Source organism: Coffea eugenioides, chromosome 1 (genome assembly GCF_003713205.1).
Source record: "Coffea eugenioides isolate CCC68of chromosome 1, Ceug_1.0, whole genome shotgun sequence".
Taxonomy (NCBI): Eukaryota; Viridiplantae; Streptophyta; class Magnoliopsida; order Gentianales; family Rubiaceae; genus Coffea; species Coffea eugenioides.
The window spans coordinates 46,004,230-46,072,264 of record NC_040035.1 but is presented as its reverse complement, the minus strand read 5'-3'; the positions used below and the strand labels follow the sequence as shown (position 1 = coordinate 46,072,264).

Sequence of the window (68,035 nt, the reverse complement as noted above, 5' to 3'; positions counted from 1 at the left end):
GTATCGATGAGAGTGAGGGGGACGTTATCAGGATAGAAGTCGGGGGGAAGGCGAGTGGGAGGGAGAACAGGCTGGACTTGGATGGGGAAACTTTCGGAGGCGGCAGCGGCAATGAGGCTTGACTTGCCGGTAGCGCGGTCGCCGACGACGACGACGCGTATGTTTGTGCGGGAGGAGGAGGTTGAAGAACCAGGCATCGAAATGAATCGTGTCTGTGATCAGAGTGGAGTGCAGAGGTGTGAAGAGACTTTGAGAGGGGCGTGATCGGATGAATTCCGGTGATCGAATCAACTATTCACGGAATGTCGCGTCATGTTCCTATCGTGCTCTGAGCTCCTGTTACGATTGGACATTTGGCGAAAATTTTAGTTTGCCACCGTCGCCCACTCGGCCTGCGTTTCCATCCTGTCCCGAGGTACAGGGAAATCCATACAATGCGCATCGGACTTTGATTATCTGCTGTCATCATTGGGCTCGGGCCGCCATTATGTTTTGCTTAATTTAATGGGTCCGTGATAAATGTGATGCCATATTGCTATGTCCCCACGCAGATGTTTTGCAAGGTCGAATTGATTTTTTTTTTTTTTTTTTGCTAAAGTCATGTGAGACACACACCGCTAAATCAAGAACTTCAACGTCCATGCCTTTGACTCCATGTTGTTCTAATCTTCCTTTTTTTTTTTTTATCTATTGTCATAATTTACTCCTACTCCTGCTCTAATATATACTAAAGGGATCTCTAACCTATATTAAAGGCTACTCTAATCTCACAATTTACTCCTACTAAGGGCTACTCTAACCTATATAATAAGGGAGTGTAGGGTTATGGGAATTAACAGAACTGAACCAACATCTAACCATACAAGTGCAAGAAACATTGATATAGATTTAAGAGAAACCACGTTAAGTGACAACTTTTGATGGAAGCAAAGTTTGAATCCTTAACTTCCCACCCCATAAAAACATACATAGTCAATTATTCTAGAGGTAGTTAGTTCCATATTGTTCTAATCATCATTTCATTATTTCTAATAAAGTATGTTTCTCAACTATATTTTCCTATTCTCAAAATGTAGAATTATTTCTAATAAAGTATGTTACTCAACTAATTTTCCTATATGCAAAATGCATAATTTGGTGGTTTTTAAAAAAATGCAAGATTTGGTTGATTTTCTATTTACAGATAACATATTGTGGGTTCACAAGAGATGATTTTGCAACATACATCATCCTTGTCTATTGGAAGAATAAGAATATAAGGTTCTCTAAAATAAGATTCTCTAAGTAAAAGAAAATAAAAAAATTTAAAGCCAATGTACTCCGCTACTTCATTAAACAACTCTGTGACATATTCTCAATTTATTTTTTCATATATTAAAATTTAAATGATCAATAGAAGGGATATAAATGTGACAGTAAATCTTACAGAAAGCTTATGGTAGTTTTACGTGGTTATCCCTTATTAGAACCAATTATTAGCAGAAATGGTAGAAAAGAAAAGCGGGCTGATTTAGGGCGCCTTTTTTTGCCAGAAAACATTCCTCGGAGCAAGTTGAAGCGTTTTTTGGTTGTGTGAACCGCAAGCCCGGTTCTATTTTGCTCCGGAATGCCCCAGCCTTGTCTTTGGTGTCCCGTGAAGATTAAAGATGTTCCCTCGTTTGTTGCGCAGATCCCTCGCCGTCGTGCGCTATTTCTCGGCAGAAACCATTGGAGCGACGGTGAAGTCCCCACCATCAGGTGGTGCAAGCAGCAAAATCACGAGCACTGGTGGAAGAGACACCCTCGGGAGGAGGCTACTGAGTCTGGTATACACAAAGCGCAGCGCCGTCATCGCCATTAGAAAGTGGAAGGAGGAAGGCCACGTAGTCCAAAAGTACGAGCTCAACCGCATAGTCCGAGAGCTCCGTAAGCTTAAGCGCTATAAACATGCCCTCGAGGTGTCTTCTTCTTCTTCCTTCTCACTTTTTCCTTCTGTTTCTTTCTTTATTTTCTCAGAATTCTTTTGTTTATATTTCATAGTGAATATTACTGGGATGAATTAGAACTTGAACTTGCTAGTATATCAAAGATGATAAAATTCTTATTTCTTCTTAAAAATAAATCAATAAAGATGATGGAATATAAAGTTCTATGGGACCCCTAATAGCTCTAATAAGAAAAGATAGCGAAATGGATTCAATACATTTACTTGCAGCTGTGTGTGAGCTGTGGTGAACATTGAATCCGGATGATCATCCATTGAGTTGCTCCTTGCCAGCTTTTAGTATTTACCATAATGCTCAATAAAAACCTTGCACAAATTTTATTTTATGTTTTTGAGTAGCCTTGTGAGGCATTATCCTTTGCGGAGGTTTTATTTGTTTACTAGTCAATCTGAATACTGTACTTCTGTAGGTATGTGAGTGGATGAGGATACAGGAAAATATCAAGTTACTATCTGGGGACTATGCTGTCCATTTGGACTTGATTGCAAAAGTCCGAGGCATGAATAGTGCTGAGAAGTTCTTTGAAGATCTTCCTGACAAAATGAAAGATCACACAACATGTAGTTCCCTTCTTCACACCTATGCCCAACACAAGGAATCCGCTAAAGCGGAAGCTTTAATTGAAAAGATGTCAGAGTGTGGTTTCTTGAAGAGTCCTCTTCCTTACAACCACATGTTGACCTTGTATATCTCCACAGGGAAGTTGGAGAAGGTTTCAGCGATGATTCAGGAGTTAAAGAAGAACACTTCACCAGATGTTGTTACATATAACCTGTGGTTATCTGTCTGTGCGCTGCAGAATGACGTAGAAACTGCAGAAAAAGTATTCCTGGAGCTACAGAAGGAAACACTGGATCCAGATTGGGTGACTTATAGCACATTAACCAATATCTACATTAAAAATTCACTCAAGAAAAAAGCAGCTTCGACTTTGGGTGAAATGGAAAAAAGAATTTCCAAGAAAGTTCGTCCCTCTTATTCCTCTCTCATTAGTTTACACACTAGCCTGGAACATAAAGATGAGGTTTATTGGATTTGGAAGAAGATGAAGTCAATGTTCCACAAGTTAAATGACTCCGAGTATATGTGCATGATTGCATCCCTAGTGAAACTCCATGAATTATGCAAAGCAGAGAAGCTTTACATGGAATGGAGTTCTATTTCTCCAACTGGGGACTCTAGAATTCCGAATATACTTCTTGCTGCTTATATCAACGATGGTCAGATGGAAATGGCTGAGAAGTTCTACAAACAGATGGTAGAAAAAGGTATGACTCCTAGCTATACCACTTGGGAGCTTCTGACATGGGGCTACTTGAAACTAAAGAAGGTGGAAAAGGTACTTGATTGTTTCAACAAAGCTATTGGTAGTGTGAAAAAATGGGAGCCAGATGTAAAGATGGTCAAAGAAGTATCTGGGATGCTTGAAGTGAGTGGCAACATTGAGGGTGCAGAAAAATTGTTAGTTACTCTTCGGCATGCTGGACACTTGAATACAGGAATGTATAACTCACTTCTCCGAACTTATGCAAAAGCTGGTAAAATGCCAGTTGTAGTTGTAGAGAGGATGAAGAAGGATAATGTCCAACCGGACGAGGATACCAGGCAGCTCATACAACTAACTAGCAGAATGTGCGTGACTGAAGTTCCGAGCTCTATCCTGGGAGAATAACTTGAGATTTGTTGTCTAGGAGATAAAAAAATGTACCTTGATGTATGCCTTTATTCAATTTGATTCTGCAGTTGCAAGGATTACTGACACAGTCTGCTGCTTCAATTTTGTAAAACGGGGATAAGTAAGATCTTTACAAAGCGAGGAGACGGTTCTTCCATTCCGTTGGATGTTTGTTACTGAATTAGAAATTCATCGGGGTACAGAACAGGGAGGGTCCTCGTAGGCTGTGAATTTTGATGGCGTAATAAAATGGTGGAAGAAGGTTGGCTGATTAAGGATCTTAAGCAGATTTCCGGCAACTCATAGGATTTTTGTTGTTCAGTAATCTCCACACCCAATTACAGGGCATCTGTTCAATCAAATGACAAACTGTTTATGATGGTAAGGTTCTGGAGCAGTAGCAAAAGGAAAACAAAAAAACAGGAAAAGGACCTTCTCTGGAATTTGTTACAACAGCGAGACTAATTAAGCCATACGATCCTACGCGGCAATGTAAATTTGCACAATCTCGGCGCCTCTTTCCCCAGTCTTGGGAAAACGATGGATGGTTCAATGTTGGGCGATTTTTGGCATTTGAGAGAACAACATTGGACTTGTGGATGAAGGGAATATTCAAAAGAAACATGCGTTTTTGCCTTTATTATGTCATTTCCATGATATATAATTACATCAATAGGTGGAATGTAGTAAATTTACATGATATAACAGGTGGAATGTAGTAAATCGAAATCGAGAACGATGACTAATACTAGCACTAATTTGTTCAACCATATTCTTCGCTTGCTGCTACCTCGCGGCTTTCCGGTTCGTAGTAATTAGGTTGGGGGGATAATGGTAAAATCACAATCTGAGAAGATGGGGAAGGGAATCAACATGAGCTGGTTCGTTCACTTGTTCGTTCGGTTGATCAGATGGATGGTCCACTCTCCTAATTAAACCAAAGTTGGTGCGGTGGTTAAGACTTGAGAATGAAAGAGCCTCTTCCCTTCTACTAATAATAGTAAGTATACTTAATACACTATCCGCTGCAGCGTTAGAAGATGCAGCTATTTCCAACACGCACGCGCTCATACATTTCCTTCTCTCCAATATCTCCGGACCGACAAACCAACTGCCGGCCATGCAGGTCAAGGGAGTGAATACCTTGACTTGCATTCATCTTCAAAATTTTTTGAAAGTTTTATCAGCTGGTACGTTTAGCATTCATTTGATTCGACGGTAGTTCAATCTTTTTTGAGTTGGGCCTATTCCCTGCTCCTTAATATAAAGGAGGAATATGAGTAGAATAGAAAAGCTATCACGTAAACAAAAAATATATATATAAAAAAATCACAGGACCAACACGGATGAAAATTTTGTTGACTCCGAAACTTTTATAAGAGAAGGCCACGGATGATACGAGGAATTGGCATATAATTGGACCAGCGCGAAAACCTTTAATCTAAGAAGAGTAACTGCAACGACCTGGAGAGGGGTTTACCCAACCCAACCCAACCCAACCTATCCACCTATCCTCCTATCCTCGTCCAGGTCGTTATCATCCTTATTCGTGGTCTTGTTTCTCAACTTACTCATCATCCTCCCTCCCCGCTTATAAATGGATATGTTTATTATATATATTTATATAAAAAAAAAAATGCGTATTCCGCATTGGTATCTGTTATTTGGGGAAGGGAAAGAATTTCGAGTGGATGAGGGAAGGGCAAAGTGGTAAAACGCGGGCAAATGAAAACAAACGTTTAAGTTGATTCTATCCTTATTTTAAATCCAAAATCCAGGTCAACTATATATATATATACCTTGCTTCTTAATTTCCCATCTCTCCGCATAAGTAAAATTAGTTGCATTGCAGGTTCAGAGTTGGAGCTCGACATTCTCTCTGGATCCGTCCCTCAAAACCAAAAAGAAAAACAGAGCAAACCATATAGTAACCGCACCCCTTTCTCCCTTATCTGATCGTAAATAATGGCTGAGAATGGAAATGAGAACGTTATTCGGTATGAAGAAGGAATGTCGTGTCTTCTTCCCGCAAATGCTTTTGACCAGCAACAATCATGCTTGCAAGAGAAGGTGTTCTATTCTATCTTTCCAAGCTCAGCTCATCTGTCATGCTTCCCTTCCATATATCTTTATATATATATATATATATATTCTTTTTTCCTCTGCATATGATGATATTCTCAGTCCCTTTTAATTAATTTCGTCTTCTCTTTTCCTTCCTCCTATTAATCCTGATCATTCGACTGAATCGCTTGGTTCTGTTCTGTTGCATTGCTGGGGCAGTTGAGATATCAAAAGCACCACCAATCCTACTCAAAATCACCAGCAGCGGATAATTCGGTACTTAAATCACTTTTTTTTTTTCTCTTGTATGTACGTAGAGGAAAACTTTTATTTTCTTCTTGTTCATGATGATCATGAGCTTTTTCTCTGGTCTTCAATATGGAGTATGTATGTTATTATGCAGTTAGGATTTTCAAAGATATTCATAGTAAGTCAGCATAATAACAGACAAAATTTAGTAGATAATTAAACATGTGAGGAATAAGTCAAGGATTGTAGAAGATGCTTCCGCCAAATGTTGCGGGGCAACTCCTTGGGAGCGTGAATTTAAATCCGAATCTTTCCGCCAATATGATATGGTAAGGAGTACTTAATTAGTAGTATAAAATTTCTTCAATGTCTCTCTCCTTTTTTGTGATAAATGAGGATTGCTATGCCAGTTGTCAGTATTATTTATTTTGGCACACATTATTGTAGAAATATTGCAGAATTCAAACTCTTCACTGAGTACGTGTAATATTATTGATCCTGTCCTGTGTTAACTTAAGGTCCACTTGGCGAAGGAAAGAAAAAATTCTGACTGAATTAGCGCTAGGGAACCTGTAAATTTTAATTCCCATAATCTCTCCTTTGAATCCAAAATAACTGTCTCCCACTATGAACCAGGCAACTGGGGTCCATTTTAAGTACTACTAAGATTTACTACAACTGTAAGATTAATTTAAGCTTAATTTTATCTTCCCGCCCCCCCCCCCCCCCCCCCCCAAAAAAAAAGAAAAAAAATTAATAACCTTTGTTGTCATTTCAAGGATTGAAATCCCAGTAGTTGCACGTTAAGTACAGAACGAAAGGAGGATATATAGAACTTGTTAGAAGCCAATGACAGCATTTTTTTTAAAAAAATTTATTTTTCCTTCTCTCTCTCTCTGTGTGTGTGTGTGTTTGGGCTTCTTGTCTCGGCCTATGGCATTAATTAGGCAGGCCGATAGAATGAAGATGTAAAAACTGATTAATTTTGGCATGGTTGACGACGAGCATCGAGTAGCATTGGAAGTCCGGCCAGCTGGGAAACCAAAGAACCAGAAATGGGGGGTCGTCGAACACGAAATGGGCAATTGGTGGTCCTGGAATGCAAGCCCTGTTCTTGGATTCTGGGCAACGATCCTGCGGAACAGGAGTGTTTCTCCCTCGAAGAGCAGGAACCCACTTTCCATCATCCAATAGGCCAGGTGGTTGATCATTCGCACCAGCTATCACTCCACCATGCAATAATTCTTGTTTCTATGTATGTACTTTGTAGCACCTAGTTATTCTCTTCTTAATTTTAGTTAAAAGGTCTTTTCGCGAAAATGCAGCCTGCCCTCCTGTTCTCCTTCCGTCCCGCGTCGTTCAGGTCCTCAACCTTAATGTCCACGAACTTGGCTTCCAGTCCAGGCCCCAACAACAAGGTTTGCATTAGCGTTCCTCCACTCACTAAGTTTATCTTCAATCGTCGACTCAGCTCCTAGCTCAATATGCAACTTTCACACAAAGTACTGCCAGTATATATATATATACTATATATGTAGGAGTGTTAACTACTAACATGAGACCTTCGACTAATAATATGCAGAGCGTACTGGCAAGCAATCCAATGCTGGTGGTAAGAAAGAGAACATTAATGCAGCAGCCGGAGTGGGAAGCGGAGGCGGCCAGTGTTGCTCGCCGGAAATTTTTCTCCCGAAGGAATGGACTTACTAGCTTGGCTGGCTTTATACCTCGTACAGAACACTGACCAGAACCGGCAACTCGTTTCAGATTGATTGCTGCTGACCACGTGCCTTGCGGTGAATTAAAATATAGTTTAAATAATACCAGCAGCCAAAAGAAATAAATTATTTAGAAATGCTGAATTGCATAGGTTTTCATTCTTTTTGCACGAAAGAAGTAGATGGTACATAAATTATTTAGTTCCATTCGATCGATTGTATCCGTTTTCGGAATAAGGTTGATGTATGTTACAGCTGCGCCCGAACAAGAGACGAACTCCTCTGCCATTCAAGACTTCTAGCAATGAAGTCCATCACCGTGCATGGATCATTGGATGGACTCGACTCACCTGGGCCTGGGGGTATGATGCATGAGCAATGATACCGTCGTTGCCCATGCCCATTTGAGTATTGTATGATTTTTTTCCCCCATATTTGTTTTCTTTTTATTTCATTTTCTTTCTCTTCACCCTCTACCTTTACAATACTCTTGCACAATCTGGAGAATAGAATTCTTCTTATTCTTTCCTTTACCCGTTCTCCTTGTAGAAACGTAACAATACTAATAATAGATAAAATACAAGACATAGCAATGCTTACATTTAAGTTATTTATAATTTGACATACTGGAATTTATCTTTGATGCTAACCCTGCATAACTTAACGGAAGTCGACCATTTTACTATCAAACTACGTGATTTGTTGTGCAAGTGAGAGACAAAATAATAAAATAAAGGAAGAAAACAAATTACAAATAAGTTAAGGTCAAAATAAGGATCAGATTGGCCAAACACGAAAATCTAATGTAACGAACGCCGAGATATGAGATTTATAATAGAAAGAAAGGAAAATAAATGGAAAACAAGGAAGAATTAGGCAGGCAAAATTTTAAGGGGGAAAAAAAGGAAAAGGAGCAGATTAAGAAAAAGTTGGTGTAAAACAATGCAAATTATCCACATTTTGAGGGTGCTACAGTCAGGAAAATTAGATGGGGTACCGTAAAATGCCTACTAAAAAGTTGAGGGTGGCAGAGTGGAACTCATACCAAAGTTCACGGGGCTTTAAAGGAATTAATCCTCTATTTGCAAAGCCCTCCCTAAAACCCGAATGGAAGACCCAAACTACTAACCGGATCCGAGAAACGGTCTTTATAAGGATACGGAGCATCCGGCTTTGAGCACGGGGTTCTTTTCCTTCCCATTACTACACTATTCTGATAAACTCTGCGCATTTCGGCCATGGAAACCACTATAGTCAGCTCTCAGCTTCAACTCTTCACCACCAATTACTTCAAGATTTCAGGCAACTATTCCCTCTCTCTCTCTCTTGAATTTGTTCATACATTTACTTTTGTTACTATATCTACCTATTTTAGAATTCTATTCGCGTATATTCTGTACAACTAGATATTTTTATTTTAAAAGAATTACGAAGGTCTCAAGAATCTCGACATTTCGTGCTGTTGGAAGTCACAAGAAGTAAATATCCTGCTAACTGTTAGCAATTATGTTTATTTCTTTTTTTTTTTTTGGCCAACCATGTTAACTTAAATTTGGCTCAGAATTATGCATATGCTGTGTTATTTGCATCATTCTCCGTATCATCACTTATTGGAAGAAATTGGTTTCTTTTGTGATGTTCTATTGTTGGAACTTTAATGCGCTATTTTTGGTCTTCTTTCCTAAGGCGTGATGTTGGCATCCCTTTTCTCGATCCAACTTGTGTCTTATCATTGAGTCGGCAGCAGGAAATCTATTTGGCGGGGAGTTGGAGTTCTACTTTGATTTCTTTTTCCCGGTTTTATCAAAAGTGCACCAATACTTGAGCTATTTTCAGTTTGTGATTGATATTCTGAACCAAGGACAAGGAGAACTCTGAGGGAGGGTGCTTTGGAATTTGCTGTATCAGACTAAGTGTTTTGTTTCATCTCTGATGTTGCAGGAAACGATATTATGCATAGGGAGAAATTTTGTCATCGACCAATTCCTGGATTATTTCCACTCAAGATAAATTGTTCAAGATTCGGTGGAAAGCCCTTATTGTTGTTAGATAGGCAAAATATCAGACCTTCTTATGATATTGTTTCTAAGCTGAGAGGAAGATGTTTTGAAATTAAAGCTGCATCTACTGAGTCTTTAGGTTATGAACAATTCCTGCCTGAACCTAATGCTGGCGAAGTGGTTCTTCCCTTGCATGATTCTGGTGGCAATGATTCGTTGCGACCAAGGCCGAAAGCTTATAAGAATAGATTTTTGAACTTTGTTCGCCTCAGTTCAGTCCTTAATACTGCTGCTGAATCTTTCTTTAAAAGTGAGATACGAAGGAGGTTATTTGTGACTGCCATCCTTATTGTGATAAGTCGTGTTGGCTACTTCATTCCTCTACCTGGTTTTGATCGGCGGTTGATGCCCCAGGACTATCTTAGCTTTGTCTCAGGCTCAGTTGGTAAGTCGTGGTCTTTGTGATCATAATTCCTTTGTATGAATCTACCAAATGCTCAAAATGAAATGGCTGTTTTTCTGATGTATCAAATGCGATTACAGCTTTTCTGTGCATTTTGTGCTTTATATTGGTCATTTTTTGGAAATTTCTGGTGGAGGACTTTATTGATTTCTCAAGACATAGTATCTTTTTAAGTTTTCTTTTGGTATTCAGTTAATGATATCTTGGAAAAGTGGAAATCCCTGGAGTGTCTTCTTCATAAGTTTGGGACATTATGACATTTACATTGTGTCTCTGTGATGAGTTGGTATGGCTGATAGTCCTGTCATGGGAAAAATTCTTACTTGTCATGGTTTTTCTGTAGTTTACCTTGTGGCTGGTAAAGTGGTTAGGATAAATAAAGAACATGTTTTAGTAAAGTGACTAAAAAAGTAATGTTATAGCAAACTTGGAACCTGTTTTGGGGAATATGGACAATATTTGAAGCTCTAGTTTTTATAATTTGCTGTTGTATCTTGTACAATGTCTTTAATAAATTGGTCACGCAAATTTCACCCATTGGAAATGGTTTCTAGTAGTTTGAACTCTAGGTTGTGTATACTTCCTCAGTAAAAAATGTTTTTGCTTCTAGATGAAGCAAGAGGTAACATTATGTTCCTTGTGGATTTGAGGGTCTATCATGCAAATTTTTTTTGCCTTCTTGCTTCAAAAGCGGGAAGGTAGAAAAAGAGAAAAAAAAAGGAACTCTGTGACTTTGCGGGTAAAATCATTTTTCACTTTCACTTTGCAGATGAACTAGGTGACAGCACACCGGAACTTAAGCTTTCTTTGTTCCAATTGGGTATCAGTCCTCAAATTGCAGCATCAATTCTCATGCAGGTATCCTGGGTTTCCCATGATAGATCATGTTTTTGATGGTTATTTGGTAGTATTATGCTGCTACACAGGCTAGTGCTTTCCACAATTTATTGTTATCTAGGATTTTTGGAGCTGCACATTACATAAAAGACATTGTGAAGTTAATCATGTATATTTGTCAGTAAATCTTCCAGCTTGGCCTCAGAGTTTGTAATGCAAGGGATAGTACTTTGTATAAAAGCATTTATATAGGCCCAGTTGGTGTGTCCTGTATATAGAGCTGCTACACATACTCTTGCTTGCCTATGATTATTCAGTCTAAGAACCATTATTGTCACTTTTCAGCATAGTTGCCTGTCGTTTAGCATCTGAGGTTGTAGCACCTTATTTATAATGGAGCACATTCTCTTTTACAGTTGTCTTATTTTGTTGTTTTTTCTTAAATAGGAGTAGATGACGCGAATCTTTTGAGTTAATGTGCTTTATGCACTTTGCATTTACCTATAGAGTCTATTATGTTCTTCTTTTTATTATGAATTTCAATGAGCTTAAATCAGATTCATTTTTGTCATTCAGGTTCTTTGCCATGTGGTTCCTTCTTTGGTGAAGTTGCGAAAAGAAGGCTTGGATGGTCACGAGAAGATTAAGAGTTATATGTGTGTCTTGGTTATCTATTTCAAGCAGTGAAATGAGTTGTTAAGAAAAATTTTCCTATGTTATCAAGTTCATTTATCCTTTGATCAAGTTAAGGACTATAGCAAATATTTATTGATCTCAGATGGTGGATTTCGCTTGGGTTTGCCATAGTGGAGGCTCTGGTTCTTTCTTGTTATTCGCTCTCATATTCCATTTATGCTGCCAGTTACAGGTGATTCGAAAATATGAATTTCATTCTTGACAATGAATTTGTGACAGAGTTGGTTTTCTTATCTGATCTGGTTACCTTTTTTTCTACTGTGGGTCATCTAATCATGCAAAAGTATTGTTTGTCTCCAATGAGTTGCATTTTTGTACTATTGCTGAAATACTCTGTTATATCTAAACAATTTCTTATGGATATTTTCATCTTGGCTATGGTGTATTCTCTATGGCAGGGTAAAGCACGTGATGTTGACATCTTCCCTTTTGGTGTGTGGTGCAATGACTATGACATGGATTTGTGACAAAATAACAGATGCTGGATTTGGTATTGCCTGGAATTCTCAGTTATCTGCCTTTCCACAACTTTTTACTGCTGTTGTTTCTGCATGCTGCAGGGAGTTAACAGCTTTTTTCATTTTCTAGTCAAGCAATAAAGTCAGTCTACCTAAAACCTGTCAAGCTTAGGTTTTCATTAGAAACAGTTGAGTTTTTATCTCTTATAGAGATTAGTGAATGATTTTTCGGACGAGTTTTCTGTCCATAATGACCTTTTGAACTTTATGGGGGTTTCTGCAGGTCAAGGCTCGTCATTGATTATCTGTGTGGGGATTTTGACTGGCTACACAGATACATTGTCCAAAATGCTTACTCAACTATCAGGTGGGCAACAAATTGCAGAATGTGAAACCTCTTCTGGCCACATGATTCTCTGACTCGTGGAAATAATACTTAAATGTGAAGTAAGACATGTAGTATATAGCTTGTGCTCTTATCTACAAAGACTATTATGAACATGAAATTGGCTTATGTAATTAAACCTCTGGATTGATGATTATTCAGCGCATAGGGGCCTATTCTGATCCCCCTAAAAAATAGAAAGAGATTAGCTCTTATGTAGAATATTGCAGATTCCTCCTATTTCTTTGCATGAAATTCAGTTTCTTTTTTCTTTTGAATTTTATTGCATGCTATGTGATTCCCTGGCTGGTACCTTCTCTTGCAAGCAATTCCAGGTCCTTAATTATTTCTTTCACTTGAAGAAATATGCAGGTACAGTTATAAATCGACTTGAAGAGTATATTTCTGTTAATTGATTCTTTTTACCATTTTGACTGAGATTGTGGAGTAATTGGGTGCTTGTTGTTTGAGCATCTTCTTTGATATCATGTTGTTTTTCAAGAAATATTGCTCTCATCTTTTGCATGTGATATTAATTTGGACTTCTTGCTTTTTGCAGGAACTGCTGTTAGCTGGTGGCCATATGTACTAGCTGTTTTTGGTGTTTTTACTGTAGTAACTATGTGGGCAGTTGTTGTGACTGAGGGTTGCCGGAAAATCAAGCTGCAGTATTTTGGTTTTAAACTTGCTTCAGCTGCAAGGTTATGCATATTGGCCTTTACAATACTTACGTACTCTTGTATAAATTAGTAATGACTTTGCATTGCCATGATAATTGATAAGGACGTCAAATCTGGTGACAGATTGAATTCACTTAAGTTTGCCAGAGTTGAACTTAAAAATTGAATCTCTGCTCTAATTTGTCACACTTTTGGATATAGACTTAGCTATAACTTGATTTTTGACTAACTTAGAAACTATTTGATTTTTTCTCATTTAATTAAATGTAACCCAGCTTGCGTTAATGTAAGATTTCTGTTTGGTTGCACCCTTATTGATCATTAGACCCTATGTTTTGAGCAGAGAAGATTCTCCAATTATTGAGGTGGAGCCTTACATCCCGTTCAACATAAATCCTTCAGGGATGCAGCCTGTTCTCACAACTTCTTACCTATTGGCTTTTCCCGGCATCCTAGCAAGGTAACTTCATCTGTGATTCAGCACTTAGTCGTTTTCAGTGGTTCCATTTTGGTTTCTATCAAACTTCAGTGCTATAAATCATTCTTCAATCTAAAACTTGTCCAAAGCCTCTTAATTGCATACTATCCAGCACACTGGCTGCGGATAACTGGAGCCTGCTTGTTTTCCTGGTTCTTGTGTTTTTGGTTGTTTCTTAGCTAGAGCAGTATAAAGCCTTGCAGTAATATTGTTATTTTCTGGAGAGTTTTTGCAGATTAAATTCCTTGCTCTGTTCTGTTTCTTGTGGTCCTCCAATTTGCCACTAACTATACTGGTGTCTATCTGAAAATGCCGAATTGATATCTATTTAACTTTAAATGAAGTATCTTGTGAGCAATTCCAACCTATAACTCTCTCATTTGGTACTTTCCTGACAGCCTTCTTGGTTCACGCTTTTGGGAAAATGTGAGAAATACCCTGAATCCTGAAACTTCTCTTGGTGCTGAGCCATGGGTTTATTACACAATTTATGCGTTCTTTGTGTTCCTCTTCAATATATTTGACATTGTAAGTTTTCTCACTCCACTTCATTCTTTGTTGATGTGGAATACAATCTACAATAAGATCCATTGCTTTCTTCTTTCTGAATCTCTTCATAAATTGACTTGATAGTTTCATATAAATGACTAGCAAGGGTTGTTCTTTAACACCAAAAGTTGTTGGATGTTTTAGTGATAATTTCGTCCTTCAGGAAAATATACCCGATAACAGAAGCATTTTGGGGGTCTGTTTTTGGGGCATGTTTCAATTTTTAAGAAGTGGAAGGTATCCTATTGTGCTTCAAAATGCTCTCAGCATAATGTAATAAAAAGGATGGTTTAACCATCCTTTTCAACTTTGGAATGTAAAAAGGTATAAATTTTGGTCGTAATAAGATGTAATTCTCCCACTTGATATTAACTTAATGCTGCAGCAGAGTCCAATTCTATTGATATTAATTTTTGATTGCGTGGTGTGTTTGATGATTTATGAGAGGATGAGAGGATGAGATCTCATTCTTTCTTTTGCTACGGGGACATGTATCTGTAGGCAAACATGCCCAAGGAAATAGCTGATTATTTGAACAAGATGGGGGCCAGAATTCCACATATAAAGCCTGGAAAGGCTACCATTGAATATCTGACAAAAGTTCAAGCTTCAACACGTTTTTGGGGTATGGATCAACCAATTCTTCCTTCAAATTTCAAATTTCATCTGATGCTATTACTAGTTCAGCAACGCTATATTTGCATCTTCTTTCACACTTGGGGTTCACCAGGTCGCATGCTGAACACCTGCAGGTGGTTTATTGTTAAGTATTTTGGCCACCACATCTACAATACTTGATCATTATTTACGCCGCATCAATGAGGGATTTGCAATAGGTTTCACGTCAGTTTTGATAATAGTAAGTCTTTTACTCTTGGACCCTTTTTGATATTAATTTCTCCTCCTGCCTCACGTTAACAAGGCACTTGTCTGCATGTTTGCAAGTTACTACACCTTTTGTTCTCTTTGCATATCACATTCATAGAAATTACTATATGGAAAGGGTATTGCTCTCTCTCTCTCTATATATATATATGTGTGTGTGTGTGTGTGCATCCAAATGACCCACCTATCTGTATATATATTTACACACATACACACACACTCGCATGCATGTAAGTTCTTAATTAATTACCCATTTTCTCTCTCCAAGGTGGCATAACTAACTGAAAAGAATTGATGGGTCATTTGGATAGTTGTGTTTTAATTATATTCATATCGAACTCTTCTCTAACTAATTCTTCTCATAATTTCTCTCTTTTTTATCAACTTAATCCTTTTTAATAAATTTAAATTATATTTTATTATGGTTTTCCTCTCTCTTCTAATGAACTTTATTTTTATTTATAAATTCACTTGATTTATTTTATCCATATGTATCAATTTTATTTGGTGCTAATGTACGGGTTAAAATACTTGTATTTTATGGTATTTGAAGTCTTGAAGTTTGTCATGGATCTAATTAAGACTAAATGAGATGACGATAGCCAGCGATTTCGATTTATCTGCTTGCTGTACATGTGGCTGAATGATTGATTGGACTTTCAGGGAAGGAAACTTCCCCTTGTTAGTCATAAAAAGAGAGAGGACGACTGGTTCTTGAATGCAGCCAAAGTTGGGAGTTAACAATCTGAATCACTTAACCCTCCTGAAGAAAACTTTTTATTGCTTGTTATGAGCTGATATGTCATAAAGGAATAATTTTGATGTACACTGGAGGAGACACAGGTTGTGGATTATCATATGACCTCATAAACCAGAATGTACCATGTAGAAACTCAAACACAAACCAACTTCACCATTAAACCTGAAAAGAGAGAGAAATAGTCTTTGAAGAGTTTATTAGTGTGCACTATTTGCTAGGAATTTGGCAGCAAGCCTGTAGGTTAGGTGGGATGACATTTTATTTTTCCATATCATTGACTTGATTGGGTTTTCCTAGTGATTCATGTTTCAGTCCTGGATTACAGCAGGTCTTTTGGTAGCTATGATTAATTTCATTCAACATCTAACCAACTCCTTGTTCTTCAATGGTTTGTAGGTGGGTTCAATCATTGAACTCAGAAGATCTTATCAAGCTTATAATGTGATGCCAAGTCTGAGCAATGCATTAAGGCGTTATGGTGTTTAACATCTTCACATGCTGGCTAAACTCTCTCAGAACTCCCTCCATGATATATTTTGGTGGAAAGTGTGGTATTTGCAAAAGATCTTTGATCCATGGTTCACTGGAGATTGAAGAAGCAGTTGGTCTTCGTAGAGGTCTGGTCATTTTTTGGGGGAACAAGACGAACTATTCAGAGCTGACTCGGTATGCAAAGCATTTGAAGTCTAGAGCCACAATGACAGGAGGCACTTGCTTCAACGCTGGAAAAGGAAGTTCTTGCTCCGCTCCTTTCCTTGCCATGAAAACAGCAAATCTCTTGGCTTAATGGTTTGCATGTTTAAGAGCGATTTTCTGCAGATTAGAGATCAGGAACCTGCTATCTGAAATGATTGGTGCATGCTCATGAATTGATGGATCTCCTTATTTGTACCCACAGGAAAAATGACTATGAATTTGTGGATTCAATCAAGTCAGTGGTAATAGCATCTCCAGAACTTGCATAGCTGCAAGGAAGCTTGGTCGTCCGTCCTATGGAAAAGTCTGTTTAACTGGCTGATTCTAGGGTTGCTACACAGTTGTAAACCTGCATGTTTAATGTGTAGACGGTAGATGTATGTTATCGTAATAGCAAGGCCTAGTTGCAGAAGAATTGCCGCCCCGGGGGGGGGGGGGGGAATGGATAGAGGAATAGCAATTTTTTGAAAGAAATTGCAGACAGTAGCGATTGACTATATGCAATATTCTGGAAATACATGTAAACATACACAGGGTAGCTATTAGCCAAAATCCAAATACTACTATAAAGTAGGACCCATATATATATATATATATCTGTTAACGTTTGTGGAAAAAAAAAATACTATAAAGTAGGACCCGGAATCAAGGACTGCAAGGTACTCGCCCTTGAACTCTGTTTATAATTGAGTACTAGTAATTTAATTTGAAAATGTGAATAGAATTGATGTTTTACTGCACAAGCAAATAAATCAAGATGCATATGTTTGTCATGTCACTGCTCTATAAAACTCAAATCTACTAAGTAATAGAGTGTTGTATTGCTCTAGGAGCTTATTCTCTTGGGGTTGGTTGTGCATTTCTGCTTCCCTCATATCTCTAAAGCCTGTATCATATTAAGGTGTCATTCTAAAATTTTGGCTCAAAAAAAAAAAATTAAACTGACTGGTATTAAGGAGTGTTTGGATAGCATTATTATTTTAAATAATATTTCGCTTGCATTATAAACACATTTTCTAACTCACCTTTTTATATTCCCAACCACCTTTTTATCTCACATACATCACATCACAAAAAGTATTACAGTAATTATTTCAAATAATATTTTAAATAATACCAAACAAACAAATTGTTTCGAAAAGGAAATTTGAAATTGCTATTTTAAAGCAGATGCAAAATTAGATGTTACTACTGCTAGTACTACTAGTAATGTAATCAAAAAAACATATAATAACATTCTACTATTATTTTCTTTTTTTGTTGTCTTTATAACTCGAAGGAAATTGAACCACGTGGATGCACTACACACCTACCTGAATTTTTTAAACAGAGCCGCTTTAATGTGATAAATTGATGGGAGGTAAAGTTTCAATCAATCAAGTTTTAAATTGATGGAAGGTATTCTCGCGGTCTTCTTGCTTTCCCTATCATCGAGTTGAGCTCTTCCAAAATCCTCCTCTCAGCAGCAAAATTTTTGAAGAATTTTAGGCACAAATAAATATTATATGTGTTGTAAGATACTCACCTAATTATTAGAAACCTTATATGCTTTGAAAAATGTGGCAAAGCTGTAATTCTATTTATTTATTTTCATTTTGTGGGTGATTAAAGTTTAAAATTGACTGTTAAACTTGTGCGTCAAAATTCAAAATATAACCTAAACGTCAGAAGCCTGCCTTCTGCCGTAATTCAAACAAATTGGGAGAAATTGACAGTTGATTATTTTTTTAAATATATTTATTTATATTATTATTATAATTTTTAATACACTTTTTTATTTTTTTAATTACCTTTTTATTTCACATACATCACATCATAAAAAGTGTTACAGTACAAATATCTCAATTAACTTACGGTCCAAACAAACTTAGCAAGAATTCCCCACCTCCAGCTCTCCATTCGTCGTAGGTCATATTTTCCGGCGAAACGCTGCTGCTCCACCTCAACTCCTCTCCTAAGTGAGGAATGGAAGAATCAGCCATCGGAAGTTGGGAGATGCAGGAGTTTACCGACATCGACACAGCATCCGACTCCCTCAACAGCTCCGTCATTTTCCACGTCGTCACCGACATTCTCGCCTTCGTCCTCTATATGCACCATCAAATCCCTTCGTTTGCACACTAGCCTCATCTGCTCTTTTTTTTTTCTTTTTCCTTTTTCCTTTTTCCTTTTTCCCCTTTTCCCGTTGACAGTTAAAGATTCTGCCAAAAATTTTTTTTCAAATTATACAATCCCCAACTAATGCATTCGTTTTTACTTTCTCTCCATAGTGTTTTGCAGGATATTAGCCTCGAATTTGACGAATTGCAGAAGGAGTACAAGGATTTGGTGAGTAGAGCCTACTTTTGTGCTTGTCATATTGATTTTCCTCTGAAAACCCAAGGATGTATTTTTAAAAAAATTTAATTATGGAATACTAGGAAATACTACTAGCTTCGCAAGCTGAGATGAAGGCATCCTTAAGGAGAAAGCACGTTTCCAGAAAGAGAGAGGTGAAGCAGGGTATCAGAAGACTGGAAAAATTAATCAACTCTGTCTCTAATTTCAAGACTGCTCTTCAGCTCTTGATCCCTCAGATTCCACAAGTTGAGCGGCTAATTCTGGTTCTTGGACCTAGTCCCTTAAGGCCCATACATCTCTATGAACTCTGTTTTTCGAGCGGAACAACTGTTTCCCCTGATTTTGTCAGAACAAAAGTGGCTGACGGAATCTGCAGAAAGGTTTTCCATCCCTCTTTCTCTGTTATCTCTCCGTCCTCTTTTATAATTTTCAGAGATTGGGAGAACTAGTGCGTCGCATTTTGTATCTGGGCTTGTCCTTCGGTTCTTATGACTTATTCACAATTAATTTTTGGGAAGGCCATTCGCACTTTGATCTCGGGAGGCGCTGGATCAAATAGCGACTCATATTCCGGTACTTGAATGTACATAATGTGTCTTTCCAAGGATTTAATAGTGTGTTATTAGCTAATTTGTTTCGATGGATTGAATCTAGGCCCTTCAAAGCTTTTCTTGTTGGTAAAAGCTCCCTCCTCGTTGAATTTGCCTTTACATTTTCTTCCCAAGCGTGAGTTCAGATACAATAAGAAGGTAAAACTATATTAGCTTGCTTTTCATGCAAATGGTGTTCCCATGATATACTGCCTTTCATATTTGTTTCCTATTTTGTCACTCCTACAAAACATTGTAGCATCATTGGTTTTTACTATCATTTTTGTTGATAGTGGCATTTCACTTGAAAACTTTGAGATTAGTGCATCTTTCTTAAAGTATTATTGGTTTGAAATTGCCTTGTCAAAATATAGAAAAGAGGCGGCTGTAATGGGGAAACGTAATTCTGCAAATCACTGCATGATGTTAACTTTGATAAGAATAGTATAATTTCAAAAGATCCAGTGGAAGTATCTCTGATGCCTTTGAAATTTTATGATGTCAGTCTGATTTATGCGTTAACTTTTCTTTGATGCTTCCTGACCCATGAAGCTTCGATATAGTGATTTTGTCATTTGTTGCTGTTATTGCAACAGAGACCGATACAAAAGCATTTTTCCGTTGTTTTTTGTGCAGATAGCGCCATTTAAGTTGCGGTTCAAGTGCAGAAGTGAACAGCCAGCGTTGAATGCTCAAGTTGATGACCCTCAACCTGCTAGCTCCGTGTTGATGAATTCAACATCAACCGATAACGTTTGGTACTTTCTGTCCTTGCAAATGTAATGATTTTATTTTTAATGAGTTGTTAAGTTCGAAGACGATATCTTGGTTCTTCTACTTTGAATCACGAAACCTGTAACGAACTGATCCATTTCTTTAATCCCTGTTCTCTTCTGTATCAGCTTGTTGCCAATCTCTGAATTTAAGCAATGCGTGTCATCTCACGGCATTTGTAACATCATTCATTGTCAAAAAGCCTATTCCTTTGGCTTTAATGATCAGGCATATTCTCTTCAGTGTCTTTCCTTGGCTTCATAACTGTGCCTATTTTCATTTGTTTTGCAATTTTGTCCTTAGAAGTTAGAGCTCATCCACTCCTTTGTTTTTTTGGTCAGTTTGGACTACAATTTAGCGCTCATCCACTCCTTTATTTATTTATTTATTTGTCAGTTTAGAGTACAATTTGGAGTATGTACTCTCAGATTAATGGCTGTTTAGATATTGGCCCAGTTGTTTGCATGATAATACTAAGTTTCATAATTAACTCAACATACCTATAATATTTAAAGAAAATTATATCGATTGTGGCTCAGTGATCTTATCAATTACTACCATTGTTTTCCAAGAGTGTTTAGCATAAAATGATTATGAAAGCTTTTGCTTTGGCATAGGGAACTTCTCTATTTATGCTTGCCATGTCTTCGCAAGGAGTAATTCTTTTTCAGCAAACTTTGCAGGTTTCAGTGTCGGCACATAATCAAGGGCCTAGCTTCCAAATCATTGTCAACTGAAGGGTGATGTTTGCCTCGTCACTCTTCACAAACTAAAACATGACAGATAATTTTTTTTGTTGTTACAGGATGCAGCAATGTTGTCCTAGTGGTATTTTTTTCTCTAATCCGGGATGCAGATGCAAAGAACATTTGGTAGTTTCTTTTTCTTTCTTTAGGTTTGGGAAGCATATAAAAAGGAAATGTGGCTTGAAGAAGCAATGAAAATTTCATTCATGCAATTCCTCTTCATTGTCAAATTGTTCTAGATCAACAGTTCTCACAAATCTGACATAGAGACTTGTACACATCTTTACCATCAGATTTGCTTCTCTATTTCCTGTACATCGGCGGACTCTTAGGGTAACTTGTTGATACAGATTATTTGGAGTATTATTTGAAATATATAGTACCATGTAATGGGAGGAAGTGACTAGTATTTAAAGCATTCAATTAGCGGGTAATGTAAAAATGAAAAATAATCAACGAGACAACAAGAGAAAGAATAAACATATATAAATTATCCCTAAACTATTTAAAATTCCTCAATTAGTCCACTAAACTTTGTGGTTAAACTATTTATGCAACTAATTAAAACATACATTTTGTGACAAAAAAAAGTGCGATGCTTTGGTTGGTTGAGTGGCTAAAAGTGTAAGTAACTAAATATATATTTTATAATCGTTTAAATGACCATTTTGACTTAAAAAAAAAATTAAGTGAGCAAATAGAGAATTCTTAATAGTTTAATCACTATTTTTGCCATTACCACCAGCCCTCCTCCCTCTCCCTCCCCACCAACCCATTCCAAAAAAAACAAAAAAAGAAGAATCGGTTGCAACCCTACTATAGGAATTGTGAAATGGGCCTAAGGGTCTAACATAAGACTCAGGATTTAATGGATCGTTCTTGTGTCATTGGTTAGTTCTTTAGTCTTCCAGAAATCCAGACTCCTACAGTCCTACTTAAGCTAATTAGACCAATACGACAGCGTTAAAACTCCTATATAAACCGCAAGGCTTGAACAGGCAGAAGGAAGGGGAAACGCCATCTCCGAGACCGGCGAGTTTCTCTACGCCGTTCAGTCGTCGTCGTCGTCAGAGGCGAAAGCTTAAAAGCGTGAGAGTGACGCGATTGAAAGATGAAGTTCCAAATAGAAGACGTGACGGTTTATTTCCCCTACGACAACATCTACCCGGAGCAATATGCATACATGGTGGAACTGAAGCGTGCCCTAGATGCCAAGGGCCACTGCCTTCTAGAGATGCCGACTGGCACCGGTAAAACCATAGCCTTACTTTCCCTCATCACCAGCTACGCACTTTCCAAGCCTTCCAATCCGATCAAGTTCATCTACTGCACTCGCACAGTCCACGAAATGGAGAAAACTTTATCCGAGCTTAAGTTGCTCCACAATTATCAGTTACAACACCTAGGCCCGGCCGCCAAGATCCTTGCCCTAGGTTTATCTTCCAGAAAGAACTTGTGTATTAATCCTACTGTGGTTTCCACTGAGAATAGAGATTCCGTCGATGCGGCTTGTCGCAAACTTACTGCCAGTTGGGTTCGCGAGCTCGCTGCTGAAAACCCTAGGATTCCGACTTGTTCCTTTTTTGAGAACTACGAGAAGTCTGCTTCTGAAGCCATTCTGCCTCCGGGGGTTTATACCCTGCAGGTTACCTTTTTCTTCTGTTTTAAAGCCATTTTCTCTCTTTTTCCTCCATTAGTTCGTGGTCTGTAAATTTTGCTATCGGTGCATACAACTGGGGACTCTTGAGCTTCTAGTGATTTCTAGGTTAAGATGGATCTCAATTGCTGTTTTGATTATGCAGGATCTTAGAGCCTACGGGAAGTTGAAAGGATGGTGCCCATACTTTTTAGCGCGGCACATGGTGCAACTTGCAAATGTGGTGGTTTATAGCTACCAATATTTGCTTGATCCTAAGGTTGCAGGCATTATATCCAAAGAGATGCAGAGAGAATCTGTCGTGGTGTTTGACGAGGCCCACAATATTGATAATGTATGTATTGAGGCTTTGAGTGTCAGTGTGAGGATGCAGACACTCGAAGGGGCTACTAGGAATATCAATAGGATGTCTCAGGAGATAGACAGGTATGTACAAGTCAGAGTCAAGTGTCCATTGCCTTTCTATTTAAGTATGTTCTTCCCCTATATACACGAGCTGTCTTCTAGTCTGTACTTTAGAAGATCAGAGCAGTCTAACCCGTTTTGTTTGTATTTTTAGCAACTTCTATAAGTAACAGTACCCCTAAATTCTTGCAATTGCTGCTTGTTTTGAAAAATCTGCTATTTAAATTACTTGAGGACCATATTATGCTCTTCTCTGCTCATTGGTACTTGTACATTGTGAAACTCAAATGACGAGTTTAACAATTCCCTTTCTTTGAACTTTTTGGCATGGTAGGAAGGTTTAAGGCCACTGATGCTGGTCGACTTCGTGCCGAGTATAACCGACTTGTTGAAGGTTTGGCTCTAAGGGGAGATCTGCCAGGTAAGTTAATTTAGTATGGGCTCTACATCTGATAGTCTTCCACTCACTCTTGATAGTGAGATCACTTGGATTGTCTTTCTCTCTTGCTGCAGCTTCAGATGCCTGGCTAGCAAACCCTGCCTTGCCTAATGATATTCTAAAGGAAGCAGTTCCTGGGAATATAAGGCGGGCAGAGCATTTCTTGTCTGTTCTCCGGAGATTAGTTCAGTATATTAGAGGACGCTTGCAGACTGAAAATGTTGAAAAGGAGGGGCCTGTTGCCTTTGTTGCTTCTGTTAACACTCAAGCTGGAATTGACCAGAAAATGTTGAGATTTTGTTATGACAGGCTTCACTCATTGATGCTAACTCTGGAGATATCCGACACAGATGAATTCTTACACATACAAACTATTTGTGACTTTGCGACACTTGTGGGAACATATACTCGAGGATTTTCAATTATAATTGAACCTTTTGATGAGAGGATGCCACATATTCCTGACCCAGTGCTGCAGGTATGCTTATGTCATGACCATCTTCCCAAGCTCCCCCCCCCCCACCAACAAAACCCCCCAAAAAAAAAAAGTTTTAGAATACAAATAAATTGCAAATGGTGAATACTTAATGAACAATATCACATATGAGCAGTAAAATGAGATTCCTTTTGTTTCTGTATGTCCTTTATTTGAAGAAGCAAGACTGTGATATAAAACATAGTGGGTACAGCAAGAAGACAAATTGTTGTTTCTTCAGCTCCTGCATTTACCAAGGAATCTATAATTTGGAATGTAATGGTCCTTTTTTTTGGGTGGTCATTGTCTTTTCAATAACTGCATTGGAAAATAATTTTTTTCTATTAAATTTCAGCTATGCTGTCATGATGCTTCTCTTGCCATCAAGCCTGTTTTTGAACGATTTCAATCAGTTGTTATAACTTCTGGGACTCTCAGCCCAATTGATCTTTACCCACGTCTTCTAAATTTTAACCCAGTTGTTAGTCGAAGCTTCACAATGTCCTTGACTAGGGATTGCATATGCCCTATGGTCCTCACACGGGGAAGGTATGCCCTTTAACTATTGTAGTACATGTATTAGTTGCCAATTTTTGTTTTATGATTAGGTTGAAAGTCTACTGGTTCACATCACAATATCATTCTTTTTCCTGTGGCATGTCATTTAGTGATCAGCTTCCTGTAAGTACGAAGTATGATCTGAGAAGTGATCCTGGTGTTGAAAAAAACTATGGAAAGCTTTTACTGGAAATGGTATCTGTTGTTCCGGATGGAATTGTTTGTTTCTTTGTCAGCTACTCTTACATGGACGGGATAGTCAATAGTTGGCATGAAACAGGTCTTCTGAAGGTGATAATAGCCTCTGATCTTTCTCAAAATTTCCAAAGAGAACTTTATCTTTATTTCTTTTTTTCTGTAATTTGCCTAGTTTCCTTGTTCATTCCACTTTATCCTTGGTTTTCCTATTCTTTTATATTGAAGAGTATTCTAAATTGTAATTTATTGGCGAATGGTTCCTTCTTTTTCCCTGACATGTTACAGGAAATAATGCAACATAAACTGGTTTTCATCGAGACTCAGGATGTTGTTGAAACCACATTGGCTTTGGACAACTATCGCAAAGCTTGCGATTGTGGAAGAGGAGCTGTCTTTTTCTCAGTTGCGAGGTAGAATCATTGAACTCCTATCTCCCTTTCCTTCCACCATCAGTTCAGTACTTAAGGTGCATATATCTGGTGGTTATTCAACTTTTTGCTCGTTAAGTGGTTCAATTGATGAGGAGTATTCATGATCACTGCTCATTAGGGATGATCATATAACTCTAGTGATATCATCACATATGTCAGAACTTATGAGATTACTTCTGCCTTTGCTGTTGCTGCAGCATTAATTCATAAAAGAATTTTTTGTGTATTTGAATTGTTACTGGACTTGGTTTACTGGATTTTTGCTTGAAACTATTGCTGATATGCCCATCTTTAGAAAGTGATACCCATGTTTTAATTGCTGTTATGTAAATTCATGGTTTTCAGCAAAAGGCCTCTATGGAATATTGTATGCTAAATTGGCATCTTTCCTACCTTCTGTTGTAATGGTGTTATGCAATTTCTTCCTTGTAGAAGTTTCTTGTGAGCCAAGATGTCACACAGGATCAAGGGGGCCTTTTTTTTTTTGTTGGCTACTCTTTGGTGAATTTTGTCTTTTAGTCTGTTAGTAAGGGAGTGCTAAAGGGCTTGACTGTCTCCACTGGATTGACTCAATTACAGGGGCAAAGTTGCAGAAGGTATTGATTTTGATAGGCATTATGGTAGGCTTGTCATCATGTTCGGCGTTCCTTTCCAGTACACATTAAGCAGGTAACCTTTCTGCAGGGACTGAACCAGAAAATTTAATTTGAGGGGGGCAAAATGCATATGCATATAAACTTTCAAATCAACATAATATTTTTTTGAAAATTATTGGGGGGCAAATAGCTTAAAATACATAGGAATTTTAAAAAAAATTTAAAATTTTAAGGGGACAAAATATGAATATCTAGAACTTGGAGGGGTGGGGCCCCACCTCTTCTCAACCTCCCCCCCCCCCCAACGGGGGCTTCTGTCCTTGTTTCCGCTACTTCTGTTATTGATACACGAAGAGATGTTTTCAGCATTAGTCGGCTTGCTTTTTGTGGGCACTAATACATGTTGACATTGTCTCAAGCTTTACAGCTAAGACGTTCAAAAGATTATATTTTTTATTATGCCCTCAGCTAATGGTGGTTGACTTTAATATTCAAATGCTACTATTGACACTGGTCTTTTTAATCATCAATAAGATTCTACAATAGCCAGGCTATTTTTTTTCGAGTTTATTGGTAGCATAATTTGTAGTCCGAATCTTTCTGTGCTGCATGTCCCACTGGATATTAAATTACAGCATTGGGATTTTCTTTTATGTACAAACGGGTTCAAACCTTCTTTGGTGTTTTTAACAGATTTTCATTTATGATCAATTTTTATTCCCTGATGTGGCTAATATTGGTATCATAAACTGCAGAATATTGCTTGCAAGATTGGAGTACTTGCGGGATACTTTCCAGATTAAGGAGGGCGATTTTCTGACTTTTGATGCTTTGGTACATTTTGATTGTTCCTGTATCATTTTTAAGAAACTTGCATATGTTTGTTTTTACAATTGTTTGCATGCATCTTCAGAGACAAGCTGCTCAATGCGTTGGGCGAGTTATCCGTTCAAAGGCAGATTATGGGATGATGATATTTGCTGACAAGAGGTTTGTAGTTTTCAGTTTTATAATTAATGAACAAGAAACTGATTAAACAACAAAAGGTCTGTTGTTGGTGGTGTCGAAAGTTGCATTTGATAGGAACTGAAAAGGAAGATAGACTATTACCATCTCTACATGCTACATGTATGTTTTGGCATCAACAAGGAATCAACGGTATGGAAGTCTAAGCTTGGTACAACCTGTTAGTTGCAGCATGGAACTGTGGATTTGGGTGGTGCCTACAAAAGGTTATAGTTTCTTTATAGAATCAGCAAACTATAATTGCTATTTTTGCTGTTGAAGAAAAGGGACAGGACTGGACTTTAATGAGAGTAAACATGACAGGTAGCCAAACTGCTTGGCCTTGTATTTTGAGCTTGCTAGGTCATACTACAAGAAGACCTCCTTCAGAAATCATACATGAACAGTTAGATTGGTTTCTGTTGATTGTGGTGACTGTTGCCTTCTGCTTACAGCTTCACATTTATGAAATTAATTGATCCTATCTTCTGTTTTGTATTCAGGTATAGCCGTCATGACAAGCGCTCTAAGTTACCTGGTTGGATTTTGTCACATTTACGTGATGCACATCTTAACTTGAGTACCGACATGGCTGCGCATATAGCAAGAGAGGTGTAGTTCTAATCCTATCTTTGTGCTGCTCTTTCCTACTAGTGTCTCCACAATTGCTTGCCAGGTCTAAAGCTTGAATAGAGAGTGTGATGGAGGGGGGGATAATAGATTTTTTTGCAAATATCTTTTTCTGTTCTTTAGGGTTGTCAAATGTCATTCGTACTGTGTCTTTAATACAGCATGTTCATGGATAATAGGGAATTAAGGAAGAAGGAATCTCAGATGATTATCAAAGTCGCCGTGCTTGATTTGAGTATAGCATGTGACTCTACATGAGTTGGTGTATTGGATTTTCATCAGGTTGATGACAACTGGTATTAGTTATGGGCTTTTATTGGCATGAGCCACACACAGGGTAGCTTTAAGTGTGGTGCTTCTATTTCATCCAGAATAGAAGTATTATTTATTCTTTTGAATGATGCTGCCAGGGATGATGACTCCAAAGTAGGGCAGTTTGTTATCCTTGTATGTATAAAGTGGTACTACAAATGATAGTAGAAAATCATCTGACGTGAACTAACCGCTTTAGGTTTAGTAGTCCTTATTAAAAGCGCTACATTTTCTGTGCTTTTTTTTTGGGGTAGGGGGTGTGGTCAGAGTGGACTACTTTTAACGCGTATCCTTTCTTCTGGATGCAGTTCTTAAGGAAAATGGCTCAGCCATATGATAAAACTGGTGTCATGGGCAAGAAAACCCTTTTGTCAGAGGCAGACTTGGAGAAGATGGGGAATTCCAACCTTGGGGAAATGTTCTGAAGATTTTGGGTTAAGCTAAGCTGCAGTCTTGTTGGATGCCTGTGAATTCACCAATTTTGTCGTAAATTTTGACCTTTTTTTTTTTGGCTGTTGTTGCTACAGATTGTACACTGGTTGAACCAGAAACTGATCTAGAAGGAAAAATCTGGAAATATGACAGGAGGGTTTTTTTTTTGGGGGGGGAGGGGGGGTGCGAATTAGAGAATTTTGCTTTTTTTGAGCGTTTTTCCTTTTGGATTTGTCTATTTACAGAAGAATTTTGGGATTTTGTTGGAGATAGGGTGTTTGCATGGCAAATTATTTTAAATAATATTTTATTTACATCACAAATATATTTTTTAATATATATTTTTATATTTTTAATTTTATATGCATCAAATTATAAAAAATATTATAATAATTATTTCAAATAATACTCCATCCAAACAAATCGGATTTGCACGAACATCTTGGTAATTGCTGGGATTGTTGGATGAGAAGGTGAAGGAAACTCCGAGATCATTTCATTTGCTTTGAATGATGTAAATATTCCTTTTTCGTCGCTTGAGATCATTTGTTATATGTTATCTTGTCTTGCAAGTGAAGTGGGGAAAGAACATTGGGCATTAATGTTGCAGCCACAAAATGCTCCAGCCTTATATTTGAGTTGTGATTAAAGAAATAAAATAAAAGTTCGGAAAGGTTGAGATATAATCCAGGCATCAGCAAACACATTTCATTCACCTTGCACTTGCAGGGTTGATAGCGATGAAGGCGGGTTATTTTTTAAGTGCTTCTAGACCTTGCTAGAAAATCTGAACTCCCAGCCGAGGGGAAGGCGACGTCAATATTGCTCGCATTTTAGGTCCCCAGTGTATAAAATAAAGCATTTTAGGTCCCTAGTGTATGAAATAAAGCGACCTTTTTTTGGCTCCTTGATTACATTTCCAGCCATATTGTTGCCGTAAACGACGTGGATACGTCAAGCATTCGAAATTTTAAGAGCAAAATTGACAACTCACAATTTTTGTCGAAATTCCCACAAGCAACTCAAGTGCAAATATCAATCATCGGGTTAAATAAAAAAAGTAAATTTCAAAATAAGGAAATTGAAAGGAAAGCTCAATTAGGAGGTTCCGATGAGTGGAGCTGAGAAGAAATTAAGACCAAGTATTATGACGAATATCATCTTGCCCCGGAATTCAATAGATTTGGTTTGTTATGATTCCTTATGGGAACAGGCAATCGTCTTTATTTTCACTATTTCCTTGAAGTGACTTTATCTTCTTTCGTAAATCCATTTCTTTCCTTGCAAAACTCCAGCGGAAAATACCTCCAGGGGAACTCCAGATAAAGCTCATCATTGGGATCTCCTGTGTGAATGTATCACAAAACTAACAAGAATTTTTGACCTCCATCTCTTCAAAAAGAATTAAAAAAATGAAAATTTGCTCCATAAGAGAGCGCCCATAGAAACCTTTTTTTCCCTTGTTTTTTGGGTTCCATGACACCATCACCATTGCTGGCTTCGCGAATTAAAATTTTTTACAAGTAATCTCTATCAATTGCTCTTCTACAGTGCAGATTAGGACACACAAAATTCCAATTGATGTGGTTTATTTGGGTTCTTCAAAGGGAATATTGTTAAAAATATCCCTTACATTTTGATGAATATTTTCGTCATCCACTTTTAAAATGTTAAATTTACAATTTTAAATTAATAAAATGTGGTTCCAATCTAAATTTCCAATCACTTTTTAGTATGAATCTGAAATTACCACTTGACCCACATGCAGTAATTTTTAGTATACAAAAATGTCAGATCTTACTTTTTAGTGGCAAAATGAACATATATTAGATTAGAACCCACTTTTTTAGGAAAAATAAATATGATTATGATCAAATCCTACTTTTTAAGGGTAGAAATGCATCTAGATCAAGTTATTTGCTTAACTACAAATGGGATCTAACTTTTTTGCCCCCAAAAAAATGACTACATATGGGTCATGTGATGGATTCAAGGTAAAATATGGTTTAAAATTTGGGTTGGAACCAAATTTGGTCGACTTAATTTTATAAGGAATCTATATTCACTATTTTAAAGTGAAGAGCGAAAAAATTATTTGACAAAATCTGATAAACGTTTTGAACGATTTTCATTTTTTCAAAATGGTTTTGGATAAAATTTATGTGGTTCCAATTTTACCCTTAAATTTTCAAATATGCCATGTATCTATGGCTTTCTCTGACCAAAGCATGGTTTGAAATATGATCAAGGAATAAAAAAGTTCGTTTTTAATTTGTAAGGGACTAAAATATTTAATTTTGTATGTGGGAGACTAAAATTTAATAACACTAAAATGTAAAAAACTATTGGTGTCATCTCGCTCCGGCAAAGAATTGGTTGATGGAAACTAAAGGAGGGGTGCATTTGGGAAGGTGTCTAGGTTTCTAAATCCCGGGTGAAAAACTGCAAATTTTGTGGTATAAAGAACCCCTAGTGCAAATAAATCAAACGTACCATAGGTGTTTAATAGGTACTTGTTAACCTACTAAAATTGCATCTAACGTACCATGAGAACACGCAATCACTATTACTATTATACTTCCTACATTTAGACACTTCAAAATTAGCTACATTTTTCCGAGGGTTATTATCACTTTACCCTCTTAAACTATATCACTACTATCAGTTTACCCCCTAACATTATCTTTTAGTCATTTTACCCCCATAAGTAATTCAACTCAACATGTTAAGAAATTTTGGACAAAAATACCCTTTTATTTTATAGCATTACTACATTGTTATTATCACTTTATTCGTTTGGATTATAGTGATACAATCACTTTAGTTCCTAACATTATTTATTAGGCATTTTACCTCATCATTAATCTAACTAGTATGGTCAAAAAATTTTAAATATATTTACCCTCTTTTATATATAATTAAAAATAAAAAATTTGGAATGGTTATTCTTCCTTTTTTTCACTTTGAGAGATCGAAAAACATAAAAATAAAAGGATTTTCTCAAATTTCTTTTTTTTCACACTTATTAATACTAGGAAAAGAAAAAGATATAGGAAAGAAGAAAACAAAAAATTAGATTTTGCAAAAAATAAAATAAAATAAAGAAAAGTCTAACATTATCGTATTACTTTAAGGTTGTCGAGATTAGAATTGGAATTTGGTGGTAAACAACAAAGTGAAATAATTTTAAAATAATAAATGTATTTAATTCTTTCTTATTTGTAATTTTTTAAAAAAGAATTGAGCTTCTCTCTCCCCCTCCCCCACCCCTTCTCCATTTTTCTATTTTTTTTTTCAATATTAATAAGATTGTCAAGAAGAAAGAAATTAATATTTTGACTTTTTTTTCTTGATACTAAAAAGGAGAATAGTCACTCTAAATTTTTTATTATTTTTATTATGTAAAAAGGAGGGTATTTCTTCTAAGTTTTTTAACTTGCTAAGTTGGTATGGTAGGATAACTTATCTAAAAAATAACTCTAGGGGGTAAATTGATAATGAGACTATATTTTATGGGGGTAAAGTTATAATAATTTTAAGGGCTAAACATGTCTTTTTACTTTAATTAACAAATTTCGTTATGTTTGACCGTTAGTCTTGGGGGTACAGTGATTAAAAGATAACGTTAAGGGGGAAATTGATAGTACACCAAACGTTAAGGGGGTAAAGTGATAATAACCCTTTTTCCCAAAAAAAAAAAAAAAAAACTTATACCTAAGGCCTCTGTGCCCATTAGGCAACCATTAACGAAACCGATAAAAACGTAGGAAATTTCTGCTCACTATGAATTTGAAAGTTAAAGATTATGCTTAACTAGTATTTCAATTAAACTAGTAAGAAAGATTAATTTCAAAAAAATTGTAGAGGGAAATTGTTAAGTAGTTACTCGTAGATTGTCATTAGTTATCTGTTTAGGCTAGGAACACCTTGTCATCTACTCGATTATCACAGTTTGATATCATCCTGACTAGATGAAAAAAAAAATTTCTTGGTTGCCTATCGATGTTTAAAGCAAATACTGAGGGATTATTTGGTTAATTGCCCTTTTGACCTCCATAATGGTTGCCCTTCTACCATTCCCGTATTCTTTCACCTGATAAAAAAAATCAAAAAATTTTTGGAATGAGATGGTCATTGTAATTGAATTAAAAAATCTTATCCAACGAAATTTTGCTAAAAATTAGCATTATAGAAGTGAAGCCCCGAGGTAAGCGTACCTCGGGTAGCATTATAGAAGTGATGTACCTTAGCCCTTAGCTCAGCAACGAAGAAGCCATTGCTAAGAGAGGATTGGACGGCTGTGATCTCTACTCTAAGCTCCCTAAGCATCTGCATGACATCCAACAACAGCCCCTCCCGGTGAGGGCACTGCAGCTCCACCAATGCGTCACTTTCAATTATCGACACCTCCACCTGTAACACTCCCTCGGCCGGAGACACCACCGCTGCTTTGGGCTTTCCTCCGCCTGTAGGACTACCCTCCACTATCCTCATTTTCCTCCTATCCAATCCTTGTCCGACCTGTACTCGTGCCGCGGTGTTGTTGCTACTGCTTCTTTGCTCCTTGGCATTCTTCTTGGGGTGTCCATCGGCCTCCATCTGCCGGAAACTTGCCTCGAGTTCTTGAATCTTCTTCCTTAACTGCTTCACATACTCGATGGTGTCCCCGAGAATGGATGCCTTATCCATTTTGGTGACGAAGGGCACGAGGGACCTCAATATGATGAAACGCTCATTCAGTTTCTCCCTCCGGCGTCTTTCTGCTAGCACGTGGTTTGCGCTGAGCTCTTCTTGTGGGGTGCCTTTGCGCAAGCGGGAGGCTGAATCTGATATTGCCGCTGCGTCTCGAGACTTTGGGGAGGTCTCGTCTCCGGAGTTGGAGGCATGGAGGAATGGAACCGTGAAGAGTATGTATTTGAGTGTCCATTGGGAGGAGGATCCTCGGAGGTTGCCGTGGGCGAGGCTGTCACAGCTGGTGGCTGGCCACTTGGAGAATGCGGAGTGGATGGATTGGGTGACGTTGCCGGTCATGCTGGAGGAGGAACACCGGCTTGATTGGTGGTGAAGAATGGTGGACACTGTTTGAGAGAAATGGCTATCCTCTTGAGCGAACTCATTCTCTGACAGTGGGACCCCTGTGGAAAATTTAGAATAAAATTGAATTTTTAGCAAAGATTCAAACTATTGCTAAGTTAGAAAATAGTAGTAATTCAATGCGGTTTCAGCACGATAAAGAACTCATATCTGCATGGCTTTTCTACGTACGTGCATGCATGGATGCGGTTTTCTAAAATCTGTCTGACCATCGTGATCTCAGTCCAGCGGTTACCATAACAATTTTTCCATATACAATACTTTCAATAAACTCCAAATTAAATCAGGTAGATGTGCCGTTTCACTAGAGTTGTGGAATGGTAATAAGATAATTTGAGTTCAAAAGTCACGATTTAAAAGTCACCTAAATCTTCGTTAAACTAATCAATTCAATCCAGCAAACATAGTTCACAGTTCAAGAGAGGGCTCTTAAAGTTTTCTTCACTTATCGAATTCAAGGTTCGAGTTCTGAACGTGATAGTTAAAGATGGGAAGCGTGCACGAAGAGAGGTGGGACGTCAAAAAAAATAGTTAGTATGCTGGGAAGGTCTAGTTTGTGACATGAGACCATATTAAAGGGAAAAAAAAATAAAAATACCTGATGTTGTTGGGGCTGGTTCTAGACTATGATTGATGCCGGGATCCTGTATACGCGGCCATCTAGGTGTGGACTGTGATGAACACAAATCAGGCCGGTTTTGCTGGACTTCCTGATTCTTGTTTGGCCCATGGGGAAGCAGATGATAGTCAGAGTCCCAATTGTTGGAGCCATCTTCTGGTGATCCCAGCCTGATATCCTCGGACATATCAAGTTGCACTAGCTCGCTGGGCTCAGTAGTTTTGATTTGAGGCATGCTATTAGGGTTCTGAACCCCAGAACTAGGGGCACTACTCTGAGGAACTGTCTCACCGTCAGAATCTGAGTCAGCAACAGCGTCAGCGTCCGCGTCTTCTTCGTCGTCTTCTCCTTCTTCTTCCTCTTCTTCTATTTGATCACTATTATCTTGGGACGTGTGAATTGTGGTGTAAGTAGCAGGCACTGGCACTGTGGAAGAATGGAAACGTGGCCCTGAAGCAGTAGCTGGACTGGAAGTGGAGTGCTCGGATAACGCAGGCTTTGGAGTCTGATGAGGCTGTTGATGCTCTGCGAAAATGCTCTTGATATGTTGGACGAATCCCAGATCTTCTTGAACCTAAGATCAAGATAAGGGGAAAAAAAAAAGAAAAAAGAAATCATTCCTTGACGGTCTATTACTGCACCCCATTTGTACGTGGTAGTTCTAGAGTGTTATAAGCCTAGCAAAGATGATACAAATGAAATGGGTTTTACCCTTTCAACAGTTCCGAGTTCAACTACGCCGTCCATCAAAGGGATGCACACCACGGTCTGTAACTTGCAGGGAAAAGAGTTTGTATCATTAACAACCTACTCTTGCCATACCAAGTTGATAGTAATGCTTTTGTACTGTCCGCAGAGAGAAATTTATTTGAAACTAATGGCAGTGAGTTTTACCTGTATGCGAGCACTCTGACGGATTAGAGAAATAATTCACAAGAAGAGAACAAATAAGGAAAAAGAGTTAGTCAACTTCAGCGAATTTTTTGGAGCATATACATGATAATTTGAAAGAACGAGGATGAGGTACGTACCTTGGCAAGAATGGCTCTTGTAAAGAGTTTGCTGTCAACCTCATTTGCGCCTGTAAGCCATACATGTTGCCTCTTAGCATATGCCCTTCCTGGCAATCTATTGTGTGACACGTTTGAAGTACAGATTAACTCCTTAGGCAATCACCACTTAGATCAAATACATAATCTAGTTCAGCGAATTGATTTGTTCTTTCGTTTCGTTGTGATAAAATCGTCAACCTATCTACAAAAAACTATACTCATTCAATTCAATAAAAGAAGGGCTTCACTTGTAACTTACTTCCCTAATTGCATTTGCTTCGTATGATATATGGAAGTGAATATATATATATATTTTTCATGTCTTCGATCGGGAACTCTACGTGGACTGATGGTTTTACTGTGTCATATAGTATTTATTGAGTCGAAATCGGAAGATTCTCGACGCCACAACATTGGTGCATTTTACTTTCAGATACAGTAAAATTTACACCCATTTGAGATGTAAATGAAACTCAAAATCTTGTAACAACGCTATGTCCTTGGAAGTTTTAGCCGGTTAGCTGGAGGGTTACAAAAGAATTTCTACTTGGCTTTATAAGCATGAAGTTCTTGAAAAATTAAACATCGATCTTTGTTGTACCGCCGACAACTTTATAAAAATTTTGCAAGATATTTGTCACCGAGTTACTAGTTAAGATCAGCCAAATTTCTCCCCCTACGCTTACATTACATTTCTGTATACGTTTCTTTGTCAAGAAGTAGGACCATTACTTGTTTAATACAGCACCGTCATTTATTTCTGGCCGAGTGTTCAAGTCTTGACAGCAATTTCCTCTGTCATATCTTTGATTGACTTTCAGTGGCAAAGGCCAGATTGTCAAAAACCAAATTTGGAAAGAAAAATTAATTCATCCAACCGAAGTGCAAGAAGTCCTCAAAAGGAGGAGGATACAGCAAAACTAATACTAATGTTTTAAATTTTGGGTGGGCAAAAAAACCTAATTAGCAGGTTGAAGAATTTTGGAGTCTTTTTTTCACAAGTAATAGTTCCAACTAGAGGTGTCAAAATGAGTGACTTGGACAGGTTTAAATTGGTTAAAATGGGTATTATCCAAGAATACCCGTTTATTAAATAGGTATTCTTGAGTAACTCATTTATATTCATATGCAAAAATTTAAGATACGCACTCATCTATTTATGGACGAGTATGAATAAATTTAGTTAAATGAATTTGTTTGTCACCTATAGTTCCAACGTCCAAATGTCTCTAAAATTAATGCAAAGTCATCAGTGGGCAGTTTAGTGTATAGAAGCTTCATTTAAGCCCAACAGTTTCATTGTTAGTGTCTAATTGCTTTTCTGAATTTTAATCACTCTAATGCCCCCAAACCCCATAATAGTTCATCAGAAACTGGAGGATGATACTCTAAGTTTCTAATTAATCCCACCTCTCTCTCTCTCTCTCTCTCTCTCTGTATAAGTAGTGAATGTTGGATACTGAACTAGGTCTATTTGAATGACACACTGCCGGAAAAAGGCAAAGCGGTGACTATACAAATCTCCAAAGCTGGGAGCCATCGATCGAGGAAAGAGACAACAAGCGAGTAAACAAATACGGTTATGGTTGTTATACTTATCTGTCGTTTATTAAATCAAGTGTCGAAAGAAGGAAATCATCAAAATCCTAACTTTCTCTTTTATCTTTCCGCAATAAGACCTATTTTTTTCTGCTTATAAAACACAAGTAACATCTAACATGAAAACTCGGCAAGTTCCTACTGCTGTCTTACTACGTATCATGAATATGTGAGGATGTTAATGAATGAACGAAAGCTCAAGTTAAATCATAAATCATAATTAAGTAGAAGAGTAGAAGCTAAGCTATTCTTTCATGAAAACACACTTACCCTACTCCAGGAGCGAAAGAGAAGGACACACACATCAAGTAAAACCATTCAGACTCCGTTAAGTCCTCCGGAGACAAGGATGCAGAAGGTCTTCGCGCTTGCTGCTGCTGCTGGTTTGTGTCTCCGGAAGAGAGGGCATCGTATAGTTCTCTGAGCTGCTGGCTTCTCTGAAGGGATGCCTCCTCCGCGCTTACTTCCATTGGCTGCACTGTCTTCCTAGTCTTTATAGCTCCATTATAGTACCCATCACCCCACACTAGAATCCTACATGTTTTGTGTTCGGAGGAAAAAAACAAAAAGAAGTCATTCAAGTTTTTTTCTTATTTTCATCAGTTTGTGGCGTGCAGAATTACTTGTAAATAGAAAAGAAGAAGAAGAAGAAAATTTACTAATTAAACAATGACGACCCTGGGATTTGATTATTCTCATGAGTCGGGTTGTAGCTAGGTTGTAGATATTATTTACCTTTGTTGGGAACAGAGTTGCCAGAAAAGACTATATGTCCATTCAACCGTTTGCACCGCCCTCTGCAGCATGTGTTGGAGCTGACGACTACTTGGTGGTGCAGCCATCTACGGCTGTGGCGAGGAGATTGATCTTTATTGTTGTGCTAGAAAATGTTGTTGATCATTTCTGAAACTCAAATAAAAAGCACAGAAAACGGAAAAGAGGAAATTGTTCTGGTGCTGTGAATACAACGGAGGGATGGCAAACGGAGATAAAGATGGATGTTAACTGAAAATTTTTCAAAAAAAAAAAAAAAAAAAAAACTTGAAGAAAACCCAAGTATAAGTGAGGCAGATGGAGTTGATGAATAAAAGGGGTAGATATTTTTGCCCTTTGCATGGAGAGCTGAGGGTAGATAGATCAATGATGGGTGGAATTAGGCTGGGACTGGCAGGAGAGAAAATAGAGGTAGATGCATGTTGAAATTGAGGAGAAGACTTGTGAGGCCCTAGAAAGATATTAATTGGCCATTCGGGTTCGAATAAGAGGACGAAATGCCTGCCTCACACCTGAGAATGGTCGTTAGGTTTGGAAGCCGAACAAATTAAGGTTTTATAGAAGGCAGAGGAATGCGGTGTAATTTGGAAGCACAGGCAGAAACACAGAAAGATTCTGGGAGTTTTGACTGGTTGGTGCTTACCTGACAGTTTGAGAGACTTTTTATACTTCTAGTTGGATATGTGTGCCGCATTTCTGAAGAGAGGATGCACACTCACTCTTTCTTAGAACCTACATCGATCGTTGACTCAAACGTGAGCATCAATCGAAATTACAAAGTGCAAAGATCTTCTTTTTATAACTAATAATGTATCACACGTTGTAGATTAACTGATTATTTAACACTTGTCATCTATATATATATATATATATAGAGCAAATAATCGAGATAGTTACTAAACTCTTTGAATGATAAAGTTTTGATTACTCAACTTTTAAGAGAATGTATTTATTCACTAAATTATTACAAGTATAAATTTTTTGCTATTCCGTATGTTTTTACTGTTAAGTCTAACCAATCTAAGAGTCGCACGAGTCACGAGACATAACCAAATTTGACAAACTTAACTGAAAAAATAAATGAAATGGCCTAAAATTTATATTTTTAATAATTTAGTGGATAAATATATTCTTTTAACAATTGAGTGACCAAAACTCTACGATTCACTATTCAAAAAATTTGATGACTACCAGGATAATTTGCTATATATATATACTCACATACACATACATACATGCATACACATACTCTAGCAAACTTGACTTTATGGAGTGAATACTTGAACACAATGGCATCAAAATCCAAACTTATCATCTAATCATACTCTGTCTTGATTTGAGATTACACGAGAGAAGTAGCATGTGTGTGTGTGTTTGCGTATGAGTAATCACAAAAACTTAATTATCTAATGCCTGATAAGGTCGGTCATCTCTTATTTGAAGACTATAAAGATCAACAATTCAGGCAATTTCGAGTTAGGTGCGTTTCCTCTCAAAATCTGAACTCTCAAAGTCTAAAGCACGTGGCTCGTTTCGGTGCAGAAGCGGCCACCAGACTAGGGAGTCATGACTGGGCGTTGGCTTCCCCATTTAGATGCACAAAGTCCAATGGAGGGCTAAAGCAGCCTCTACGAGTCTACGGTTGGGGTTGGATTAGTCATTAAACCCGGCCCGATAAGGACCCGGCAGAAGGACTAGATCATTAGTCGAACCGCTGAGTATTAATTTAATATTTATAAATATAAAATAATAATTTTAATATATATAAAATATATGATAAATTGCTTTTAGATACTAATTATTATATTTAGAAAGCTATATGAGAAATATATAGATATTAATAGAAGATTTAGTTTCATTTTATCGTACTTTTAAATAAATAATATAGTGAAGTATAAAACAAATTTATATCGCTTGCTTAAAAAAATATAGCATTATTTTATTTTTATTTAAAAACAAAGTTATTTTCTAACTAATCAAATATTGTTAGTTTAAAAGTTAAAAGGATTAATTGTATAATAAGACAATAAACAAGTTTCTTAAAAAAATTAGTTATCAAATAAAAACTAAACAAGTGATAAAGTCTATATATATTTAAATGAAGATCCAAAAACTAAGCAAGTGGTAAAATATATATATATATATATAAATGAAGATCCAATATACAAATGTTATCAAAAGCATATATATATATATATATATATATTGTTTCAAAACCAAAGACCCACGATTCTTTTTTTTTTTAAATGGTAATCGGGTCAATTGAAAAATCGGACGGATTCCCAGTTGAACTATCAAATAACCCGAATTTATCCGGATTTGATTGGGTCAATTGCTTGTCCCTTCAAACTCGAGCCCGGCCCGGACCACCAAGTCGGATTTAATAACTGTGGTTTGAAATGCAAATTGAGCTGCCTAGAAAAGTATTAGGTATACAATCAAAGCCGCGGAGTTTATTGCTAAAATAACTCTTCTTCTAAAACATATATCCAAAGTAACCTAATTTTAAAAATTATTACCTTTATAATTCTCTTTTTGCCACAAAGGTTGCATATGTGGCAGGATGGAAATAGATACATATTCTATCTTTCTTTTTTATCTGATATTCCCCCGGATTCTCTCTCTGAACTTTTTCCTTTAGTTATTTTTTTCTTGTCAAAAGTAATTTTGAGAAGCCAATATTTATATTAATAGAATCTAAAACTTCACTATCATTCTTGATATTGTATTCGTGGATGAAAATATTCTTCTCGAATTGATGATCTTAAGGTAAATGAAGATTATTCTCTTGTCTTTTCTAATGTGTAGTTTTTGGAACATTCCTATAGCCTTCAAAAAAATTTTGAATACTAATTGTGTAACAAATGATTTCTCATACCATGTGTTTGTTAAAATGTCCAAGAGGAAAACTACATAACAACATAGATTCATACTCAATATGTTTGATTTCCACCATATACACGAGCATGTTCATTTGTAGTGCTTCTCTATCACATGACCAGATAATCTCATATACTTAATGTATTTTTGCACATTTATTCAACATCAATCGATGGTTTGTGTTACTTTTGAGCAACTTGAGCATTATCTTAATTGCATTAGTAGATTTCTTTTGCATTACATGAATTTACTAGTCTCTATTTCGATTTAATCTACTAGTGGTTCTTGTATCTAATGGTATTCTAAATAACATGTAAATGATAACCTTGCTAATTATTGACAAACACTGGTAGTTCCTGTCTTAGATAGCATGACAATATTTGTTTAATTAATGATTTTTTTAATTTTGTGTAGGTGGTGCTGCTGAATTTTGTAGCAATGGCTGGTAAAAATGTTACTATATTTTTGTATTGTAATGGTAGGATGACAACAGGCATACATGGTCTTAGTTACGAGGGTGTTACTCCAAAAGCCATTCGAGTAAGTTATCAGATAAAATACCATGAAATCATGGACAAGATATATGTTATCAATGGCTCTGAAAAACATCAAGTTGCGATAAAAAAACTTCTAACTTGTGATACCTCTTTGTTTTCCTCATTCCCTATATGTGATTTGCAATGATCAAATAGAACTTGCCCATTTTGGAGATAGGATTAGTGAAGTGCTCGAATTTGGCATTATTGAAGTGCCTAACATAGAATGAGTGGATTGCGTAATGACATTTTTGTATTCATTTCCCCTTTGCTAACACTTAAGGAAGTTTCAAGAGTGTGGGTTCAAATATTTCAAAATTGCTTGCAATTGGCAATGATCATGAGACACATTTATTGATAGCAAATTTATTGTAATTATACCATGAAAGTTTATTTACTTCAGAATATCTTGTTTTTTTAGTTCTTTGCATAAGATATGGATGTTGAGAACTTTATTACATTTTTAAAATTTAATTAAAAAATATTATTTTTGTCTTTTTTTCCTTACAACATGACTTTTTCCAGTAGTAGGATGCCATTTGCCTTTTATACTACTTGATTACTTAGATAATAGTCAAATTGAAAACTTGAAAATTTCAGTTTGATTACTTTTTGTAAAAGTTCTTTTCAAGGAGTAGGAAGCATAACATAAACAAATATGATAACCTTGAAGTTTTTGTAACTTTTTCTTGTTATTACTTACAATTTTCATTGCAATTTTTGTATTTTGCAAATTTATTTTTGAAAAATATATGAAATAGGTTGATACATTTTTTTAAAAGTGTAGAGACCAATAATAGTAAGGTCAATAACGGTAGAATTTATTTTAAGTAATTATAAGGAAATTATCAAAGTTACGCAATTTTCTTGTGCCTTTATAATAAAAAAGTTTAAATTTTTAGTTCATGTTGGAAACTATAGACTAGATTAAAGTTTTCCTTTCTTGTTATGCTACATGGAAATCAGGGTAATTAGGTGACAACAATAACATCATTATGGGAATAAAATTTGAAAGTGAATCACATTGAGAATATTTTTTAGAAAGAGTGTTATTTTGGCAAAAACTCCAAAGCCGCAGAGGCCAGTTTTATTGGATAATTACCAATTGCGGGTCTGCAATTATTTTTTGGCAACCTTCACAGCGCCATAATTTTCAGTCTTAAACTATCTCAACAACACACGAGTGTATATGGGTGAAATTTTAGAAAGATACTCATTGGGCCCAGGCCCAGTGACTTGATGATACAAATCTAGGATTAAGTTTATAGCAGACAGATTTGTAGTTCATTTGGGCCGGGCAATCTACTTCTTCCGACGTATGTGCAATCCACAGGCTCACCACTTCTTTTTTCCTTTTTTTTTTTTGGGTTTCTTTTTTCTTTTCCCTTTTTTGTTTTTCTTTTGTTGGTTTATAAGAATGACAAATACCAGCCTGTATATGCAGCGCAATTTCTTTATTCTCCAAAGAGTTTTGAACCAGTCCCACCCTCAAGTCAAAATTACCATATTGCACTCTGAACCGAGTGAAAGACCATGGGCTGTATGTTTTTTTCTTTTATTTAGTTATTATTTAATTTAAAATAAAACAAATAGTTATTTTAATTGGGAGATCTTTCGTTTTTGTAAATGCTAGTATTTTAGCATTTGCAGAAACCAGCAGGATATTTCCGTAGAATTGTGTCCACATGAGACAGCATCAGAACCATCACGTGCCAAGATTCATCTTAATCAATGGCCAAGAACGAAGTAAGATTCCTTCCTCTTTTTTTTTTTTTTGTTTTGGGTCCAGATGCAGTCACTTGGAACAACAATGATGACTAGCATTAGCGACCACAAATTAATACTAGTAGACAGCATGCCATAATCAACTATAGTTAGGAAAATTAATGATCGCTAACTAAAACCTTTTCCAACATGGTAAGCTGATGATGACACTTTGCCAGGTATTAACCACTCGCTTTTCATCTATAGAAGCGAGCATTAATAGTTTTTGTCCAGCAAAGGAGACTAGTGAGATTTGATTTTCATCTTTAGGATGACAATGATCTGATTTCTCCTGGTTTGGATCGCAATTTTTCTTCAAATTTTTTTTATATTTTTTATGAATAAATTTTTTAATTATTTTTTTATTTAACAAATATCAAATCGTTATAATATATTTTTTTACAAAAATATAATCCAAACATAGAGGTGCACGATTGTTTGGACTGACAAGATACCACGAGAGACATTGCTTCAACTACCAACCGTGCACTCACGAAATACACCAAAAGTTGTCACAAAATGAACAACAATATTGGAGCTTTGAATTTGTGGACTACTATCCAATCGTTTAGAACTTCAAATAACTCCAAGCGAGACTTGCCTCTCCCATTAATGATGCTACTGACCATGAGTTTCATTTTCAAAATGGATAATTTCAGAAACCTCCTCTAAAATTTTTAACTGTTTTACCAGTCTCTTTTTAGGTTTTTTAAATTACATTAATTTCTCTTGAAATTAATTATCTGGTAACATTTAGACTCAATCAATAGTTTAAAAGTAATATTAGGAGAGATAAAATTATATAATTTCGTCATTGTCCCTCACCTATTATATTATTTAATTAAATTAATACCAACTCACACACTAAAGAAAAACATTAAAATTTGCTGTTATCGTTAGGATTAGATCACATATAACATCAAAAAATAGTATATCATTTTATTTATTTTTTTTTACTTAATATGAGATATAAATTACTTTTTTTAGTTATATACGTATTGTCAAATATGATCAATAACAAATAATTAAAAAATTTGCAACCAAAGTATTATAAAGAATAAACTTTAATATCATAAATACTCTTGCCAACATATTAAGTTTAGCTGTTAAAATTTTTATGGTATTAAAATTCATTCTTTGTAATAATTTGGTTGCAGATTCTTTTGATTATTTATTGTTGATCACGTTGGATAATGGGTTTATAACTGAAAAGAGTAATTTGGATATTACGCTGAGTGAAATATATATAATGATACATTATTTTTGATGCTGTATGTGATTTAGTTCGTAATGATCAACAACAAATTCTAGTATTTTCTTTAATATTTGATTGATATTTGATTAATTAAACAATTTAGTGGACGAGGCGTAATGGTGGAATCATATTATCGTTTCTCTCATAATATCATTTTTTTAATTATTGGTTGAATCTAAATGTTACAAGTTAATAAATCTCAATAGAAACTAGTATAATTTTCAAAATTTGAAGGGAGGTCAATGAAATAGTCATAAACCTCAAGGGATGAGGTTTCTAAAATTATCCCTTCTCAAAAAGACCATATAGGAGAAATTAGACGTTGATAAGTCTAGTCGTTACTTTTAAAAGAAATAAGTCTAGTCGTAGTTAGGGTTGCAAATGAGTTGAGTTGAGTTAAATTTTGAACTTTTCGAATTGAGTTTGACTTGTTAACATACGAGTTTGAATTCGAGCTCGAGTTCGTCGAGTCATAAAAATAAAACTCGAGTTCGACTCAACCTAGAAAAAGGTAAGTTCAAACTCGACTCGTTTTTGGCTCACGAATTTAGCTCAATTTCTGGCTCACGAGCTGTTCGAGATGTCAACTCGAGTTTTGCTCAATATTCTGGCTTATGAGGAATTCGAAGTCAATTTAATTTTAATTGATGTAGGGACATTTTTATAATTTCACATCAACTCGAGTTTTTTCAAGCGTTTCGTGAAACTATCGAACCCAACAAGTGACTACCCAAGTTCGACTCGTATATATTAACGATTTACTCGAGTTCGAACTTGAGCTACTTGAGAGCCATTCGTGTGGATTGCAGCCCTAGTCACAGCAACAAATCTGGGTGACTTGGACACTAACCTAACTTAAATGAGTGAATTCTATTCTGTTGTGGGATGGTGGTGGCAGAATCAGCAATGTCCATTTTTCAACGGCAAAAACCCAAAAGTCGATAGTACACGATAAAGCGGTGGATGTTCCACTTGTCACCTGGTCGTTTCCTGTCTTTTTGCGTGTGGGCAACATATCGTCGCTCAATTTCACTTAGTCACCATTTTTCGTAGGGATTGGTGGTACACAAACTGATAAACTTCTTCGTCTCTCTAAACTGCGGATTGAGCTGGCTCCTTTTTTTTAGAGGGAGTCAAACCTACTAGAGGCACTTGACTTTTTTGTTCTCGACCAAATCAAAAGCCGTAATACTAATATCTCTTATTTCTTGCACTGCCATAACTCCTGAACATATTATTGTAAGAATCAAACAGCACTCCGTTGACAAAGAGGCGTCATATTATTATGAGTAGTGGCGTGCTCTATTCTATTTGGTAGCTGAGTACCACACAACCTATTCCACAAGCACTCATCATTTATCAAGAAATTGTGATTAGTGCACTGGCAACTCGAATTACACACTTAGAACCAAAAATTATTTATGTGTTCTTCGAACTAAGCACCCTTTGCCGAACCGTTGAAACTCAGTAACCAAAAATTAATGCTGTAGAACGTATTTATATGGTCTTTGATTCGAACTGCGCCAACTCAAGTACTGATGGGTTTGACATTTTTTAGTCACCTTGGTTGAGCTTCTTTATAAACAAAACGATAAAGGTTTATGGTGCCAACGAGTCTCAGAACTCATTGAGGTCATTTAATTAAGTGCAGATCAGATAGAAAAATATTTTAGAGAATTAATATTTCGGAATGTGAAAGACAGCTGAACCTCCACTTTTTTTTTATAGGGCAAGAATCCCACCAAATTTTCCAGGACATAAGTCCTATTCCTGTACAAGTAATACACCAATTAAGTTCTCATTAAGCCGTGTATATATTGCAGAATCTCAGTCGGGAATAAAGAATGCAAAAAGAAATCCGCATCGTATGTATATCCTGCTATTCAAGCGGGACAGTTCAGTAGGAGAAAGCATACAACTCAAAACTCAAGTGTACCCATATACAGTTTGACAAATTAGCCCGAGTACTGTATGATCGAACAAAAGGCCGAAGGAGTGGAAAGTAAGGAGAAGAAGAAAGAATGAGGACGTTTCTAGCTCTAGTCAAAAGGCCGAAGGAGTGGAAAGTAAGGAGGAGAAGAAAGAACGAGGACGTTTCTAGCTAGCCTGGGTACGTTTTAATTAATCCCCACACGTTTCTAGCTCTAGTCAAAAGGCCGAAGGAGTGGAAAGTAAGGAGGAGAAGAAAGAACGAGGACGTTTCTAGCTAGCCTGGGTACGTTTTAATTAATGCTCGACCCTGTGGGGATATCGCATGCATATGCATATGGGCAAATTTTCAACGGGTATCCATTGTGGAGGAGAATGATGAAACGCACTCATAAACTCGCTAAAAATTCCCCCTCCCTCATTCGAATTATGCCACTTTCTTATGCTTAAATTTCTGTAAATTTTTCTTGCAGATAGGTTTCTATCAACAGCAATTGCTTTGAATCCAATGAATTCATCAAATGCACGTCCCACATTTAAACCTGAAAATCCTTCTTCTTCTTAAATAAAAGTATAAAAAAAACCTCCTCATGATTCATGAACTGCCGGTGCTTGGAAACTTAACGCTGATTAATATCGTGCACCAAGTATATATAATCATGATACAAATGCATCACCTCCATGGCCTTTTTTTTCACATATGGAATATTAATTAATCAAGATTTTGGTCCATGAGGGTATTTTGCTCTTCAGAAGAAAAAAAAAAAAATCCCATGAAATTTTTTTTGTTAATGGATGAAAACGTGACACCATTCATTTGCATTTGCCTGCTCTTTATCTGCTTATCGTCTTAATTTGTGGAACTTTCTCGCGTCCAAAACGTGTAGTGACAATCTATTAAGACATTTCTTTTCGCCAATTGGATTATGCGATCAGGGGGGTGTACGTACGTTTTAGTGCTTAAATAGTAGGTAGGTAGGTAAAATTTTCCCCAACTGATATTATTAGATTCCACTCGGGCGGCTATTTTGTATTTGAGCAAAGGTAGGTCTAGCTAGTAGTTTGCTGTTTATAAAAAGTTTAAATTGCTTTTACTAAAGTTTCCTAAATTCAGAACGGCAGTTCATAGTGCCTGACATTTATAAGAGATCATCTCTTATCCTATTTGTCTTTATAGGCACATGCATAAGAGAGAAAGCCTTTTTGAAAAAATAAACTTTTTTTTTAAAAAAAAAAACTATACTACATCAATATTATTAATTGTCTACATTTAACGGTGATTTCAACCTGAGATATGATACATCAAAATTAAGGACCGTCGTAATTGTCTAACACATTCCTAAACTTGAATATTTTTAAATGCTGGAAAATAAACATGCATGCTATCAAGTCCATAACTTTAATGGCGGTTAAATTTTAATTACCCACATTCCTCAGGTGCTGGAGGTCGCCTGTCTATAAGTACGGATGATTAGTACAAAAGTTAGGCCAGGATGATCAATGATGATGTACGACACTACTGCCATTTTCATTCTGTTAGCTTTAAACTCTACCCCCTCCCACCGCCGCCGTGTGGCCGTGGAAATTTTATTGGAAAGTGGCCTTCAAACACTAGAGCACGACAAGTTTCTTTCGAGAAAGGTCACTATCTTAGTAGTATTAAATTAATAGCACTAAAGATAAAGAAGACATAAAATGTGATCACTAATCAAAAGCTCTTGTGTGGTACAGACACCGTACTTCTAAAGTAAAGCAGCCGTGGTTAGAGTTAGACAGCAAAAAAGCATTTTGACTCATTTCTCCACCGGACGTTGGAAATGGAGGCCAATACCGTTGTAGCAGTAATTTTCTAATGTTTAATTCCAGAATTTTCTTAGATAATAATCATCACGTCTGACGTGCTACCATTACTCAAAGATACTCTCAAAGATTTTCTATGACAAGTATTATAATCCATTGTAGTTTTCACTGTACAAGGTTAGCGCCAGTTGTTATTTACCCATATGATGAAATGGTAAAAGTCTCTCCATCCAAACGAAATCAATGCATGGTCATATTCGTGCTTCTTATGAATTGGACATTCTTAAGTTTATTTGGACCATACGATGGAGGACGAATTTTAATATATCTAAATCTAAGTATATAACATAACATATTATCTAATTTTTATGAAGTTTATATTTTATAGTTGCAACATAAATTCTGCCAACGTAAAAAAAAATAATTGTTTTAAACCCCTCATATAATGATAGTGGGTCATTTCTTGTCCAGTGAGCACCGTGAACACCGCAATAATATGAATTCCTATCTCATTCATAAACCTCTTAGCATTTGGTTATCGACCCGCCAAGGTCTCGATTAACCGAGGTATTAACTAAGATTTAGTCCCTAACATATTATCTAATTTTTATGAAGTTTATATTTTATAGTTGCAACATAAATTCTGCCAACGTAAAAAAAAAAAGAAGATCATTTTATACTTGGCAATTTTCTATTGCTTTTAATTCATGACATGAGAATATTATATGGCATATGATCTATATAATATTTTTCTCAAAAAATTACTTTAAAATAATGGTGTCTTCAAAGCACATCCAGCTAGTAACAAGTGTGTTTGAATAGGAAATTATTTAAAATAATTATTATGATCTTTTTTGTGACATGATATATGTGAAATAAAAAGGTGATTGAGAAGATAAAAAGTTGATTAGATATTGTATTGTGATGCAAGCAAAATGTTAGCATGTTATTCATAATCTAGAGTTAAGGGTGGTTTAATTACCCGTCCCATTTTTAATTTTTAAAAAAAAACTAGTAAAAGTCTTTCTATCCAAACATATTAATGCATGGTTAATCTTGAGGCAGCTTCAATGATTTTTTTTTTTGGACTTTCTATTAAGTTAACGTGGGCGGGACTGTGCATAGAAGAAAAATTGACCGATGGTATCATGAACTCTGCCAAAAGGAAAAAGATCTTGGACACCACTCCCACTCCCACTCCCTTAGAGTTAAAAGAAGACAAAACCACGGATTGACTTTGCTGTAGACAAAATTAAAATAAGAAAAATAAAAATGATGATGCATTCCGGTTAATGACAATTACTAGTGGCCCATACGAAGCACTAAAGGAAGCCGTTCTATGATTAATCATGCCAGGCTTTCTCAGTCGTGCACTCAACTCTCTTCCGTCTCAAAATCCAATTGTCCGTTCTTTGACTTCTTTGAATTGATGCCTCTCAGCTTGATCATTATTCGCAGCTAGCCAGTAATAGATTGCTTAAAGGGTGTTTGGTAAGTGGATTTTATATTAAGGAATGAGTTTTTGAAGAGTATGCCGAAATCACAATTCGAACAGAGCTTCTGTGTGTGTTCCCGAACTGACCTGCAATAAGTCGAACAGAGGGACTAGCTCTCCGTTGTAACTCCGACGCTCAAATCAGTTGAGAAATAAGAGGGAATAGAGAAAGTAATTGTATTGTATGGCGTTGTGTGTGTATGTACCTTGTTAGGTTCCCTCCGTTCCTTATTTATAGAGCTGCTAGCGATAATTTTCAGGGAATCCAAAGTTATTCACTACGCACAGTAATTATCTCATTAGAATATGAGTTCTACTGGATCACTAGAAGCAGAGCCCCTCTTGGACTCTAATCCTGGCCTTGTCCCGAAGAATGAGGAGCTTCCTTGCCAGTTCGACCTATGACCAAACAGGCTCATATTTGGGCCGAACTGGCCCGAAAGAACTGACACATGCCGGTGGACGATTAGCTCCTCCACAAGTTTCAAACTTAATCATAATATGATCATACAGATAGTTTGGTTAAAATTAATCAGAATGAGATAATGAACACGATAGACCCATTCTATGAGTTTTGTGATTAATTATATTTCAGTAGACAATTAAAATTTGCTTAACCATGTATCTCATATATTTTTAATTAAAAATAAAAAGAAGTCAATAATACTAGAAGAAACAAAAAGAGCAGTGAAAAAAATAGGAGAAAGACGACGAAAAAGGAAAAAATTGTAAAACCTATGTCTAGATTTTAGTTGCCAAACAGTGTACGAATTTCGACAAAAACCCATTTCCATTAACCTGTAAATCATAATCATTATGATTGTGACTGACGAACTTTTATCAGAGGTTTCTTAATTCAGCCACTTTGCTAAAAAGTTCAGATAGCAAAAACCAGCAAAAAGGCAGCTAAATTAGGAGATGATATATTAGCTTTTTCAACATCAAAACGAAAAAGAAAAGGGAATTAGGAGATAATATATCTGTCACTAATAAGATGGAAATGCTCTCTGACTTTATCGCCATTTTCGAGACCGGAAACTAAAACCATGTCATGGGTAGCAGCCGATAGAAGAGCCATTGAGGGGAGTTGAGTTAATGGGCGCAGTAATGTCGGCCTCCGTCTTAAGCTGACGGAGAGTATGGTGCTTGCTTGCCCACCAACCCAAATGCCTAAAGCAGGAACGATCTTTAAACCTGAGAGCCTGAACCCCGAAGTGTACTCTAACTAATACTACAATGAACTATGTGCATGTGCTACATCAATCAAATCATTTTTGTTGCTTGCATCGTATTATCCAATCAACAAGTTCCAATAGTGGCCATTTGATTGATGCCCAGTAGTAACGTAGTGTGGACATTCCATCAAGGACATGATTGTTATTTTTAGGATTTTTTTTTTAAAAAAAATGTATCGTAGCGATTTGATATATATGAAATAAAAAAATTGAAAAATACATTTGCGAAAAACGTAAAAATTTTTTGACAAAAAATCACAATCCAAACCAGGCAGGCTTTCTATATGTACCTATGCTTTAAAATTCAGGCTAAATAGTGACTTAGATTAGAGTTAAAGATTAGGGGTTAATGACTTCGACCGATCGGACTGATGTTAAATAATTGAATAATGTTATATAATTAAAATTTTATTATATTATATATAAAAATTATATTCTTAACATGGATAAGAATGTTAGTTTTATTTCTCAAGTTTTATTAGCAAACATTCTATACTCCAATGCCCTTTAAACTTAACTCAAAGTTGACGATTGGAAGTTATAAATACAAATTGACAGATTTTTCGGTTAAACACAGTTTTGACCGAATATTTGACAGATGAGTTTTTGAAGAAACTTGAATCAAGTGTCTGATCAATTACCGGCTTAAACAGTTGGATCGATCGATCCCGTCCGAGTTAAAGGCATAGGTATATACATTTAGGTACGCACTAGTAATCGCCTCTGGTGTGTCCCCCCCTCTTCTGCCAAAAAAAAAAAAACTTTTTTGGTTTTTTTGTTTAATAAATAATCCTGATGGTGCGTAAGGAGCGCGTTCCACTTCCGAATGCACGAGTCACTAAGCTTCGAAGACAAAACTTTCAACGTGTGAAAAGACACACCTGACTGATCATGAGAACTACAATTGCATATGATGCTTGGTGTAGTACGACCAAATCAAATTACTGGAAAAAGTTTCAATATTTTTCTTTGGCGAACGCAATTTAGGTAACGACTGCGACTCGTATAGTCGTATGTCTACCTCTCTGCCGGCTAACTATATAATCATCTCATCATGCGTGCATGGTTGCATCTCCCATATCCCAACTCTCTTACGACTAGCAAGATATACGGGCACCTGACAAGAGTAACAGTACTACCCAGTATCAACTCTACCATAAAGAGAATTGAGCAAGAAGGAGTGATGAACTCAACCGTCATTCCAATTCCTCCAAGTGCAGAAAATGTTGAATCCTCGTATAAGGACGCCAAAAACATGGGAAACAAGTTTTCGTTTCTATCCACTTGTAGTGTTGCTTTCCGGGTCATCCAGGAAAAAAGATGTAGTCAGGGCAGCATGAGAAAAGTGATTCACAGTGTCAAGGTGGGGATTGCCTTGGTATTGGTCTCGCTGCTGTATCTGCTGGATCCGCTGTTCACTGAAGTTGGAGAAAATGCAATGTGGGCTATCATGACCGTCGTGGTTGTCTTCGAGTTCTCTGCAGGTTTGCCAATTATTAACCCATTATTGTGACCCAAGTTGTTTAGTGGAGTACTAAAAACATTTTTTCTGTGCATGGCTGTTTGCGAATATATGCATAGGAATTTTTTTTTTCTTTTTTCCTTTTTGGGCAATAAACACACTAGTCATAAGTACTAATAGGAAGCAGGTTGAGAAACTTCTACTGTAGCCATTTTTTGGGTCAATTAATTAGACAATATACTAACTGATGTATTCACTTTGATTTGATGCACGTATGTCAGGAGCTACGCTAAGCAAAGGCATAAACCGTGCAATCGGTACCATATTAGGCGGTGGATTGGGGTGCTTGGCTGCAATGTTGGCTGACGAGTTCGGAGGGATCGGCAACGCAATCGTTGTTGGCGCTTCGGTTTTTATCGTCGGTAAAATATTAATCCTACCACGACTTAAGCTCTGGACCGCAGTTTTGTGTGTGTGTGTATACATACATACATATATATATATATATATATATATATATATTAGTAGTACTTAAAAGTGACTCACTGCTTAAAAAATCATACTCAGGAGCGGCCGCAACGTATTCGAGGTTGGTTCCAAGAATTAAAAGGAGATATGACTATGGCGTCTTGATCTTCATCCTCACCTTCAATCTGGTAGCTGTGTCGGGGGTACGGGCCGACAAAGTGATCAGGTTAGCCAAGCAGCGTCTGTCAACCATTGGCATGGGTTTTGCTGTCTGCATTTTCACCAACTTGCTTATTTTTCCAATTTGGGCTGGTGATGAGCTTCATCGTTCTACAGCAGCTAAATTCGACAAACTCGCACGTTGCCTTGAAGGTAATTTTTTGAAATTAGTTCTACTTCTGTACTTGGCGTATATACCTAAATCGGGGAATCATTGTATTGTTTGGCTTTTTTAATTAAAGCAAAGGCATGCACAATGTATTAGCCGCGCGATTTCACTGAACGGAACATCATATAAGTAAATGAATGGCGGATTTGATTAATTTGTAGGATGTTTGGAGGAGGAACCCAACAACAAAGCAGAAAATCTGGGCGCCAAGGTCAAGGACTGCAAGTCAGTGTTCCACTCCAAGTCCACCGATGAATCACTGGTACGTTTTGATCTGCTTTTAGAAGACACACACACACACAAAAACAACAGTTATATATATATATATATATATGGAGTTCTTGAAATAAATAATTGGTGGGTGGAGAAACAATCAGATTTTAATGGGAGTTTTTTATACTATTAGTAATTTTCCCTGTCAGGGCACGTGTATTTTACCTGCAAATTTAAGAAACTAATCCTTCTAACAATAATTAATGCAGGCCAATTTTGCTAAATGGGAGCCCTGGCATGGGAAATTTGGATTGTCTCATCCATGGGACAAGTATCTGGAGATTGGAGAGGTCCTGAGGGAGCTCGCCGCCTTAATCCTTTCGCTCGGAGTGTGCGTTCAGTCATCCAGACAGGTGTTCAATTGAGTGACAGTCCTACTCCTCTCCATGTTGTTCTTCATCCCCACCCCCCAACAACCCCACAAACAAAAAAATAATAATAATAACGCATTCTGCATCCATTCCTGGGTTTTTTTTAAAAAAAAAATTTTTTTTTTTAAATTCTGAAAAAAACTAATTTTTTTTTTCTTTTTTCCGGCTCCATCCATCAGGCTGCAGCAAACCAAAGACGCGCAATCAGAGAACCGTGCGAAATCATAGGGTTGTCTCTTGCATGGATATTGAGAGAGCTGGGTGAGAGCATCTTCAACATGACAAGGTGCCGAGCCAAGGCTTTGATAGCACCAAAGCTGGAGTTCATTAAACAAGAACTAAGCCGGTTGGGCTCTTCTCTACAAATCAAAGGACTAGAAAAAGATGAAAATCTTGCGATGGCAACCCTCACTTTCCTCTTAATGCAGATTTCAGAAAATGTGGAAGTAATAGCGCAAGAGGTGGAAAAACTGGGACAGCTTGCTTATTTTAGGACCAAGAACCCAGATGTTTAACATCAATCAATACGCTTGATTTTGGCATCAATCAATATACTTGAAATAACAAGTAAATCGACTGTGTGGTCAATCCAGTGAAATATCACCTTTCCTCTCTCTCTGAATTCAGGAAAAGGCGAAAATGAAACATAAATATGGCGACCCGATGGAAGTGTGACAGTAGTGTGATACGACGTATTAGCTAGAATTGTAGCACTGCAGTTGATGCATCATCATTTTTTGTTATGTGTAAGCAACTATTACCAGTGCCTTCAAATGTTGTCTGTATATATATATATATATATATATATGGCCTCATTAATTCATCTTTCTTGATGCATCATCTTTTTGTACTTGCGCATGATATGGTGTGTCAAGTCAACACGGGTGATTTTGTTAGCTAAGTACTGCAACAAAATCTGATCCTATGGTTTTTTTTTTGTTTGTGTTTCTACAAATCTAGGAGGTTAACACTCTGTTACCGCAAGGATTTTTATATGCTTATTAAGAAAACGTAGGGTAAGGACGCAAGAATATTTTTTAACCTTTTTGCAGGATAAATATTACTTAAACGCAACCAAATATCAAATATTAGGTACCTTTAATATGAAAATAAACCATTCTACCCTCATAAGCTTACTAGGGTAAATACCCTCATGAGCTTCCTCGTCGTTGGCTTTGTTGAGTTTACAGTGCAGCTTTTTCTTTTTTCTTTTATCCAAGGAATAAAAATAAAGATAAAAAGGATAAGAGAATAGGGATGCCGCTGCACCCCCCCCCCCCAAAAAAAAAAAAAAAAAAAATTTGCATCCAAATCACTCATCAATAATGAGGAGTATTAACATTTTAGCATAAGGTCCAGACTTATCAACCCGGGATTTCACCAAGATGGTCAAAAAAAAAACACTCACCCCCTTTGACCTCTGGTGTTTCTTCCTTCTCAGCTTTTTCTTCACAAATTATTTCTGACTTCATGAATATCCAACAGTTACAATAGATATTTATGGCTACCCATTTGTCGGTGGTAAAAAACACACACACAAGCACAAAAATCACAAAATTCTACTTCTACCACAAATTTTATAAACAACTCAAATTTTGATATGACGAGACACATAGGTTGTGTTCGCATACAAGGCGCTCAACTCATGCAATGATGCTTTATTTCCAAGACAACCCATCGATCGTTTGGTACGCTGAAAAGGGTCAGATCGATATGAGCACCGGTAGTTGGAAAGACATCCAAAATCGCATACATTGAGAATGATGGTAATTTGCAATATCAGAAAACGTAAAGCTTCGATCACACACACGTTCGCTGGTATTCAGGACAAAGGGAAATCACCACTAAAAGGGGTACTGCTCGTACCTCATCGAACAATCGAGGAGCACAGCACGAGCACCAATCCGGCTACCGCAACCGCTGATCATCGTCGTATTAGCAGCAACTAGACATTTTTCACAATCTGAGCTAGTTATGTTTTTGTTGCAATTTGCTTGGCCGTAGGCAAAAGCATTGGGATAAGGAGAAATATTGCGGTAATCATAACCTTTGCGCGATGGCGTCTGAGTCTCTAAATCTGCAATAACATATGCAAGACTGATAGCAAAAGGATCACCTCGAAAATACACCCCAGAATTGCACTGCACGGTCACGACTTGGGTGTTTGCAGCACTTTCCACGGACCAACAAAGTGTACCCGCCATCCCAACAACTAATATTGCTGCAGAAATTGCCGTAACGTGTCGAGCAAGACCCATGATTTCTTTTGCTTCGTCTTCTTCTCTGGAGCTTCGTCTTTTATTTATGGTTGATCTTTTGCAAGTTGAAAATTGAAATGCCCCGCATTTAGTTTGTTTATCGTCGGCGATGTCCTCGTTTTGGGCTGTTTCTTGCTTGTCTCGTGATGGTGGACCGGTGGTTCGCATTTCCTGCCGGCCTCGTTCGCTGATTGGACGTTGGTACTGAGGAATTCATTTAAACAAGGAAAAAACAAAGTTAATTTTGGTAAGCCAAGCCTTTACCAAAAAAAAAAAAAAGGTAAGCCAAGCCAGGCCCGGCAACTTCTGTTGTCTCCTTAGTAGATGTCACAAGCAAAGACAGATAACAAAAGATATTTTGGTGCCACCAATAATGGTTTCGAGGGGCGTTAATCTGAATTCAATGCCCACCATGTGGAAAACATTTTCTTGGGTATCTCACTGCTACGCATGGTGGAATTTAATTATTGTGGTAAATGGTAGGGATAATTTCAAAAACGAAGTTACTGACAATAATATCATTGAGCTCGTCTAACTAAGGTTTGTAAACTTACAACTACCTTCCTTGATTTAATAGTTTTAGTAACCAAATCTTAAAATAACATTACCTTGATCAAAATATTTAAATGAATATCCTAAAATACCCTCATTTAATGAATTTTAATTTACTTCCATACATAATTGTAAAATTATCTAGCACAATTATAAGGAACAGATGCCAAAATTTTCATATTCATATCTATTGTTTGATAAATAGCTATAATAACAATAATTTTATAGCTATTACAGGATATTTTTGATGGTGTTTTACTAGGGATTTAGATTTATAGGATAGAAACGAAAGTGTTCAAATATTATCTTTTAGACTTTATGAATTTTTCAAATGGTGGAATTATTATAATTTGGTAGTAATTTTGGGCCATTTGTTTTAGATTTATCATTGATGTTGATACCAATAAAAATAAAATAGAAAAACAAAGATCACCGTAAACGTTGGATTACATTCAAAGTTAACTCATTAAAAAAAATATTACTAATTCAACATTTTGTTACAACAGAAACTAAAAGCAATAGTGGCCGTCCATGATTTTGTTGACAAAATATAAAAAAAGACGATGAAGAAGGGAAACGGACTAGAAAATGAAAGTCCTGGTTGACTTTAGACTCATCAAATTGCAATCTTCTCAAATTTTGAGTCATTAGAAAATATAAAGAGGGTAATTTTTTATTTTTTAAAAAAAAAAGGTAGAGTGGGCAATGGGACTGGAATAGTGGGAAAGGGAAGTTGATAGGTATTTTATAAATTCTACCATGCTCGTAATATGAATGGTATCAGAAAAAGCGACATTACATCCAAAAGTTCGTAATTTTCATTTTCAGATACAATTTGATACCAAATTACTAATGTTGGGCACATCAGTTGCTACTAAAGTCAACAAATTTCCTTTGTATATACCGTTCCAAATGTACAATTTACAGAAAATCAATGAAAATGTAATATAATTACATGTATAACTTGTGATCTGGTAAAATCGTTCATACAATCTAGAATATACAGATGCTTTTTCCAGCAATGCTGACAAATTAGCATTGGCATGGAGCCCTAAGACAAGCCCGATTGTAAGCTTCACGGAACCTGATCATTTTCTTTCCACATATAGCAAGTCCATCTTTGATCCTCCACCTTTTTGATGGGAACAAGGTAATATGGAAATACAATAAATAATTAACATATATTTTCCATGACCTGATATTTTGCCGGTTAGAGTGATCACTGCAGCTTCAGCTTGCTCGCAGTGAAAACAGATCGTCAAGTTGTCTCTCAATCTAGAGCGGAGGTGGATGCAAATGTTGTGCTGAATTTTGTGCATCAGTTAATTCCTTTCTGAGTAACGCAGCATAGAGAAGTTCGTTCCATGAATCAGGAACACCAGGCAGGCACCAGTGGCTACAGTCTTGCCGATGGAGAGGAGCTGGTCCGGCCTTGGGCCCTAAATAATACAAAGATGAGTGACCATCTTTCCTCTGAGACGTCATTCGTGACACATTCAGTAGTTCTACATTCTGCAATTCAGACTTCTTTATGAGATTCACAAACACATCAGTTGTTGTTCTTACTTCAACTGATGTTTCAGATGGCACTCGTGATGAAACCAATTCAGGCAGTGTCTCCAGATGACAGCTACCACCAGTCTTCCAGTCCCCACCTCTGTTCATTTGAGTGATTCGTTAATTGCTTATTTTGTGAACAAGGTAAAAATGATCACAGAACAGAGAACTACTGGCTAACCCCCTGTCCTGACATGAGTCTGAAAGGAATTGAGGTGAAAAGTCTGAGCAGTAAATCATCTTAATTGATATCCTATGTATAACAAGGATTTCAAGTATCTAGCTTGGTACCATTCAATGGACCACGCCTGATACCCGATCATAGTAGAAAACCTGAATGATACAACTGAGCGACTTCTATAAATGGTAAAACACATTTGGTTAATCCAGTCTTCGCAACAACAGAACAAATTAGACAAACCTGAAATGTACAGGAGCATAGCTGCGGAAAAATACGTGTGTCTTCTTTAGATTGACCTCACGCCTTATCCAATCAACCAGTGTCTGAATTGACCTGTGAAATGCACTCTGTACGCTCATATCCATCTCAACTTCTGCTCCTTCTTGGAAGTAACAACCCCTGAAGAGTGAAAATGGTGAATGTTCAGATCCAGTAAAGCAGAGAAACCCGACCTTACAGCACTAGGTTTTAATTGAAACATCCCTGGTTTATGTTCTGCATTATTACGTGCCAGAATATGGAAACTAATAATAAAGATGCTCAATCCTGTTTTAACACATTAAGCAGACATCACTCGAGAAAAATATTTACCGAAAAATAGCACGAAAAGACAACTAAATGGAACTATGATCTAGACATCCTATGGGAGAAGTGACTATTTCGCCACTGCTCTCTTATCAACTCATTATTCAGACCATGGTACCTAATCCTAAAAGTTCACCTTAACATTTTTTTCAGCTAATCACCCACAAGCCTAATCAGCAAACATGGTTTCTGTTAATTGCTAGCTTGGCATTGCTATTATAGCAGGAGAATTTAAGGTAAAAGACTTGCATTGAATGGCTTTCCTGGATCCGTCCATTTATGAGAGAGAATTAGCAACATGAGTGACAAGAAAAGGTGATGGTAAGCCAACAACAAGAGCAATATATCTTACAGGTGACTAATGACCAATTTAGTTGTTTAGTAGGACAGATGAACAAGCAACTCGTTCTCACGCATTTTCCACAACCAGCGGACATAAATATTCCATCAATGAAATAAATTTCAGAAAATCTAAAGCCAACTAACAAAGAAGGTTAAAACAAGTTACCCTCTAATAGTTTTCTCATAATTCCACCAGTGCCCACTGTTGAAAACTAGCACATCTGCATCTTTCCAGTTGGAAGAGCTCCAATCCATTTGATCTAGTTTTATAGTCATCTTGACGTTTACTGGAGCTCCAGCAGGTGCACGACCCTGCACTACTAGAAAGGGAGCTCTATAGTACTCAATAGAACAGTTGAAATCCCCGAACTTGAAGCTTAGGGAACCTGAGTGCTTTGTGATTGAATTCCCATTAACTTCATATATTGAGGTCTTATCGGAGACTGCAGAAGACAACATACAAAGAAGGGATTCCCATTGGTTTCTTCCAATTGAGTCCCCAACAAATGCAAGGCGTCTGTTCCTCAAATTTTCCAACATCCTTTTTGCATCAAACCTGTTTCCCAGTGGTGGTGACAAAATTTAGTGAAAAAAATCTTTATCTTACCCTTTCCTAGGAACTCATGTTTCCAACATTAATCAGTCAGTTCGACGACATCAATAAGAAATGAGCCTCAAAGAATGAGATTGCTAGTTTCACATATATTGACTTGGCGGAAGGGATGATGCTTAAGAACATAAAGATTAATTGGTTTTAAGATAATACCATTGTCCAAAACCAGAACTTCTGGTAATTTGGAACTTAATGAAACGCAGTTAAATCATTTTGTCTCATAGAGCTAGAGTCTCATCAGTAATGAAGATGCTGTGCGTGGGAATCATGTGCTTCTCTTATGTACACCAAATCCTCTGGCCTCTGCCCACTTAGTTGTCAATATGTAATATTTGATTATCTGAAGTGCCAGTATTGAAATTAAGATTGAAACTTGAGACGATTAAAGCACCTTTGTCATCAGTTGATCACAAGATACAAGACGTGCCAAAAAAGGACTGGCACTACAACAGGGCATGACCTTTCCCAGATTACCACTCCAAACGGGGGTAGTAACCATTGTAGGTAGTAAACTAAAGATTGCCTGAAGTCCTATTAAAACCAGTGTCAATAAAAAATTTATGATACTGAACATTGAGGAACCTAGAATGGTTATTTGCAAAAACATGTGTGCTGGTAACTTGAAAACTCCCAACAATAACAATTTTCTTGCCTAATTGGCTAGCCATCTCCCAGTTTTCACCATTTTGCAAATCTTTTAGTATATTCTTAGCAATCAAAAGCAAAATGCAAAATGCAAAATACAAGGGAGAAATGTCGGAAAAGAAAGATCAAAAAGAAAACCTGGGCAAGTAGCAATCTTTGGGCTGCCATCGCCACTTAGTATAGAATTTATCAGGCCTGCCATTCTCAGAGCACCGAAATCCGGGATCCAAAAACTTACAATCTTCTGATTGATAGAGAGGATAACTCTCGTCCCACATCCAATTACCATCGAAGATATCACATCCACTACCTCCAGCTTCGAGGAAATTCACTTTCCCATTTCCTAAATCCCCGGGTTCTGCTGACGATGAAGAAAAGGAACTATTGAGACCAAACCAAGTGCGAAGTAAACTGTGGCCATGCAAGCCGAAACCCCTGTTGGCCGTTCTGTAATCCAGTAAAAGAATACAAAAAATCAAACAAAAGCTGAAGAATAAACAGCCAAAAGCACCAGGAGAAGTGAGCTCAAGAGCGGGGGGCTTCAAGCGCCTGAATTTCTTGAAGAAATCCAAGGGGGACGTTTTGGGGAAGCCTTCAGGTCCCGGTGCTTCCGCTCCTTTACACATTTAGTAGCAAGTAGTACTCGAATTGGAAGAGGGAGGTTGTGGGTTTCTCTTTTTGCAGTGCAGTACTACTTCTGCTCCAGAGCAGGCAAAAAGGTGTCTGGGATTGCGGCAGTGAGTTTTGTTCAGTTCAGGAAAGTGCAGGGTAAATGCAGTCTCTCAAAAGACGAGATGAAGATGATGAAAACAACACACGACATAAAACAACAGTAGTAGCAGTAGTATTCTTTCCAAAACTAAAGAGAGAAATAGAAAATTTCGAAAAAACATAAAGCAGTGTGGAAACAAAAGAAGAGGACTAGGATCGAACGTGGGCCCTTGGTAGTGGAGATACGTTCATATATGAGTCGAAAGTCATAAAACGGTACAGAAGAAAAGGTAGTGGGCCTATAGGAGGTGGGGTCCCGAACCTTGACAAGCATTTACACACGAGCATGCAGTTTCTGCACCGGCAAATTTGTTCTTTTCTTTTGTTTTTTTAAATTTGTTCAATTTCTTTCTTATGATCAGTTTCTCGTTTACTGGCAATTGGCAAACGAGGAAAAAGAAGTCCTTTCTAGCTTTTATTCATCTGGCAGAGCTGGTTCCTTTCTCTTTTCTCCTGTTCTGAGGTTTACAGCCGCTAAATCTTTCAGGTTCTCACACCTTTTTTTTTTGGTCTTCTTCTTTGGCTAGCAACGAGTTACATGGGTTTGTATAGAGTATTATTTGATATAATTATTATAATTTTTTTATGATGTGATATATGCGTAAATAAAAATATAATTGAAAATTAAAAAAAATAAATTAAAAAATATATTTACAATGCAAGCGATAGCTCAATTTTGTCATATTTGATTTGCATGTAAACATATTTTTCAATTCACCTTTTTATCTCACATAAGTTACTTTTTATATTACGTACTTATTCCAAATAATATTTTAAATAATACTCTATCAACCAAAATTAAGTACACCCACATGTTATCAAAAAAGAAGATGAAAAAGGTAGCGTGCATCTATCATCCCTTTATTGCTGACTTATCACAGAGAAACTGTGCCCCTAGTGGGAGAGTGATAAATGATAATGGCACGTTCTATTAATTAATGCGTGTGATATAATTGAGAGTGTGTATTTATCATAGATTATTTGGGATAATGTTTTGAAAAATATAATGTGAGATAAAATGGTGGTTAAAAAATTGCATTGATGATTTAAACAAATAAAATTATGCAAATAATTTAGAATTCAAACAAAAATTATGTATGGTTAATAACCAGTTACTACAACCATGATGGATAGTATTAAATGATTCAAAATTGAACAAACAAAACAAGATTTGGATAACTAGGCCATTTCGGTGACCAAATGATAACTATAGATTAAACATTTGTTCACTTAAATACGTGACGGAATTTTTGTTTATTATTATTATTATTATGAATATCATCATGGGCGAGTATTTGCACCGAATTGAATTAACTTGAAAGTTGAGTGCAACAGAGTCACGGTCTTAATAATATCCTTGATTTAGGAAAAGTTTTAATCACATAAATGTTTCATACGTATGGAATCAACTTTTGATTTTATCGTCCAAATGCAATTGGTTAAAAACTTTAAAATGCAAACACAAAAAAAAAAAAAAAAAAAAAGAAAACACAAAACAGTGGTTAATTGGGCGCACGAACGATGGATGCGGATGCAGATGGAGATGATGATAATGCGGCCAAAAATGAACAAGAGTGGACAAAAGGTGCTGTGCGTACGGAAGAAAGGGCGGGAATCAAGGGAACGCGAAGAGACGAGCGGAGTTGTGGTGGCCGAGGCGGAGTGTGCAGGCTAGAGCGGTAAACGAACCGAGCTGCTCGTGAGCGAGTCGAGTCAAAGTTCGTCTCGAGTTCGAACTGATCAAATCGAATTCGAACTCGAATTCGAGTTTAAAATGTTAAATTCGTTAGCTCGCGAATTTAAATATATATTTTATTTATTTTAATAGTAAAATTACATATATATCTCTAATATTTTATTATTTATTAAGAAAAAATAAATATTTATTGTTTTTATTAGATTAATTTCCAGAAACGCGAGGCTCACGAGTCAGAAATTCGAGCTACATTACGAGTTGACAATTCGAGCTGCTCACAAATCAAAAATCGAGCTACAGCTTGCGAGCCTTGTCGACTCGAGTTCGAGTCTGGCTTTTCTTTGGTCGAGTCGAGCTCGAGCTCAATTTTCTTGGCTCATTGAGTTCGATTTCGAGTTCGAATTCGAGTCTATCTGTTATTAAGTCAAGCTCGACTCGATAAATTCAAAACTCGATTCGATTCGATTCGTTTGCAACCCTAGCACGGGCAATGCTTCTTGACAGGTAATGCTCTGCTACTATTACAAACTAGTGCAAATTAAAAACTATTTCTCATGATATTCTGGCATTCTCATTCTTGTGTTTGGACGGCGGACCAAGACCACGTCCCTCGTAAAATTAAATTGATAAAATTTAGGGTTAATTCCACTTTGTCCCCCCAAACTTTGGACGATTACCCACTTCAGTCCCTAAACTTCAAAATGGGACACTTAAGTCCCTAAACTTATAAATACCTTCCACTTAAGTTCCTAAACTTATAAAATGGGACACTTAAATCCCTAAACTCTTATAAAATGGGACACTTTGACCACCAACGGCATTCAGGATTTGTTAACAATTTTTCTTAAGTGGGAGGTATTTATAAGTTTAGGGGTTTAAGTGTCCCATTTTGAAGTTTAGGGACTGAAGTGGGTAATCGTCCAAAGTTTGGGGGGACAAAGTGGTATTAACCCTAAAATTTATTTCTAACTTAAGTTTTTGATCACTTTTTTATGAATTCACTATGTGACTCACATATGATCATTTTTTTAGGAGTAAAAATGCTAGATCTAATTTGTAAGTAAATAAACTGCTCAATTTATATTCATTTTTGTCTTTAAAAAAAAATGAATTACAGCGGCACTCCTATCTTATGCACTTTCAGAGTCCAAATTACTGCGACAGTTATCATCTAAACATACATCACAAATTACTATACTTTGTTAAGTAGTGGTAACAAATTTGACTTTTTGCAAGTAACTAAAAAGTGAAGAAAACTTGCTAGTCATTACTATGTAATATTACCGACAAATAAACCACCGTTTTGTTATTATTCTCACAAACCGATAAAATTATATTTTTGATGGTATTATTGTCATAGCAGTTATAGTAGGCAACGACCGTTTGCCGACCAATTAATTTGAAAAGACAAATTAATAGTACTCGAAAGGACCTTGTAATATCTAGAATTTATATCAGGAGACAAGACAGCAAACCTCACCTTCACGATCCCCGTATTAATAAAAAATAAAATAGTCATATTGAGACGAAAATGGGATGGTCAACTTAGATTTAGCATGTAATTTCGCAACGGATCTTCTGTCCCACACCCTGTGCCATTCTCTGTCCCACTTTTTATTATATTGCTATTTCTCCTACATAAATATCATGTTTTAGTTCTTTTTTGTTTACTTAAGATCCAATAACTATTAATTGAGTAAAAAATAAATACAGCAGCTTCAAAAAAGTAATATATAATAAAAAATTAAAAAATACAGCAGAAAATTCATAAAAAATCTCATTTTTTACGTATTTTGATTTTTTGAGTATGTTAAATTTTGTGTATAACTCAATTAATAGTTATTGGATCTTAAGGAAACAAAAAAGAACTAAAACATGATATTTATGTAGGAGAAATAGTAATATAATAAAAAGTGGGACAGAAAATGACACAGGACGTGGGACAGAAGATCCGTTGCGATGTAATTTATCCGCAACGGATCTTTTGTCCCATATCTTGTGCCATTCTCTGTCCCATTTTTTATTATATTGCTATTTTTTCTACATAAACACCATATTTTAATTCTTTTTTTGTTTCCTTAAGATCTAATAACTATTAACTGAATAAAAAATCAATACAACAGCTTCAAAAAAGCAATATATAATAGAAAATTAAAAAATACAGCAGAAAATTCATAAAAAAATCTCATTTTTTATGCATTTTGATTTTTTGAGTTTGTTAAATTTTGTGTATTACTCAGTTAATAATTATTCGATTTTAAGGAAACAAAAAAGAACTAAAACATGATATTTATATAAGAGAAATAACAATATAATAAAAAATGAGATAGAGAATGACACATGATATGGGACAGATGATGCGTTGCGTAATTTATCACGTAAAAGCTCAGTCATGCACCTCAGAAAGAAAGTCAAAAGGATCATATGGTTAGACTGACAAAGGAACAAAATTATTGAGGCCATGCAGAGTTCATCAATAGTAATCGGCAAATTGCTTATCCTCAGTTGTTGCCATCAATCAAATCGTTAGTTAAGTCGATACCCCACGTTAAATGAGAATCTTAGTGCTAACTAATCTAAGATTGAAGCAGCTTTGGACAGAAATCTTTTTGCTTATCAGCTGACAATCTTTCCAAGAAAAATAGTAGTACTCATCAATCCAATCCACTGGTAGATTTTTACAGGTAGAGAAGCATCAGAAGAAGTGATCACACTTGCAGGGTTCACAAAAAGTAGTAACAGAATGTCATACATACTGCAATGCCACCTAAAATAAAAATTCTATCCAATCTGCTTTCATTTCTCATCTTTTCCTCTTTTAGTTCACTCTGCACCTTCGAGTACAGAAGACAAGACTCGAGGGCCTCGCTATAATTTTTGCTCCTCCTGCAGCTTAGTGCTTCTTTTAGGACAAGCAAACTGTTTCTGCCATTTACATGAGCACCTTCCATATCTTCCAGTTGCATGCTCAGTTCTGTCAACTTGAGAGTTGTCTGGACTCCAATCCCCTCCGTATGGATCACCCTAAACCTCATTAAAAGGATGCATTCGACTGCAGGACATGGAAGAATGTCCTTGGCAGGAAGAACGGACCCAAATCGTATCAAAAAATCCTTGTCAGTTGGCCAATGTCTCTGCCCTCCGAGAGAACTCCAGCTTGAGAGATTAGCAGCCTGCTTAATTTTGCTGTTCACAAGAATCCAACTTAAGCGGATTCCATCGTGGAGATCTTGCCAAAGCTTCCCGTCTTTCCTTTCTTTTTCCATTGATGTGATCGGAGGCAATCCGTCTGAAACAGAGAGCTTTACTTCACCAGCATGGTCATCATCCCTGGCAGAGTTGGTGAGCAGATCAATCCGGAAAGGACAATTGAAAAACCAACCATTGAAGCCGTTAGCATTTGGGATGCCCCAAAGGACTTTCGAGCAGATGGTTTGGTCCTTGTACCTTATATCCACTATAGAAACAAAATCTGATGGTGAGAAAGTTTCCAGTTCATCCATATCATCATAGTAATCAGCTTCATTCCATTCTTCAGGATGGTGAAGATAGTCATTAAACCGAAACTCGGGAACTTCCTTGTTCACTATAAGAGGGAAACAATCAGCATAGAACTTTTTAAATCCACCAATAGATGATATCAGACTTCTGACATCATCCCTGCTTGTTGAGGGCCACATGGAAGAGCAAACATTTTCCCATAATCTCTCTTCCTTTGAGATGGAGGAAAATGCTGCGCAAGCACATGCTGCACTAGCCAATGTTGCACCATCAAGACGCCTCAGTATGTCATAGAATAAATCGCTACTCAGCGATGCCATATGTTCAGTTGTTGCAAGAGATTTTAAGTTGTTGCAAGAGATTTTAAGTAGTTCTACATCTGGAAACATAATAACAATGAGATGCCCAGAGACATAAGACCACTTTTAACATGATATCTGCAATCAAATCGCATAAGGAAAATAAACGTGTATAAAAATAAAAAAGCCCGCTTCCATACTCATTAATTACTTTGCCACTCGAATCCAAGGTAAAGGCAGATTGTAGTATCTATGGCGGAATGTAAAGCTAAACTCCATAAAACATGTTAATATTGCTAATTCAGGGATCAGAAATGAGAGCATATTAATTTTAGTCTCGATATTATCTTCTGAAATTATAAGTTGTTACTCTCAAAGCCTTGATATCCTTGTGTAGCATACCGGAGAGCAAACTAGTAAAACGAATGAAATAATCCTTCAACGGGTAAGTAAGTAACTCAGAGATAAATTGTGCGATACACCAAGTAAATGTAATCACCTAACATTCCTTGTCCTGAAGCAGCGAGGATCCGTTCCCCATCTTCAGTTTCTTTTCTTTTGTGTTCTGGGCTTATCTTTAGCTTTAAAGTAATGCTCTTAGCAGTGTTCATTTGGGGTATATTGAACCACACAGGAGTGAAGTAGTTTACAATTGTTCTATTACTATAATAATTCTGGAAATGGACGAAGCTTTCGAATCTAGCTCGTGAATTTACAGTTGCCCTGTATCTTCTTTAAAATGACTGGAAACAACTTGCAGCCTTAGCTATGATATAGTTACAACTTCCAACCAAGCACGCAGCTGTACCATACCGTGTCCTCCTCCGAGATTAATGTCTCTTTCTTTTTTTTTTTTTGAAAAAAAAACCTCTCGATTGACCAATCCAAAAGAAATAGAATCAGAAAATGAAAACGGATGATGAAATTAAAGAATAAGACATTAAAGGGACCAAGGATGAAGGAAAGAATTAGAAAACCAGATATTACCGGAATGTAGAATCTAAGGAACTGAAAACTATGCCTATCACATAACAGGCGAAATAGGACGACGAACTAATAATACTTCATCAGGATCATGTGAAGTAGACACAAAATAGTGCTTCAAAATCAAGAAAATAGTCCTTGAGAGGACATCAAGTTAAAAAAAGCAAAAAAAAAAAATAGTGCTTCAAAATCAAGAAAATAAAAATCAATTAAAGAGAAAGAGAAAGCACCTCAGACCGGAGGAGGAGGACGAGGAGGGCAACAGCAGATTGATGCGTCACTTGTACTAAGGAAACTAGCGCTCAGACAGTACAATGAATTGGGTTGGAAAACGCAATAATGATGATTGAAAAAAAAAAAGAATAAAGTTTCAAATAATGACCCAGTACCAGTAGTAGGGAATTGTAAAAGATTTCGATGGGAAGGGTATGGAAGAAGAGATCTTTTTTGGGTAAGGTAAGAAGAAGAAGGAGATGAAGAGTAGTGACAGTGAGCTCCGATAGCTAGTAGTAGTATTTACTAGTAATATGACTGGGGAGGAGTTGGAGGCACAGCCATTATTACTATGACTGGGGACAAGCTGTTGCCTTGTTGGAGTAGGAGACGCAGACGCTTCTTTTCTTTCTTCCAGCCAGCAAAGATGAGGAGATGTGGAATTATTACTATTCGATTAGGTCATCGGCTTGATTAAATGTGTAATTAGTGTCTGGACGCGTAGTAGGGGGCCCGTCAATAACAACATGCATTTAGTGGACCAATGACGATCTTCGCGAATCGCAAGCCAGGACCGAGACCCCCTCCCTCGCTCCCCATTGCCTCCGGAACAGGGAAGTAAACACATGTTTATTTCACTTAAATCGTAAATACATTTTTAAATATTTTTTATTTCAT

General features: G+C 36.7%; 9 protein-coding genes across 16 annotated transcripts in view; 5 read left to right on the top strand and 4 right to left on the bottom strand.

The window, feature by feature from the left end:
• The window catches only part of LOC113751904 (mitochondrial Rho GTPase 1-like), a 7,328-nt gene extending 6,894 nt beyond the window's left edge, over positions 1 to 434 (bottom strand). For both annotated transcript variants that reach the window (XM_027296051.1, XM_027296057.1), the window contains exon 1: positions 1 to 434. This exon is cut by the window's left edge and continues 9 nt beyond it. In XM_027296051.1, coding sequence (XP_027151852.1) covers positions 1 to 197 — 197 coding nt within the window. In that variant the 5' untranslated portion in view covers positions 198 to 434.
• Positions 435 to 1,607: 1,173 nt separating this feature from the next.
• On the top strand, positions 1,608 to 3,817 carry LOC113751217 (pentatricopeptide repeat-containing protein At4g02820, mitochondrial). The gene is made up of 2 exons (XM_027295147.1): positions 1,608 to 1,937; positions 2,395 to 3,817. The coding sequence occupies exons 1-2, from the start codon at positions 1,647 to 1,649 to the stop codon at positions 3,655 to 3,657; spliced, it is 1,554 nt and encodes a 517-aa protein (XP_027150948.1). The 5' UTR covers positions 1,608 to 1,646; the 3' UTR covers positions 3,658 to 3,817.
• A 5,075-nt stretch (positions 3,818 to 8,892) lies between these two features.
• On the top strand, positions 8,893 to 16,900 carry LOC113761269 (preprotein translocase subunit SCY2, chloroplastic). Of its 2 annotated transcripts, none has more exons than XR_003467128.1 (13): positions 8,893 to 8,993; positions 9,633 to 10,136; positions 10,924 to 11,012; positions 11,568 to 11,647; positions 11,770 to 11,859; positions 12,086 to 12,177; positions 12,429 to 12,512; positions 13,090 to 13,231; positions 13,554 to 13,670; positions 14,087 to 14,216; positions 14,739 to 14,862; positions 14,968 to 15,096; positions 16,279 to 16,366. XR_003467128.1 is itself a non-coding variant. In XM_027304215.1 (13 exons), the coding sequence occupies exons 1-13, from the start codon at positions 8,930 to 8,932 to the stop codon at positions 16,366 to 16,368; spliced, it is 1,713 nt and encodes a 570-aa protein (XP_027160016.1). In that variant the 5' UTR covers positions 8,893 to 8,929; the 3' UTR covers positions 16,369 to 16,900. The 2 variants fall into 2 exon arrangements, 1 of the variants encoding a protein (XP_027160016.1); XM_027304215.1 differs by having other exon boundaries at positions 14,990 to 15,096; positions 16,279 to 16,900.
• Positions 16,901 to 18,444: 1,544 nt separating this feature from the next.
• On the top strand, positions 18,445 to 21,377 carry LOC113762133. Its single transcript, XM_027305462.1, has 7 exons — positions 18,445 to 18,689; positions 18,849 to 18,906; positions 18,999 to 19,298; positions 19,437 to 19,491; positions 19,573 to 19,667; positions 20,145 to 20,266; positions 20,966 to 21,377. Exons 1-7 carry the CDS (start codon positions 18,544 to 18,546, stop codon positions 21,024 to 21,026), a joined length of 837 nt encoding a protein of 278 aa, XP_027161263.1. The 5' UTR covers positions 18,445 to 18,543; the 3' UTR covers positions 21,027 to 21,377.
• Positions 21,378 to 21,950: 573 nt separating this feature from the next.
• On the top strand, positions 21,951 to 28,447 carry LOC113782047 (general transcription and DNA repair factor IIH helicase subunit XPD). Of its 4 annotated transcripts, none has more exons than XM_027327959.1 (12): positions 21,951 to 22,673; positions 22,831 to 23,111; positions 23,429 to 23,511; positions 23,604 to 24,007; positions 24,360 to 24,553; positions 24,673 to 24,853; positions 25,046 to 25,170; positions 25,771 to 25,860; positions 26,543 to 26,621; positions 26,701 to 26,777; positions 27,296 to 27,404; positions 28,043 to 28,447. In XM_027327959.1, exons 1-12 carry the CDS (start codon positions 22,140 to 22,142, stop codon positions 28,157 to 28,159), a joined length of 2,274 nt encoding a protein of 757 aa, XP_027183760.1. In that variant the 5' UTR covers positions 21,951 to 22,139; the 3' UTR covers positions 28,160 to 28,447. The 4 variants fall into 4 exon arrangements, 2 of the variants coding, with proteins under 2 accessions (XP_027183760.1, XP_027183765.1); XM_027327964.1 differs by lacking the exon at positions 28,043 to 28,447 and adding an exon at positions 27,602 to 27,866; XR_003469798.1 differs by lacking the exon at positions 28,043 to 28,447 and having other exon boundaries at positions 26,701 to 27,019; positions 27,117 to 27,386.
• A 3,580-nt stretch (positions 28,448 to 32,027) lies between these two features.
• LOC113778153 (basic helix-loop-helix protein A) lies at positions 32,028 to 37,810 on the bottom strand. The gene is made up of 8 exons (XM_027323451.1): positions 37,266 to 37,810; positions 36,801 to 37,064; positions 34,911 to 35,007; positions 34,774 to 34,788; positions 34,591 to 34,647; positions 33,859 to 34,453; positions 32,412 to 33,301; positions 32,028 to 32,259 (listed from the first exon to the last, which is right to left on the bottom strand). The coding sequence occupies exons 1-8, from the start codon at positions 37,370 to 37,372 to the stop codon at positions 32,173 to 32,175; spliced, it is 2,112 nt and encodes a 703-aa protein (XP_027179252.1). The 5' UTR covers positions 37,373 to 37,810; the 3' UTR covers positions 32,028 to 32,172.
• Positions 37,811 to 51,534: 13,724 nt separating this feature from the next.
• LOC113773688 (aluminum-activated malate transporter 8-like) lies at positions 51,535 to 53,675 on the top strand. The gene is made up of 6 exons (XM_027318315.1): positions 51,535 to 51,682; positions 51,942 to 52,082; positions 52,228 to 52,500; positions 52,678 to 52,778; positions 52,999 to 53,142; positions 53,340 to 53,675. Exons 1-6 carry the CDS (start codon positions 51,535 to 51,537, stop codon positions 53,673 to 53,675), a joined length of 1,143 nt encoding a protein of 380 aa, XP_027174116.1.
• A 3,172-nt stretch (positions 53,676 to 56,847) lies between these two features.
• Positions 56,848 to 60,728, bottom strand: LOC113777443 (protein trichome birefringence-like 10). 2 transcript variants are annotated; one of them, XM_027322636.1, is made up of 5 exons: positions 60,032 to 60,728; positions 58,802 to 59,191; positions 57,949 to 58,107; positions 57,537 to 57,627; positions 56,848 to 57,409 (listed from the first exon to the last, which is right to left on the bottom strand). In XM_027322636.1, the coding sequence occupies exons 1-5, from the start codon at positions 60,517 to 60,519 to the stop codon at positions 57,293 to 57,295; spliced, it is 1,245 nt and encodes a 414-aa protein (XP_027178437.1). In that variant the 5' UTR covers positions 60,520 to 60,728; the 3' UTR covers positions 56,848 to 57,292. The 2 variants fall into 2 exon arrangements, with proteins under 2 accessions (XP_027178437.1, XP_027178363.1); XM_027322562.1 differs by having other exon boundaries at positions 56,850 to 57,627.
• A 4,253-nt stretch (positions 60,729 to 64,981) lies between these two features.
• Positions 64,982 to 67,778, bottom strand: LOC113763351 (F-box protein At2g27310-like). 2 transcript variants are annotated; one of them, XM_027307243.1, is made up of 2 exons: positions 67,375 to 67,778; positions 64,982 to 66,240 (listed from the first exon to the last, which is right to left on the bottom strand). In XM_027307243.1, the coding sequence occupies exon 2, from the start codon at positions 66,179 to 66,181 to the stop codon at positions 65,084 to 65,086; it is 1,098 nt and encodes a 365-aa protein (XP_027163044.1). In that variant the 5' UTR covers positions 66,182 to 66,240; positions 67,375 to 67,778; the 3' UTR covers positions 64,982 to 65,083. The 2 variants fall into 2 exon arrangements, with proteins under 2 accessions (XP_027163044.1, XP_027162960.1); XM_027307159.1 differs by lacking the exon at positions 67,375 to 67,778 and adding an exon at positions 66,660 to 67,313.
• Positions 67,779 to 68,035: the final 257 nt, after the last annotated feature.

What these genes read in the sequence shown, in the direction of transcription:
- LOC113777443 (XM_027322562.1), bottom strand. Translation starts at nt 60,519, where the DNA reads ATGTGTAAAGGAGCGGAAGCACCGGGACCTGAAGGCTTCCCCAAAACG. An exon ending in TATGAGAAAACTATTAGAGG is followed by an intron (nt 58,108 to 58,801) that starts GTAACTTGTTTT and finishes TTCACTCTTCAG; the next exon opens with GGGTTGTTACTTCCAAGAAG. An exon ending in TATGCTCCTGTACATTTCAG is followed by an intron (nt 57,628 to 57,948) that starts GTTTGTCTAATT and finishes TCAAATGAACAG; the next exon opens with AGGTGGGGACTGGAAGACTG.
- LOC113778153 (XM_027323451.1), bottom strand. Translation starts at nt 37,372, where the DNA reads ATGGCTGCACCACCAAGTAGTCGTCAGCTCCAACACATGCTGCAGAGG. An exon ending in TCTTTCGCTCCTGGAGTAGG is followed by an intron (nt 35,008 to 36,800) that starts GTAAGTGTGTTT and finishes GTCACACAATAG; the next exon opens with ATTGCCAGGAAGGGCATATG. An exon ending in TTGCTGAGCTAAGGGCTAAG is followed by an intron (nt 32,260 to 32,411) that starts GTACATCACTTC and finishes TTTTTTTATCAG; the next exon opens with GTGAAAGAATACGGGAATGG.
- LOC113773688 (XM_027318315.1), top strand. Translation starts at nt 51,535, where the DNA reads ATGAGAAAAGTGATTCACAGTGTCAAGGTGGGGATTGCCTTGGTATTG. An exon ending in CGCTTCGGTTTTTATCGTCG is followed by an intron (nt 52,083 to 52,227) that starts GTAAAATATTAA and finishes AATCATACTCAG; the next exon opens with GAGCGGCCGCAACGTATTCG. An exon ending in GCGTTCAGTCATCCAGACAG is followed by an intron (nt 53,143 to 53,339) that starts GTGTTCAATTGA and finishes TCCATCCATCAG; the next exon opens with GCTGCAGCAAACCAAAGACG.
- LOC113761269 (XM_027304215.1), top strand. Translation starts at nt 8,930, where the DNA reads ATGGAAACCACTATAGTCAGCTCTCAGCTTCAACTCTTCACCACCAAT. An exon ending in CTTTGTCTCAGGCTCAGTTG is followed by an intron (nt 10,137 to 10,923) that starts GTAAGTCGTGGT and finishes TTCACTTTGCAG; the next exon opens with ATGAACTAGGTGACAGCACA. An exon ending in ATTTATGCTGCCAGTTACAG is followed by an intron (nt 11,860 to 12,085) that starts GTGATTCGAAAA and finishes TCTCTATGGCAG; the next exon opens with GGTAAAGCACGTGATGTTGA.
- LOC113782047 (XM_027327959.1), top strand. Translation starts at nt 22,140, where the DNA reads ATGAAGTTCCAAATAGAAGACGTGACGGTTTATTTCCCCTACGACAAC. An exon ending in TCTAAGGGGAGATCTGCCAG is followed by an intron (nt 23,512 to 23,603) that starts GTAAGTTAATTT and finishes CTCTTGCTGCAG; the next exon opens with CTTCAGATGCCTGGCTAGCA. An exon ending in GTCTTTTTCTCAGTTGCGAG is followed by an intron (nt 25,171 to 25,770) that starts GTAGAATCATTG and finishes ACTCAATTACAG; the next exon opens with GGGCAAAGTTGCAGAAGGTA.
- LOC113751217 (XM_027295147.1), top strand. Translation starts at nt 1,647, where the DNA reads ATGTTCCCTCGTTTGTTGCGCAGATCCCTCGCCGTCGTGCGCTATTTC. An exon ending in GCTATAAACATGCCCTCGAG is followed by an intron (nt 1,938 to 2,394) that starts GTGTCTTCTTCT and finishes GTACTTCTGTAG; the next exon opens with GTATGTGAGTGGATGAGGAT.
- LOC113763351 (XM_027307159.1), bottom strand. Translation starts at nt 66,771, where the DNA reads ATGAACACTGCTAAGAGCATTACTTTAAAGCTAAAGATAAGCCCAGAA. An exon ending in TTCAGGACAAGGAATGTTAG is followed by an intron (nt 66,241 to 66,659) that starts GTGATTACATTT and finishes TTATGTTTCCAG; the next exon opens with ATGTAGAACTACTTAAAATC.
- LOC113762133 (XM_027305462.1), top strand. Translation starts at nt 18,544, where the DNA reads ATGGAAGAATCAGCCATCGGAAGTTGGGAGATGCAGGAGTTTACCGAC. An exon ending in ATGCACCATCAAATCCCTTC is followed by an intron (nt 18,690 to 18,848) that starts GTTTGCACACTA and finishes TTCTCTCCATAG; the next exon opens with TGTTTTGCAGGATATTAGCC. An exon ending in AGTTCAGATACAATAAGAAG is followed by an intron (nt 19,668 to 20,144) that starts GTAAAACTATAT and finishes TTTTTTGTGCAG; the next exon opens with ATAGCGCCATTTAAGTTGCG.